The 72089-nt window shown below is 31.4% G+C and overlaps 2 protein-coding genes across 12 annotated transcripts; both read left to right on the top strand.

Annotated features, from left to right (window-relative positions):
- Positions 1–11299: 11299 nt before the first annotated feature.
- Positions 11300–19652, top strand: LOC116404564 (PH, RCC1 and FYVE domains-containing protein 1-like). Its single transcript, XM_031887313.1, is given in 10 exon segments — positions 11300–11881; positions 13262–13348; positions 14102–14191; positions 14312–14398; positions 14504–14623; positions 15325–17146; positions 17149–17426; positions 17535–17681; positions 18059–18576; positions 19141–19652. Coding segments are annotated over 10 exon segments (3360 nt in total). The 5' UTR covers positions 11300–11833; the 3' UTR covers positions 19304–19652.
- A 2589-nt stretch (positions 19653–22241) lies between these two features.
- On the top strand, positions 22242–35639 carry LOC101222348 (RNA-binding protein 2). 11 transcript variants are annotated; one of them, XM_004148759.3, is made up of 9 exons: positions 22242–22369; positions 22538–22621; positions 28251–28384; positions 28465–28777; positions 28926–28987; positions 29101–29182; positions 30163–30262; positions 30917–31026; positions 35251–35606. In XM_004148759.3, the coding sequence occupies exons 2-9, from the start codon at positions 22543–22545 to the stop codon at positions 35388–35390; spliced, it is 1020 nt and encodes a 339-aa protein (XP_004148807.2). In that variant the 5' UTR covers positions 22242–22369; positions 22538–22542; the 3' UTR covers positions 35391–35606. The 11 variants fall into 11 exon arrangements, with proteins under 11 accessions (XP_004148807.2, XP_004148806.2, XP_031743543.1 ...); XM_004148758.3 differs by having other exon boundaries at positions 22352–22460; XM_031887675.1 differs by lacking the exon at positions 22242–22369 and adding an exon at positions 22383–22450.
- Positions 35640–72089: the final 36450 nt, after the last annotated feature.

Here is a 72089-nt window from a genome sequence, read left to right on the forward strand (position 1 = left end):
GTTTTTGTTAGAGTTGTAAAGATTTCTTGTTTTTCTTAAATTTTCATTTATTACTTTAATTTTTCAATATCTGTGTTTTTTTTCTTGTGCCTCATTTTTATACCAAAAGTTGCATTGGTATGGTTTTCTTTCCCCAAATTTGTAAAACATGTTATTGATTTTTTTTTTTCAAAATGTAGTTAGCTTTTTAAAATATTAATGGAAAATGAACAGCAATATTACATAAAGGTTTTAGTAGTGTTTATAAAGGTTGGAGTACTGAAAGTGAGATGGAAGTGTGCTACTGACAAAGTGCAATTATTTATTGAATGAGTAAACAAAAATTGAACCCCAACAACTTGATGCCCATTCAAATTCGTATAATAAATCATCTACTTTCTAATATGTCTTGTGAATTTATATCATTTCCAAACTATAAGTTAAAATTAAATTGGTAGTTACATTTGAATGCTAGCTGGGACACATTTTCATTAAATTGTTATGTATTTCTCATGTGCAGGAAAAAGCATACTTCTAATATAATATAATGAATAATATATATTTTGTTGATGTGGCAGAATGTAGTCAATAAAATTCAATTTGCCTTTCCCACGTGTCATAACACTAATGAGTTTGCATTTTTGGAAGAGACTTGCATGTTAGACTATTAGAATAACACATTAGTGTGGACACTCTACTTATTACATACAACCATGCTTAAGTTAATTTTCAACACATGAATCAAAGCAGACTTTTATATATGTAAGCTAGGAGATAAATTAATATGACATAAGAGTTATCACGTTTTTGTATATAAATGCTAAATGCCTGGGGCTTCCTCAATCTCTGCAATAAAACTCTAGAAGGTTGAATTAGGCTTTTCATAAGGGGAAACATGGATATGTTGTTGATCTTAGCCTCAACCTCCAAGGTTAAGACGAGCCTTTTCGAAAAATTAGCCTACTTAGTTAAATTGGTTGGTCGAGACACGCCTTTTAGGCCAAATGACAACCGGAACAACTCCAAAAGACCTCATACTCACTTTTCAGTTGTGCTTCTTCTGAACCTATTTTGTATTCATCTCCTTGTTTGTTTGAGACGAACTAAATTTTTTGACTTTATCCTCAAACTTTCACTTCTACTATTTTCTTCATCGATTCAAGATTCCTTAACGTACATATATTATTTTTTAAGTTAAAAGTTGAAATTTTCATATTCCATGTGTTAATTAAATATAAAAATCCGTGAGATCTATATGGCACATTCTTTTAAAATTTAAAGATCAAATAATAGAAACATGAATTGTAAAGATAAACTAGTTCTTGCGATTTAACCGTGATTTAAATATAGTGTTTATTGTGGATAATTATCGAGGACAATTGTTTTAAATGACAAAAGTGTTGAAAATATTTAAGTTCACTCAACATATGATTGTTCCAAATTAAACTTAAGTATATATAGTTCCTATAATTAAGAGTATAAGTAGTAATTTTGATTTCTTTTAAGCCTTAATTAACCATATTTCTTTCCTAAGAATCCCTCTCATTTCATATGTATTAGGTCCACTAATACTCCTCTCAAACTTAGAGAGGTGTTGATAGCACAAACAATATGATATCTTAGCTTAATTCGAGTTTGTTTTTAGGTTTTATGGGTTTGTTTCTTGATTTTATTAGTTTGGAGCTTATGAGAGGTAGAGTGCGGCATTAGTGACGACAGGGAGCCAAAGCAGAGTTCAAATTATCAACAAGTAAAGAAGTTGTGAAAATGACCAAACCTGCTGCCGAGGACATAGCTCAATGACGTTTTTTTGGAATGTGTTGAGCGCCACTGCACTGTCTTCTAGCGTCGTGGTACTATGAGGGCGAATCTGCGTAGATGCATATTGTTGGCTTCGTAGCACCACCCCGACACTACGACATGACGCTCCCACTTGAAGGCATCAGCGATGCGACACTGTACCCTAGCTGCATGCATCGCGGTGCCAAAACTTTTTTTTAAAAAAAATATTTAGCACCCGCTTAGGGTTTATTCATTCTGATACCAACCCATTTCTACTCTTTCTGCTGTCTCTATTTTCTTCTGCTCTTTGAGTTATGAATGCATCAAAACTATTCATCATTTGTAATGAAAATTATTATGGGCTAAGGAGATAATTCTAGCTTAGGCGTAGAATGATTTTTTCCCAAAATTGTAGATTTAGATTTTGATTGTTTTATTTATAAATAATTTCACAAATTGTCTTTAGATTCCTTTTACTGTCTTCAATGTAAGGAATGTTTAACAAACTCATTAGAGATTTTATAATAGGGTAACTAAGAAATCAAATTCGACTTATAATTGTAATTTGATCTAAGAGTTACAGAAGGTAATCAACTTAGAATTTCGATTTATTGTCTATGATGAAAAATATTGTTTTATCAACTAGAAAGAATCGTGTTAAATGTATTTACTCAAAATCGTTATTTTAAAATAGTTAGGACTCATCTAATTAAATGGATCAATTTGATAATTTTTAGGTACAATATATGAATTAATTTGAGGAATATGTGATCAAATTACAAATTGAAGAATAACTTGAAACTCGTAGGCTAAATATAGCTTAGTGATTTGAATTCAATTTCTTTATATTTTTATGCAATTTATTTTTCTTGCTACTACTCATCTCAAAACCGCCCATCCTAATGCTACCACTACTACACCTTTTGGTAGAAATAAAATTTATATGATGGAGAGTTTAGCGAAAAAATTGCTTCGATCAAACGTCAAGTAAAAGTGTTCTAAATAAATTCTATTTTAGTGATCAAATTTAAGTAGTGACTCCATTACTTTTTATATAGTAAAGATCCTTCAAAAAAAATTATATATTTTTTTCTTACTCTTTTGAGAATTTGTAAAGGTCTAAAACAAAGGGCAGGTGTTGATAGATTGTTGAAAAATAGTTTTTCTAACGAGTTAATAAGCATATCTCGATGGTTATTACAAATTGTTCGTGAACGAAATATTTGATTAATATCTATAACTACGACTTTATATTAAGTTGTTTGTATGTATATATGTTTATTTAACATAAACATGAACAGTACAAATAAACAGTTTTGTTTAAAGTGATAACTTAAAATGTGAATGAATAAAAGATAATAAGAAATAAATTTTTTTTAAAAATACATTGTATGTGAATAGTTGTATTGTTCATGTGAATTATATCATTAAAATTGGATGCACTATGTGGAACATATCACATGCAAGCGTGAGTTTACAAGAACTGTACTCAGAGAGAACCATTTAATTCTTCGGTGTAACTCTCACGTGACAATCACTTCTAAGTCATGAAATACTATAACTTACGCATGCATTCAATTAATTATAATCTTTACCCTAAATTTTAAATAAAATATACAACCCTAATTAATTACAACCCTCAAACTTTCTACCCAAAAGTTTGACCTCTAATTTGAGTGAGGTTAAAATTAGAATCTCAAACTTATAATAGTAATATAAATTAAACTTCTTAAGTTATAAAAATTAGTTATACTTTCTACAATTAAAAATTTGATGATTAAATTGCAACTATCACTCTAACTTTTTGTAATTATTTTAGATAACAAAACTACTTAAAATATTTACAAATATTAGTAAAATTTCAACATCTATCTAGAATAGGAATTAATAGATATTTATTAGTGTCTATGAATAATAGAATAATAGTAGTGTATATTCTATCTATATAAAAGACATTGACATATTACCATATTTGTAAAATATATTTGTTTGTTTTGTTATATTTGAGAACAATCATATTTTTTTATAATAAAAAAAAAAGAGAGATTTTAAATTAAGGAAGAAAATAGGAAAAGATGAAGAAAAGGAGAAGGGAAGGGAAAGCAAAGTTGGAATAAAGTAGAATGAAAAAGATATAAAAAAGAGTGGACAAAAAGGGAACAAGCAGGTGTTTTTAGGGCTCCATAAATGCAACCCCATATTCTTTGTTTTCTTTTTAATTCATCTTTTCCTTTTCTTTAGGGAATGAATTGAATTTGTAGTTTAAAATTTTAACTTACCAAATCTTATTATTTGTTAAAGCTGTTCTCAAAATAAATTTGTTTTCCATTATTATTATTTTTGTAATCATATTTGAAAAACCACCCAATTCTCTAAACTAATATGAAGACCAACTAGTAAATATGAAAGGCATGACGTTGACTTAAAGCTAAAAGGTCACGAGTCTTGTGAGATTAATCGAAATATATACATAAACTGGTTCAATTATTCACGAGTGATAGATATAAAAAGACTAATCACAGGTAATAGAATTAAGGTTTGAATAGAGGAGATGAATTAGTGTTGAAGATGTGGATGATTTAAGCATTGGTTGAGGTGGAGAAAAAGAAGAAAAGGAGTAGCGTTAGGGTTAGGGGTGGAGTAGTGTGCGTGGTTGAGTCAAATCAAGAGGATGAGATGGGGATATATGGGACATTTATTAAGGGTCCCTCTCTTCTTTGAAATTTGGCTTCTTCTAACCAAAGCTAGCCTTTGGAACCTCCTCTCCTTTTTCTTCTTTTTTTCTTTCTTTTCTTCTCTCATTCTCTTTTTCTTATCGTTTTATGTTTTGTTTCTGCCCATTCTCTCGACATTCTTACTCTTCTTGGTCGGCTCTTTTCACTTACTCTCTCTCACATTTTCCTTTTTTTTCTTAAAATCCAAATCTCTAAATTATTCCTACTCTCACTTTTTTTTTTTTTTTAACCACATTTTCAAATATCATTTTGATATTTCTGATTTCATATTTTAGTTGCCGTTACTGTATACTCTGCTCAACTTTTGTTCATATATTATATTTTCTACATGTCTATTTTAGTCTCTATCCTTTATTTTAATGGGTTTGTTTTATTATTATTTGGTTGTTTATTTATTTATACATATATAACCATAGTAGTTATTAAAAATGGTTTTGATTTTAAAAATACTCATAAAAATTAGAAAAATGATAAGGTAGTGTTTAAAAATGAATTTGATTTTCAAACAAGTTGCAAATGATTAGAGGGATATTATTGTTAATTATTGGTAGGAAGAAGTAAATGAAATTATGATGCTAAATTGGTAATGTAGATGGAAAGGACATTAGATTGTGGGTTGATCCAATATTATTATTGTAGGGTAAAAATCCATCAATCAAATCAATCTTGTTTAGATTTCATTCCATTTTCATAATTCTACTGACTTTCCATCAATTTTGTTAGATACTTTTCAAAAATATTTAGAAAATATTTATAACCTTATAATATTAAATATTATCTTTATTATTATTTGACACGTCGTTAAATAACTTATTAGTTTATTAGATACATCTCATATCATTCTTAATAGTTGTTTAATTAGTAACGAGTAGCTAGGTTTAATTTTTAACCCTCTCAATAAATGTGTGAAAAATTGTAAAGAAAAATAACAAAGTTTTTTACAACGATTATTTTCTTTAAAACTTTATCAAATAATTTAAACTAAAATAAAATAGTTGAAATTGAAATCATATGAAAAAAACTAAACAAACTATATATTATTAAATTAATTTGAACATGTCTAAGAACTTATCAAAAATTCATCCACCACCAACTAGGAATCGGTCATTAATTATTCAAATTCGGCACACAAGTTCAAAATTTTCTCAATCACTTGTTCATGTCCAACAAATCACACATAACAAACATTGTCAAAAACATCAAACTTAATCTCATTGCTCATAAGCTTTCAAATTTGCATCTTGTATCTCACGCAATTCCAAACAAAACCATCAAACAACACAATGCATAACACTATCAATTAACATTTCATCAAAAAGTAAAATTCTAATGGTATTGATATGATCTCTATCCTATTAGTAGAAAATTCAATTTTCCACTATATCACTATTGTATGATGAATTTACCAAAATTAAAATAATGATATGAATTTAGAATGGAAATGGATGAGAAATTAAAATTGGATGTTTTTTTCTACCTAATTAAAATTTAGAATGTGATCTTCCTTAAAAACTCCTCGGTTTGTTCACATTTCTATAACTCCATAGATATTCTCAACAAACCCTTTATTTATTTATTTATTTCTCATTACATTTCACATTTATTTTATATACTCTACATTATTATTTACATCATGTACATTTCAACCACAATATACAATTAAACCAATTGCATAATTTCATCGTTTATATGTATATTATATATTTATTTAACTATTAAAGTTATAAGTTATTAATCTAATATAAAATAGTTTATGGATATTGGGATTAGAATCTCTAACTTTGATAAAATTATTAAAATTAAAAGAAGAAAAAAATAAAAAAAGAAAGCGTTTTTCCATGTAAATATATAGCTTTGTTGGTTCTTTTAATAAGGAATTGTCGTTATTACTTATAAAACAAGTTTAAATGATGCTCCCACTAATCACGTGCTATTATTGCTTTTGGATTTCTTCTCCTTACCATTTTAATTCATCTTTTTCTATTTCCGAACACTACAATTTGGGTTACTGCGTACTCTTCAATTTCCAAACTTCTCACACTATCATCTATCATATATTTTGATTTATAGGAGATTGATTCATTTATTCTTTTGAATTTATTTGAAGGTCTCCAAGTTGAATAATACACATCCAGTTGTGACTTCTTGTATGTGTTCTCTTATATTTTGAAAGTTTCATGTAGGTAGTTTAATTTGTAGTTTTTACTTTGAAAATAATTCTAATTTTTAAGTTTTATGAGAAGAAATGTTTATAGAAAAAAGCGGAAGAATAATGAACGGTAAAAATACAATATCAAATTATGAAATACTTGAGTTCAACCAAAGAGGCACACAAATAAATCAAAAAAATACACTTAGGTTCTAAGCTTAGGTATGTGTGTTTAAGAGAAACTTAATAAAAAAATAGAAAAGCACTACTACCTACACTAAGTACAAATTTTTTATGACTCGAAAGAAACTCAATAGTTAAGCTCGTAAGCGAGAAAAACATGATGAAATGACATGTTTTTGAAACTTCTAGAGCATTGCTCGACCATTAACATTCCAAATTTTTGGTTTGAAGTTATATATATATATATGTGTGTGTGACATGATATCAAGGTCCTATGCTCGACATGAGTTCAATAATGCACATAAGATAGAGTGTGTGTGTGTTTTATATACTTTGTTGACTTGTGATTGTTAAACAAATGATACTATATATATATCCTTACTAAGGTTGTCACTCATGTATATTTCAAAATATGAATTTTATAATATATGTTAAAGTCCAAAAAAAGAAATTATTTTAGAAAAATAAATAATAATAATAAAAAATAGAAAAAAAGTGTGTGAGAAAACCAGGAACGTGATCCAATAGGAATTGGACAAAGAATTGGATGCCCCCTTTGCTTTTACAATTATTATTTCTCAGAATTTCATCAATTTGGATAAACCCCATGCATTTTCTCATCATTTCATTCTATTTAAATCCCCTTCATATCTATTTTCCATATTCTTATTCATATTCATATACAACTCCTTTTTCTTTTCTTTTATTCCATAAATCAAAATATCTATATTCTCATTTCTAAACAAAAAAATATCTCAATAATCTCCTTTTACTACTCCTTCCAACTTTTAAATTTTATAATGTAGATTAAATAAACAACATTTTTTAATATTTTTAAAACAACTTAGAGGGCAAGTACACAGAAATAACTTAGGAAAATAATGAATTAGGATTGTTTATTTATTTATTTTACATTTAAAGTGATGTGCAGTGAGCACCACAATAGATAAAGAAAGATGTTATTTTCTCTTCATTAATGTGATTTGAAGACCTTCTTTTTTGGACCTCCTACTTTAATTTGGGGAGTTAGCGGTTTACTTTTCTTCCCATCAAATGTCCACATCACTCATATATATATATATTATAGGAGGCCGCAAATATATACAACAGTTAGAAAAATAATTCACAGTTAATTATCGTTCAGTTAATTTTACTTTATTGAATATGTATGAATATTTTTCATGATATTTAATGCATTCTTATTACTATTTAGTATGCATTCTTATTACTATTTAGTATTTAGGAGTGTCTTTCAATTAAAAAACAGTAGTGATAATTTATTAATGGATTGTAGGGAAGATATATATACTAATTTTATTATATGTTTTTTCTAATGGAAAAGGGGAGGGAGAGGGGGGAGGGACTTGGTTTTGTAGAATCGTGATGGGCAAGGGAAATATGATCATTTTGCTTGTAGAGTCGTGGGTCATAGTTGATAGGTTAAAGGTTTTGTTACATTTCAGAGTTTGGATTCAGTTGTTTTAGAGTCTGATATAGTCTGACAAAAAATGTAGATATTAAAGAACTGATAGGTCAATTTGATTGTTGCGAGATTCTTTAGATTAGAGGAAATTTCTTAAATTAAATATGCACGGACAATTTAATAATTTATACAAATTAATCATTCACAACTATGTCACACACTAGTTGCTTGAATGCTTAATATGTTTCTCAAATATGGTAGAATATATTTTTCCATTTAAATTCATCAACTTGGTGAAGCAAATTATAGCTTATGAATAAAACTAAATTTACCTTTTCCACTAGTTTCTGGTTTAAGTTTTGTTGTCTCTTTCAAAATATATTTGTAACACATCAAACTAATAAATTATTAGTGGGTATATTAATCCAAATTAGCACATATTTATTTTCATATTATAATCTAGTGCTATAAAATTATTAGATTGCTTTTTAGACAAACAAAGCAGAAAGAAATTAATTTTTAAAAAAATTGTGAGCAGCAAGAAAAGAATAATAATTGAAATTAGATTAACTTAATATTATTTATTTATTTTGATAGTCACCTTTCATAAGAAATGTAAAAATATACTTGAAAATAAGAATGTATTGAAATTCAAGAGATAAGACCAAAGAATGATATTTAGTAGAATGTATCAAGTTCTTGTCAATTTCACTGAAAAAATAGTTTTCCCTCCTAATATTATACATTCAAATGATGATTACAATGCTTCATTTTTCTTACTAAAAAAAAAAAAAAAAAATCCAATACAAAGAATTTGAAAATCAATAGATCCAACATAAATCCACAATATAAATAAATTTTAAGTCTTTTTTTATTATTAATTTTCTAAAAGGTTTGATATATATATATAATACTTAAAAATCAATTTAGATGCACCTTGATTTTTCTAATTTAAAGAAAACAAACTTTATTAGACTTGTATTCTTAAATATGTTAAGACATCTATGGATGCTTGTTTAAAATCAGCTATATCAAATAATGCTTTATTTTTAGAAGTCTATATTAACAAAAAAAAAAAAAAGTTTAATTTTTGCTATTTTTGCTATTAATTGTATATCGTCTCAAAGTTTTAAAATATGTTATCGATAAGGAAAATTGTCAACAATGATAAGATGAACAAAATATTTACATTTCATGACAAAATCAAGTATAGTGAGTTTTTGTTCTTTAGTGATATTTTTGCCATAAATTATAAATAGTTTTTTTTAAGAACTCTTAAATTTTGTGTACAAAATATGTTCTTTAACCTTATTCACTATATGAATTTCTTATTCACAAATGTATTAGACATACACATTAAAAGTTGTTTGGGAGACTAAAATGTAATCCAGATTACTAAAAATTCGAAGCACGTTGAAACGTGTGTCGAATTGAGGATGAGACGAGAATGAGATCTTGAAACATCAAAATGATAGAAAAGAGAGTTGAGTTTTGTTGAAAACGATGGAACGTAATGAGTTTAACCATACAAATTAAAATGAAAGCGTTCAATCCAAAGACCGATTTTGGATTACACATTACATTACAAACCTAATTACATGCATTAAGATGTGGTGTTTGTTTGGAAGGTGCATTTAAACCGTTATTATCCAAAGTCTTTAAATAAAAATTAGGTTTTTTTTTGGAAAAAAACAATTTTCTTGTCAATCTAAATGAATGCTTAATTATACCTAAAATATGGATTACTTATTAATCTTTTTTTACTATGCCAGAAACTTATTAAAAAGTATTAAAAGATAAAAAAAAACATATTATATACTCTTTATAGCTATAAGAGCAAAATTAAACATTGAAAAAATATTAAACGGTTGAAATCAATTTAGAATAAACTTTTTAAAAATCCAATTCATAGTCACTATTTAAATAAAAGAAAGGAACAAAAATTAGGCAAAGCTCCAATATACATATTGATCTCAATTTATAAGCACCACTAAATCAATCGGCTTTAATTTGATGAGATAAATTTGTTTTTATATAAATTTTTACAACACTAATTAAAATTTGTGTTCATAAATAAGAAATCAATTAAACCTCGCATATATATATTAATAAGATAAACAAACCCTTATATTAATAAGATTGCAATTCATGATTAAAAAGAAAAAAAAAAAAGATTGGAAAGCACAAAGGGAGACACTACTTTAATATATGATAACATATAAAAATCAATCAATTGAAGAATAGTTCAATGAATAAGATTGATAATTCAATATTGGCTTACATTTGTTAATATTTATAATGAAATAAAAAAATAGAAGTCAATAGAAAAGAAAAGAAAAGATATAATTAATAAAAAAAGAATTTGACTGAAACAAGCCCCCACCAATAAAAGAAAAGTAAATAGAAGTGTTAAGAAAAGAAAAGAGGAATTAGAAGATTTAAATACAATTTATTAAAAACTAAATGGGTTTAATATTGTGTTGTAGAGAGAAAGAATGTAATGTAATCCGCCATAAATGATAAAACAAATCTAACTGCAAGAATTATTACTTTAAATTATGATATTTGATAGATAACTTTAATGATGAATTTGTTTTGTTGCAAATGTGTCAGTTGGTTTCATGATATCAATTCCTCATTAATTAAAAAGAAATTAGAATAATGAGGATAAATACAAAATGTTTGTTTATGAAAAAATAAATGTTATTCAAATTGTCAACTGCACTATAATATATTTATTTATTAAAATCCCAAATACTCAAAATTATAATTAAAAAAGAAAAAAGAAGAAGAAGAAGAAATACTGGAAATGAATTTGTAAATAACTTTATAGGGAAGGGAATAAAATTATTAAAATTAGATTTTGTTGGGAGGTAGAGCCGCAGAGGGTAGAGGTTAGTACTTCTTTTTTTCCCTTTCACTATCATCCGGTAAATATGGTTATTTAAGAAAATTGGATTTTTATTTATTTATTTATTTATTTTTAATATAAGTTTCCTTTTTATTTTATTTCCTTTTTCGTTTAATTGGTTTTCTCCTATTTCCCGTCTTTGACTCAGTACTTTTTACAGACTTCCGACTACGTCTTTTTTTTTTTCCCTCTCTCTGCTCATCTTGTCTCCTCCGTCCGGTTCTCGCTTTTATCTGTCGCCGGCGGTCTTTAGGACTTCACTTTTTACGCCGTCGGAAGCGGTTTCATTGCCGAGAACACATCTTTGGTTGCTCACAAACCGCTTTGAAGGCTATATTTCAGTTTTTTCTTCTCATTTCTAAGAGTTTAACCCGAGGCTATGAGGATGTTTTTGATTCACTGTTTCGAATGGAGTTTCTAGGACTTTGGCTTCCAAGGAGTGACAGATCTACAAGGCTTTTGGGGGAGGACGAGGGGGAGGGAGCTGTGGAATTTTGTTTTTGTTTGTCACTAGTGAGTTTTAGAGAAAGAGAGAGAGAGGAAGCGCTGCGGTGGGCCTGATGTGACCGTTGATGTTAGTGTACGGAAGATTCAGTCGCCGTATAGGATGACCGGAGAGCGGCGGAGTGATCAGAGCGGGTGGTGGAGTTTTGGCGAATTTTTCACATGGAATGGCAGATCCTTTTAACTATGCAAATGCCGACCGTGATATCGAGCAGGTCTTCTTGTTTCTCTCTGTTTGAACGTTTTATCTTCACTCTGAACTCTATTCCCTTTCCGTTCCGACTTTCTTGCTTTGGATTTCTTCTTTTTATCCGAAACTTCAACTATCTTTTTCCCAACGTAATTAGCTGAATTTTCGGAATTTTTAGGATGTTCTTGGTCAAAATCGAATCGTGGAAGAGAAAGGAATTCGTGATATTTTCTCTCTACTACATAATTTCATTTCCGTTATTCATCTCTCTCTACATTGACTAAAATCTATTAGATATACGAAGTCGTAGGTCTTTGTTATTGAGGAGATGCTGAACATTGATGGACTGATTGAAATTACTTCGAAATTGAGTTTTTCCGATTTATTTATGAGGCAGTCAAGAGAACTATTTCGAATCCAAATCATGTTCGATATTCAATTTTTATGTTAAGTTTATAGACATAATTTCGATGATAAGGCGAGAGGTTATTACATGCAATTTAGGGATGTAATCTTGGTTTATGCTTTCATTAAAATAAAAACATTGGTAATATTTATCAACAAATTTTTCTTTCGAAAGATACAGTGCCCGATTCTGTAGATTTATTGGGAAGAGTTCTTTGGAGATTTAATTTTCTTTTGCAATTAAGAGACAATTAGCTGGGTCCTTTAAGTTTTAAATTTTGTTCTCTCTTTTACTTTGGGATGAGAATAAAGAGTGTAAACTATATCTGATTTTTTCTCGATGCTCAGATATTTAACATTCCCCTAATTGTATAACGAAATGACTTGCTACCTTCTACAATTGCACACTGATGACTGTGGGAGTACTTCAGCTTTGTATTTAATCTAGTTCTGAACTTTAGAACTCTTTGTACAACATAGCAAGTACACTGGCATGATATCAAAAAGTTTTGGAAGTTAAGTTATAAACAATTCAAAGCCGAATAGTATGATGTATTTAACATATAATATTCGTAACTGAAGATTTGCTGATTAGTTAGCCATAGCCGTTTTTGAGTTTGCAAAGCTGTAAGAGTAACGTGGATGTCACTATTCAGAACTGACTATTAGTAAATTTCTGAAGCTAATCAAGTTATTCTTCTGACTTTTCCCAAGATTGATTGGAAATGTTGTTTTTGTTAAACAATCTGTTATGGAATTTCTGCCTCTTTTAGAACTGATCTTTGATGGATGGTCATGTGATTTTTGAGCACTCAACACTGTAGGCTAAGGGAGTTATCATGGTTTTTCTTTTTTTTTTTTTTTTTTTTGTTGCCACGTGAAGCTGAAACTAAATCCTCCAAGCCATTTTTCTTGCTATGCCATTGTTCAATATCCAGCTTTGCTTATAATTTGATTTTCCTCTTTGCGGTAGTTTCACGAGGTTGATATCATTTTGCAGGCATTAATTGCATTGAAGAAGGGTGCTCAACTACTAAAATATGGTCGTAAAGGAAAGCCGAAGTTCTGTCCATTTAGGCTTTCTAGTGTGAGTTTGGTTCCAATAATGATTAGTTAGTCTTATAAAATTTTTATATCCCTTAGACATTTATCTTTTCTGTTCTGACAGTTCCTCCGTAAGAATAAACAAAAGTAATTGAGAACTTAAAAAGAAAATAATAATAATAAGAAACACAAGAATATATGTAGAAACCCTAAAACATAAAAAATTCATGACCGGGCTATAAAGAAATTCAACTATGTGAAAAACTATTACAATCACATAGTATTCTCTTCCCATCAATTCCTGAAGCCCATCACGTCCTTGAATCTTCAGTTGAGGAGAATTTGATCTTCTAATATTTTGTCAAAAACCTTAAATATATCTTCTCAACATTTTGACAAGTTGATCGTTCACTGGCATTCTATTTTCTAGAATGTAACTGGGATCATGATTTTAAATAATTAGTTCATATCTTAAAGAAAGTGAGTTGTTAGCCCCACTTTTGGCTGCAATGCATTTTGATTAAATCTTGGAACTTATTATGATAATTATTTGCGTGTTTGATACTGTTCTTTGGATTGTGTAGGTAAGGCCAACCATTATGAAAAATATATTGTTATCTTATTGAACATTGATGAAAGGACTTTTATTTATTTGTTTCTTTGGAATTTTGGAGCCTGGAGCAATGAAGAGATCTAAATTTAAATTTATTGTCTGTAAATACAGTTACAGTTTTTCAGCTTAGTTGCTTGATAGTATTCCTTGGCTTATTACTATTGCCTTTTCTCCTCTTTTTAGGATGAATCTTCCTTGATCTGGATTTCAAGTAAGGGTGAAAGGAGTTTGAAGTTAGCTTCAATCTCACGAATTATACCTGGACAAAGAACTGTAAGATATTAATTTATTGGTTATCACTTTAATTATTTTTCTTATTTGATGCAATTAGCACTCGTTTTTACTTAATCCTTTCTTTGATATTTATTTTACTATTACCTTGAATTTCTTCAGGCTGTCTTCGAACGGTATCTTCGTCCAGAAAAGGATTACTTATCATTCTCTCTTATATACAACAACGGGAAGCGATCCCTTGATCTGGTTGGTGATGAACATTTTTGCTCTATTTTTATTTTGAAGCTATTCTCTTTTACTGGTGTTTTGATACGATGCTAATGGTGTTACCGTTATGTTCTTGCTCCTTAGATTTGTAAGGATAAAGTTGAGGCAGAGGCTTGGATTTCTGGCCTGAAAGCTTTAATTGCATCTGGTCAAGGTGGGCGTTCCAAAATTGATGGCTGGAGTGATGGAGGCCTCTATCTTGATGTAAACTCTTTTGCTTGAAAGCCCAGTTTTATAAATTGTTATACTTGCTTTATTATTCCCTAGATTGCTTTGCTAATTTTCTTGTTTGCTTGATGGCTATGTTTGTCCTATTTTAAAACCAAATATTGAAGCATTGTCCTTTAAGAAATAACTGTAAACGTTGGAGCATGTGGGATCGAATAATCGTCATTTGTTGATTATTTTGAATATGACCAACTCTTTGTTGGCTCGCTTGGCCTGGAGTGGGTCATTGCTTAAATTCAATTTTGTAACTGATCAGTGCAAGATATGGAGATGCAACTTCAAGAGAACGAAAACCATGCTGCCACTCCTGTCCATGCACAGTGAGAATAACACAAGATTTCTGAAGAAGCGAAAGTGTAGAGAAGAAGAGGCATTGAGACAATACGGCAAAAGAAACTGGGACATTGGAACTAAATAGTGACTCTGTGCAGTCTGTGCTTGCATTCTTTTCCCGCCCTTAATTTACTGAGATTGATGTAACAATTCTAAAAGTTCATTTCTTGAAACTTCAATTGTTGGTTTTAGAGCTTCAAATTTTAAAAGCATTCTTTTATACGCTCCTTTATAATACACATTGTTCTTTTTGAAATGTTATGTTATATGCAGTATGCACAATATCATATCACATGTAGCTTGGATTTCCATGTTTAATACATGGTTTGCTGATGTCATTTCAGGAAGGTTGTGAGTTGACTTCAAATAGCCCAAGTGACAGTTCTCACAGCGTGAATAGAGATAACAGCTCTCCAGAATTTTTTGTGAGTTACAACGCAAATATATCTCTGAAGACTTCTCAACCTGAAAATAACATTGCAAAGTTGGAAAGAGCTCATGTATCATTAAACCAAACAAATATGCAAGTAAAGGGATCTAGTTCTGATGTTATGCGAGTTAGTGTTTCAAGTGCTCCCAGCACCTCTAGCCATGGGTCTGCGCCCGATGATTGTGATGCTCTAGGTGATGTATACATATGGGGCGAGATTGTTGGTGACAATATTGTGAAGATTGGGGCTGAAAAAAATAGTAGTTACGTTACCTTGAGGACAGATGTGCTTCTGCCAAGACCTTTGGAGTCTAACATTGTTCTAGACATACATCATATAGCCTGTGGAGTAAGACATGCTGCACTAGTGACAAGGCAAGGTGAAGTGTTTACATGGGGTGAGGAATCTGGAGGCCGCCTTGGCCATGGTGTTGTAAAGGATGTAATTCAACCTCGTATGGTTGAATCCTTGGCAGCTAGCAGTATCGGTTTTGTTGCTTGTGGAGAGTTCCATACATGTGCTGTTACAATAACGGGCGAACTTTATACATGGGGTGATGGTACCCACAATGCAGGGCTTCTTGGTCATGGCAGTGATGTTAGCCACTGGATACCAAAGAGAGTCTCTGGTCCGCTTGAAGGACTTCAAGTTACTTCAGTGACATGCGGTCCATGGCATACAGCTCTGGTAACGTCTATGGGCCAGCTTTTTACATTTGGTGATGGAACATTTGGTGCACTGGGCCATGGAGACAGAGAAAATATTTCATATCCAAAAGAAGTGGAATCTTTATCAGGCCTGAGGACTATTGCTGTTGCATGTGGGGTGTGGCATACTGCTGCTGTAGTTGAAGTTATTGTGACACAATCTAGTTCGAGCATTTCATCGGGTAAACTGTTTACATGGGGTGATGGAGATAAAAATCGTCTGGGGCATGGAGATAAGGAGCCCAGGCTTAAACCCACATGTGTGCCGGCACTAATTGATTATGATTTCCACAAAGTTGCTTGTGGTCACAGCATCACTGTTGGTTTGACTACTTCAGGGCAAGTTTTCTCAATGGGAAGTACTGTTTATGGACAACTTGGGAATCCCAGTGCAGACGGAAAGATACCTTGCTTGGTAGAGGATAAGCTTTTTGGGGAATCTGTCGAAGAAGTTTCATGTGGTGCATATCATGTGGTGGTATTAACGTCCAAAAATGAAGTTTATACATGGGGAAAGGGTGCAAATGGGAGATTGGGTCATGGTGATGTTGAAGATCGGAAGACACCAACTTTGGTAGAAGCTTTGAAGGACAGACATGTGAAATATATAGCATGTGGTTCAAATTACACAGCTGCCATTTGTCTTCACAAGTGGGTTTCTAGTGCTGAGCAGTCACAGTGCTCTGCTTGCAGACAGGCATTTGGGTTTACACGGAAGAGGCACAACTGTTATAATTGTGGACTTGTGCACTGCCACTCTTGCAGTTCAAGGAAAGCATTAAGAGCAGCACTTGCTCCTAATCCCGGCAAACTATATCGTGTGTGTGATTCATGTTATACAAAACTGATGAAGGCAGCAGAAGCTATTAATAATAATAGGAAAAATGCTATGCCTCGCCTCTCAGGTGAGAACAAGGATAGGATTGATAAGACTGATATGAAAATATCGAAGTCAGTTCCTTCCAACTTGGATTTAATAAAGCAGTTAGACAACAAAGCGGCTAAACAAGGAAAGAAGGCTGATACCTTCTCCTTGTTCGATCCTCTCAAGCACCTTCGCTGTTGCAGCTGAGAGATGTTGTATTATCAACTGCTGTTGATCTGCGACGGACAGCTCCCAAACCTGTCCTCACTGCTTCTGGAGTAAGTTCTAGATCTGTGTCGCCTTTCTCAAGGAAACCAAGCCCTCCTCGATCTGCCACACCTGTTCCTACAGCATCAGGACTTTCCTTCTCCAAAAGTATAACTGATAGTTTGAAGAAAACAAATGATCTTTTGAATCACGAAGTACTTAAATTGCGTTCACAGGTCAGCCATTATGCCCTGCCCCCCATTCTTCTCGAACTGGTTCTTTGCACTATTTAGTGGTTTCGGTTTCTTGACTGAGTGATCTAATGTTGATGTCTAATAATACAGGTTGAGAGCCTGAGGCAGAAATGTGAACTCCAGGAACAGGAGCTTCAGAAATCTTTGAAGAAAACACGAGAAGCCATGGCCTTGGCTGCCGAGGAATCTGGTAAATCTAAAGCAGCCAAAGAAGTCATCAAGTTACTAACTGCTCAGGTCATCTTCTTTTAAATGTATTTGACTATTTTCCTTATTCTACTAAGCTGGCATCTTTGGATCTTCACGTTTGTCTTCGTTTGAGTTCAAAGAGAAGAATGCAATAAAATTATTATGAACAATCATTTTGACAATATCATGTGGTAAAGTGTCTGGCTTCATCTCTGATGAATAAATTACTTTCATAAAGAATTAACTTGTAGCTGTTTTTGTAGTCGAATGAACGAAATAAGAGGAAATGATATGGGCTTCTAATAGAAATGTTCTCTATGCTATAATTGGGTTCCTTTCTTCCGCAATGCTTTAACATCCTGAGAAATGTTATGAAAACAATACTTATGGTTCTAACAATTGATTGTATCCTATTATTGGTCCAGCTTAAAGATATGGCTGAGAGGTTACCACCTGGAGTATATGACGCTGAGAAAATGAGATCACTTCATCTTTCGAATGGTTTGGAGTCAAATGGAGGCTACCATTTGAGTATGAATGGAGAGCGTCATTCACGATCTGATTCAGTTAGCAGCTACTCCTGTGCATCTCCAACGGCATCCGAAGCTGCTGCTTGGCAAGGGAGCTATGGCACAACCCATTCATATAGGGAGCTTTCTGGAACGAATGATAGTGCTCATCAAGATAGAATTGACAGTCGAGATTCTAGACTTCCCAATAGTGGAGGTGCTCATCCAGTTAGCAGTAGTGCATCAGTGGCAGCTGTTGGCAAGGATTCTGAGTCCTTACAAGATGGTGACAATAATTCTAAAGCCAAAACTTCTCCACTGGTTAATGCTACTCAAGTTGAGGCTGAATGGATTGAACAATATGAGCCTGGTGTATATATTACTCTTGTGGCTCTGCGGGATGGTACTCGGGATCTAAAACGTGTGCGCTTCAGGTGATATTTCTTTTCCTTGTTTTCTTTTTAGGTCTCAGCATCTAGAAATACAGTGATCTTTGTCTCTTGGGTGTGACTTCAAATTTGACGAGTTCCAACTTAATTATTGGGTCAGAATATACAATCCATGTGCTGAAGCTCCCTATTTGTAAAATGAGTTTTATTTGGGCTCTCGAAAATTATTTTTAGAAAAATGATGCCTCCATGATATGTTGTAGATTGTGTAGAACAAAACTAACTTCTGTCAACTCTTTTACAATTATTTACAATTACAGTGAACAATACTAACTTGTGTTCATCTTTGGAGGGGAGTTTGCTCTACCCCTGTTCTTAGGTTACCCTCTTCTGTGGGTCTAATAGACTCACTCCTTAGAAGTTCCATTTTAAGAGAAAAAAATTTGTAGGGTAGAGACTCTCTTAGACAAACAATTTTTTTTTTGAAAAATTACTCTGAGCTATGTCAATCTAATGGTTTAGGACATGTAATACTTAAGTGTTAGAATCTGTAGTAAAGTATAAAAAGCTCCAATGTTCTTAAAATGTGTATTATAATTTCATTTACAGCCGGAGAAGATTTGGAGAGCATCAAGCAGAAAATTGGTGGTCAGAGAATCGCGAGAAGGTATACGAGAGATATAACGTTCGCAATTCGGACAAGTCTTCAGTTTCAGGACTGACGTCACAAAGAGCAGACGATGCAGTTTCAATAGCTTCCCAGCAACTATAGCAAAGGGGAAAAGCCAGTACAGTCCTACTCCAAAGCCATTTTATGTAAGTTACAATAGTTGAGATGATTTTGAAGGTGAGCAAAAGAAATGGTAGAAAAAGGAGGAAGTAGTCGGATCCTTTGCCCTTTGTTTATAACGTTATTACCTTCTAACCCTCTCTCTCCTCAAAATTATTTTGTCCAATTTATTTATGGGTTACCTACCCTCTTACGACCTGTTGAATCTTTGGTGTATATAAAAATCATCCATTAAGATTATAGCAAGTCAAAGAAAGTTTTGTTCTTCTGTTGTTTTTTCTTTCTTTCATCATCCCCACAAATAATAAAAAAAAAAGAGAGATTATTTTCTTCTTAGGTTCTGTGAGTGAAATCAGAAATTGATTATTTGGCAGCTGTAGTGTTGGTTGTCTTTGTCTTTGTCGTTAATGGACTGAAGTTGTTCATGTCAATATCTTTGGTTGACATAGCCATGAGCTCCTTTTTTGACCTTTTTCTGCATTGGGAAAAAACTGTCTCTTTTATGTTTTTCTTTTGTAATAAGGTTACATTCTGTCCACTCACTCTTGACCTTCAAAACCATATCCAAGGAAATAAAATAATAATTGATAAGTAATCAATTCCAACATTCCAAAATTGAAATGATTATAAAATCATTGCTGTATAAGATTTCACATTCTGAATTGGGTAACAATTTAATTATTTATCTTCTTAGATGATATACAAGTGATTGAATGTAGATGCTAATAATTATAAAAATAAAGTTAAATCTATAGTTCGAACATGAAAACTAGATGTGCCTTGTGGCATTAATTCTCAAATTGTGGGCAACAATTTAATTTGAGAGATGAAAATGTGGCAGTCTATCTTGATTTACAAAATATTTTCAATAATTTTTGAGTAAACACATTAGGATTTTTTGTTTCTTAATTGTCATTTATATAAGAAATTAAATTTAATGTAAAAAAGGATTGAATTAAAGTGGTGGTCAAATTAATGAGGGACAAGTGGAGGTCGGGGGGTTAAAAGCTGTTGGAAAAACTAGCCATTGGAAACTGACTGTTTATAGTCATTGTAAACTAGCTATTATTTTGTCCTTTTCTTATCCTCCTCTATTTCAATAATGAAGTTTCGCAATTTCACACCATATGATGTTAGTTTCTAATCTTTCCATTTCTTTCCTTTTATACTATTTCTAACCAAAAGTTTCTGTTGATTCCATTTTTTCTTATGTGACAAGTACATGATTGAGTTTAGACGTTGTGCAAATCTTAGAGAGCAATTAACAATTGTGATCTAGCATTGTGATTGTGTCGACTTTTTTATGGCACAACAATGACCTTACATCTATTGTTGCTTTCTCCACATTATAACCAACAAACCTCTTGTGATTGTCTTTGAGACATTTTCATAATAATAATAAAAAATAAATAAAGAAAATTTCAGGAATTTCAATATTCACATCTATTGGTATCAGAGCGACGATCCAACACACATTCTTTTTTCATGGACGCGGAAGCTTCACCTTTATCAAAAGCTATGGAAATTAGATTGACCAATGTAGAAAAACTGTCGGTAAAATTCAAGGAGAGTTTGAAAAAATTCGTTCATTAATGTTAGGAGAGATTTTACGAAATCTAAACATAACTTCTAAAACCCATAAACAACCTACCTAATTAACCTTTCATTCAAAGAAAACAAATCCAAGATAGGAAAGATTCAGGTGATGACATGACCTCCAACATCAATGTTCCTTTAAAAGAAGGCAAAAACTTTGCAAGAAACCTAGGGAAATACAAGATTGCTAAAGATCCTTATCAACATTTCTAAATGAAAAAAAGAGCACAATCCAAGAAACTTATCAAGCAAGATTTAGACATCAAGTTCACCACTAGGGAGGGGTTTTAATGCTAGAGTCTGATTCTTCCAGTGAGGGTGATAACTATTACCATCTTGGTCCAAGGTCGAAGAGATTTTAATCCAAAAAGACACAATAATCCTCAACATGAAAACAAGAATTCCTAGCTAGATTGTGCTTCAAAGGTAGATTTTTTTTTAAATATGCAAACGTTTCAGATGATAAGAAGGTTAAGTTAGTGACTTTCAAATTTCAAAGAGGTGCTTCAGCTTGGTGGGATCAACTCGAGACTAATCAACGATACTATTGACAAGACTCCTGAACATTCATGGCCAAGACTTCTGAAATGAATAAAGAAACGATTCCTTCCCATCAACTATCAACAACAACTCTACAACCAATATCACAACTTCGTAAACAAAAGGACTATTCCATCTTTGATTATACCAAAGAATTTCATTGTTTAGGAGTTCAAAACAACCTATCGGAATCCGAACATCAACTAGTATCAATATTTGTACTAGGGCTTCGAGATGATATCAAAGAAGTGGACAAATTACACCCTGTAGCCTATGCAATTTCTTTAGCAACTACTATATAGAAGAAGCTGCTGCCACAAAAATTGTCATAACCTATAAAAGAAAATAACCCAGCCTTGGGAGTGTCGACCACAATCTTTTCGAAAGAATCCCATACATAATTCTTTGCAAGCCCATCAAACTGCACCCGACTGTCATAAATCTCGGACAGTCGAAACTAAAAAAAAAAAAAATTGAAAATTGAAATAAAAATACTGTTTGGTTTGGCTTCACATATTCAAAATAATTCAAAATTTTGGGTTCAATTTATACTCAATTTTTGGTTTTATTTTATGTTTTGATCTAAGTATAAATTTAGAGTTGATTAAATTTTTGGCAACAATGATCTCCAAAAGGTTAGATTTAGAAAGAAGTCATATTTATAAAAAAAGGAATTAGCCAAGAAATTTAGGAATTTGAAGTAAAATGCTTATGGATTTTAAGAAATGAGCAGTGGGATAAAACCCCCAGAAACAGAAAGTACAAACTTTATCAAATTGAGTAAGTCGATAGTTATTAGTTAAGAACTTGATTAGATGTGAAATTGGATCATTGATTGTGGCGTAACACCTACGGTGAGGACTCTCGTATTGGATCCTAATTACGTCTCTGCACCTTTGCTTTGCTCTTCAGGTTCAGCTTCCAAACGTTTACTCCGAAACAACAGATTCTTCTAAATTAATCGGCAGTTAGGGTTTTAGGAATCTCCAGTTTGTGCGTGAAGGTCAATTCATTTGTCTCCGCTTTCCAACATCCTCATTTCCCTCTGTTTTCTCAAGCACTAATTTTGGAAAATTGCAGCATATATGGCGGATGATTATTGGAATCGGCAGCAGCCTTTGCTTCCTTCTCCAGCCATGCTTAAACGACCTCGTACTGATTATGGTAGGCCCGTTTGTTTATTATGTTTAATTTGTCGTCACTTCAAACCCCTTTTCTCAAATTTGTGTTCTTTTCTCCAATTCGGTTCTGTATAATGATTCTCAAGCTAGTTCGGTAGTGAATTTTGATGGGCTTAATTCCGTAACGATATCTGGACAAGTAATGAAATTATTCTCGTACTTTTTGGTTTGGTTTGATTTGTTGAGTTAGCTGTGAATAATCAGCGTTCACACAAAGTCATTGAATTCAGGTTTATTCTGATAAAGTTGTTCACAATTGTGAATGAAGAATGTACCTCGAAGTCCGAATTATCTCTCCCCCAGCTTCTTGATGGGTGTTATGTAGATCTTCGAAGTCTGTCCTTTACGGGGCATTAAAACAGTTTGATGGTCCAATGCACTTCATCTGATAGATGATACAAGGCAATTCTCCTTTTTATGGTTATAGTGGTGGATGCTTTTTTGTCTTTTTGTTCTCCCATTTCTTTTTGATATATGTGAGTGTCCGCGTTAGCTTACATGCACCTCAACTAGTCTCATTGGACAACCCCTCTGATTTGGTGTCAAGGAAATTTGTAGGATATTAAATCCTAGATGGGTGGCTATTATGGATTGAACCCATCATTTTTAACCCTTTATCGAGGCTATGCCCCATATTTACTACTAGGCCAAATCTATGGTTGTTACAGAGGTGGATGTGCAAATCAAGTTTGTCAAAAAGTAGTAGCAAGGGTCGCATTAAAAGTTTTAATGTCTTCATGAATTGAAACTTGGTGATAATGCTCTTGTTTTCAACTTTAGTTGGTTTTGAAATTTTACTTCATATTTTGAACCTTGTTGAAAATTCGTAGGGGATGATAATAAACTTTATTAACCCTTCATACAACATAAACTTTCACGATATCAAGGAAGAAACCATTACAATGAATCTTAATTGTGCCAGAGGTAGCTTGTCTTTGTCATATATCTGTATGGTATGCCATCTTGGGGAAACCTAAACTATTAATCGTTTTGGTCCTCAGTAGTGGAGAAAATTCATTCCACTCTGCTCACTAAATAGAAGGTTGCTGTACCTCTATGTTGACAATCTGTCAAAGAGAGTCATTATTTGTGTGACTTCATAAATTGTGAGAGAAGGCTTTCCAATTATATCTAATATTTTGGAGGTGTTGAAGATTTCTATTGGGAGAAAAAAAGAAGAAAAGAACATCGATGCATCTTTTCTTCTTTTGTCTTTTTGCAGGTGCTTGTTAGGAAGATCTCTTTTTTGTTTTGTTTTGTTTTCTATTTTTTTTATAAGAGACCAAGAGAGTATTTGCCTCCTTGAAAGCACCCAGAAAATCTTCTTGGAGTCCATTCAATAAAAACAGGTCAGCTCAACCAGACACTAAGAATCGAAAGTCGAAATCAGCTGTAGAAAACAATGGCGTTCTGAGTGAAAAAGGCAACGGTTTTGAATTTGTACAAGCACAAGTAACAGTCAATTTAAGAACCTAGAGATCAAGAGGAAGAAGACTCCATAGGAACGAACGGAAAATCTTGGTTTCCATGGATTCTGTCAGTTTAGAAACTCAAGTCTGCGGGGATGGATCTACCAGCATTCAAAATCCACTTTTGCAGTGCATATAGATAGCTGAGCTTCTTCACACCAATCAGGACTCTGTTGCTTGCAGGCGCTCTGGAAGTCAATACAGGCATTTTTCACTCCCAAGTGCACCTTTGCTGGAACTGCTGCCCTTCAGCTGGTGTCCAAGATTATCAATCCTTTTGAAGTCAACAGGTGGCTGTGCTATAGTGATTCTCAGTATCGAGAAGTTCCTCGGTATCTTCAAAGAAAAGAGTCACCACATCAGAAACAAAAGTTGGATTACTCTCATCTTGCAGCTGCAAATACTGACCATCCAGAGAACCCTCATGGATTAAGTCTTCTATATACTGAATCCACTGTCTCACACCTCCATTATTATGAGCTAGAAGAAGAAGAAGGATGTGATCCAGAAAAAGTTGGGGTAAGTAGAGAGAATAGAGATCGTAGAAATGAAAATTTGAAGTGAGGGATTTTAGTGAAGAATGGAGAAATATGAAGTGGGTTTTGTTTTGTATCGGCAAGTGGAAGAAGAAGGAGAGTTGAAAGCAGGTTTTTGAAGAGAGTGGATTTGGATTGGATTGGATTTGAGGATCTTTCTCTTCTTCTTACAAAGATAATCAAAGCCTCCCTCCACCTTCTGCTGCCTTGTTGTTTTTCCTTTTCTTTTCTAGGAAGATCTCTTTAATGTTTTTAGTACTCCATGGCTTTGCTCAGCAAAGGGTCTGGGGCCTTGTATCAATTTTTTGGTAATGGTACGCATTTTCAAGTGTTAGCCAAAATTCTTCAGTTATTTATTGTAACTGATCCGCTTTTATGCTTCTTCCCAAGTAGTTTCTTATTGTGTTTAGACATTTACTGTTTTTTTTTTTTTTTTTATCTTTTGTTACTTTTGTTTCCTTTACTTCTTTGATCTCTCCCTTGTGGAGTTTTCTATCCAGCATTAGTCTCTTTCATTTCATTAGCATTTTTTTTCCTAATGTTAAAAAGAAAAAGTTCACCTTTCTCAATGGTCTTGCACTTTTGTTCATTGGAAAAATGTTCAGCAATCAATTATGCTAATGAAAGCATACTAGAGGAAAATGAGGGGTTGGAGGTTGGGGAATAGTGTAATGTTATAAATGATAGGGGAGGTCTATCCAAATGCAGTGGTCATACTAGAATCTAAACTAAGGGTGGATACACATGTAATAGAAACACTTTGGAGCTCGAGGAGATTACAGGGATTTAAAAGTTGAGTATTGGGTGTTTTTGAGAGGCAGATTGCTGTATAGTATGAAAGGAAGCAACAAAGAGTTGAGGAAGGAATGAAATGAAGTGGGGAAACTATTTGGCTGCTATGAGGGATAGTGGTTTCTTGGGAGAGACTTTAGTAGTGAGACTAGTAAAGAAATCTTCAGTCGGAGCAACAATTAAAAGCATGTTGAATTTGGATAAGTTAGTCTTAGTTGATGACATCACCACGATCAAAATGAAATAACGTGCCTCAGTTGAGTTTTAGAGATATTTTTGTGCAGTCTCTAGTGGATTGGTTGTGTGTCTTAGGAGTGCTTGACAGCTGTAACAAAGCCACTTTAGCCAAATGGATTTTACGTTTTCTCCTTGAGCCCAATTCTCTATGGTGTAGGACTATTGGAAGTAAACATGGTCCTCGCCCTTTTGAGTGGCTGAATAAGGGGGTTAAAGGCACTTACTGTAATCTGTGGAAAGATGTCTAGAAAGAGCTCCCTGATCTTCTTTTGTGGGTTTGGTGTGTGGTGGGGGTGGGAAGAGATGTATTTCTGGGAAAACCTTTGGGTGGGGAATGACCGCTATGTGGATTATTCCCTAGTTTGTATGACTTGTCTTCTTTGAAAAATCATTTTGTGGCTGACTTTTTGGTTTGGAATGGGAACTCTTGTTCTTTCTTCTTTGGGTTCTGTTGTGCTCCTCCTGATAGGGAAACATTGGATGTGGCAGTTTTGATTCCTCTTCTTGAGAGCCATTCTTTCTATCTCGGGAGGAGAGATGTGAGGGTTTGGAGTTCTCCTTTGGAGGGATTTTTGTTTGGTTAACCCTATCCCCGTGGGTGAATCGGTCTTTTTTTTGTTTGGAGGACTAAGGTCCTTGAAAAAGTCTGGTTCTTTTCTTGGTAGGTTCTTCATGGCCGTGCCAATACGCTGGATAGGCTGTCCAGGATTTTGCCTTCATTAGTTGGTCGTTTCTTTTGTATTTTACCAGAAGACAAAGGAAGACTTAGATCACGTTCTTTGGCATTGTGAGCTGGTGAGTCATGTTTGGGATAATTTTCTTTAGACTTTTTGCTTGTTGTATGGTTGTCATAGAAATGTTAGGGATGATCGAGGATATCCTTCTCAATTCGCCTTGTGGGAAAGGAGACTGGTTTCTTTGGCGTGCTTGTGTTTATGCCATATTGTGGGTTTTTTGGGATGAGAGGAATGGGAGGGTGTTTAGGGGAGTCGGAAGGGGAGTGGGGAGATTTGGTCGGTTATTCGGTATCATGTTTCGCTTTGGGCTTCGATTTCGAAGAATTTTTTGTAACTATCCTCTTGACCATGATTTTATATAGGTGAGCCCCCTTCCTGTAGTGGCGGTCCCTTGTTTTTTGTGGGCTTGGGTTTTTGTGCGCCGGTTTATTCTTTCATTTTTTTTTTCAATGAAAGCTGTTTATTTCAATAAAAAAAAGTTCCATCCTATTAATGAAATATCTGTGTTTTATTAAAAGAAAGGGATGGTTAAAAAATTTCAAGAGTTGAAGACAATAAAGAAGGCTAGATCGAGTTTTTGATCACTTTTAAATGCGTAGGGACTGAGGGAGCTTGATGGGACCATGCCCTTTTAGATGGGAGAACTCTTGGGTGAAACATCAAGAATTTTGGAGGAGATAGGGAGTTAACAACTAAGTGGACATTTGGGAAAATGATATTAGTTGCTGCACACTTTGAAAGGGATTATAAGATGGGATTTGGATACATTTGAAACTCTTGGTAGCGGAGGGAGTTGAAAACCTAATCAGCAAAATAGATAAAAAAGGGAGAATGGGTGCTTGGAGCGGAGAGCTAGAGAGACAAAAATCAATGCAATGGCAATTGCGTGGCATCATCCTCAATAGGGTTTTGCTTTGATTCATAAATTTTAGTTGTTAAAATAAGATGATGTTAGACTTTTGATAACAGTAATAATGTTTGTTGCTTAAGATTTGTTTTTTTTTCTTTAAATTTTGAAGTTCACTTGGTTGTTATTACAAGAAGCTTTAGGAACATATGCCGGGTATAATTAATATTTGCATATTATGATCCCCTAACTTAATGATGTTTAGATACTTCCATGAAGTTTCTTTTGGGCTTGATCCATATTTGCTAACATATTATTGGTGACAAACTGACATCCTACAATAATCTTGAAGCCTTCATGAAGAGCTATTCACTTGGTTTCATAAACTAGAAGTTGAGGTTTTTTGGGTTTGGATGAAAAATTTCACTTGAGTTACAAATGGTTCTGTTTAAGACTTCGATTTTCTATTTACTTTTGCTTTTACAGAGGTTTCCTGTCCATTGAACTTAATATTGAAAGTGATAAACCAACGAAAACACCGAATTACGGGGAAACTTGAGTACCGGGAGAAAAAACATGATATTTCTCTTCTTATTATTTTCTGATAGTTACAAAAGGTACAAGAGGGGGGAATAAATAGAATAGTACAGTGAGTTAAAAAAGGAAAGATATTTAGGGAAGCCCACCAACTCTAATACTTAAAGTAGTGTTATATAGTATTTGGATTGTGAGGATGAAGAGATTAGATACATAAACAATTAATTTAAATATTATCATTGTACGATTGAACTTTCTGTACTCGTTGACTTGCTTTTCCCTTTTAACATATCTTTTATTACGTTGCTGATGGCATCTGTCCTTTGATGTGTGGAATGAGCTCTCTTTTCCCCACCTCCCCCGCGATCTTCCCTTATTCTTCTTCTTTTGATCTTCTTAGCTGTTTTCCTTTTTGTAAATTGGAAACAGAATTATGCTCTGCTTTCACTCTCTGCAGAACTTCCAGCCTCTGGATTGTCTACCGGACATGATATGCACAATTATTTAACAAGTGATGATCGTGGTGGTCCTCGGTCTGTAAAAGATACACAAACAATTGGTTCGGCATATGATCGTTATCTCCAGAGTGTGGTATGACTGAAATCTAGATTTATTCTCTTTTCTTGCCTCGCAGTTTGAATGCTGAAAAGTTTTCGTAATTGCTTCTGAAGCAACTTTCTTCTTTTACTTCCGGAGAAGTACCTACCCATGGAGAAATGGGCATGGGAAGGCCTGTTGCAAACAGAATGCCAGTTGGGAACAGAATGCCTGGGCCATTATTACCTGATCCTATTGTAATGAGTCGTCCTCCTGCAGTTTCTCCTGATCTTGCACCCAATGGTCGAAATCTTGAGTATGGTAATCATCTTCCTGTAGATTCGATGAGCAGACCTGGACGTGAAACTGTCCCTCTTCCTCCTGATGCCTCCAACACTTTATATGTTGAAGGACTTCCTCCAGATAGTTCCCGGCGGGAAGTAGCTCGTATCCTTTTTATAGGTGGTGATGCCACAAGCAAACTTATTTTGATTTTTTTTTTACCTTTCAATTATTTACAAAAAACGAAAAAAAACTTCATTCCTTTATTCATATATATGTACACATAAAACTACATTCCTTCACTCAAATGTAGATATTTTCCGCCCCTTTGTGGGATATAAAGAATTAAGACTTGTGAGCAAAGAATCTAAACATGTAATAGTCCATTACTAGTTACTGTTTTGTTGTTTTCGAATTTTCTTTGTTAACTTTCGAACTTGCGCTAACCTTTACTTTCTTCTTTGTGTTAATTTTGTTTCAATTTATAGCGTGGTGGGGACCCCCTAATATTATGTTTTGTGGATTTTGCAAACCCAGCCTGTGCAGCAACTGCCATGAGTGCATTGCAAGGTATATTCTCGTTTTTCCATATTGACCTTTGCAGTTCCTATAGCAGCAATATTTTTCCCTTGTAGCTACTTTTTTACTCTGGTAGAAAGGGTTGGAATTGAATTAATTGTAGAACATCGTTTCTTCAGAAAAATTCTTATCATGTTTGTATTATTACTGAACTTGTGTATACATGCATGTGCATCATGTCTTTCTGGTTATTGGGCGTGGCTATGAGTATACTCTTGTGTCGAGGAGTTCTGGTCTAGTTAGGAGCTTTGATTGGACTTGGAAAATTTATTTGGTTTATGTCCAGTATATAAATTCTAAGGGTAATTTTAGGATTTGAGTATTTTTCTCGTTTGTTTTCTTTTAGGATTTGATTTTACTTCCCTTTCTTTTTCTGTTAGAAGATGTTGGAGAAGTTGAGAGTCCCACATTGGAAAAACCAGGGAGACTCATACTCCATATAAGATAGATGAGTTACTCCTCTCATTGTCAATTGGTTTTGAGATGAAATTCCATACTATCAAGTTTATCAAAAGATAAACTGATTTTATTGCTGAAGCGAGATTTCTGCTTCACACTTTCATCAAACAGACTCTTGACTTTTCCTTGACTAACCAAAGAACCCCCTTTCTTCTTTTCATGGCCATTCATTTCAAAGAGAGCTAAATGCTGTGGCTTAACGCAGTTAGAGCAGTGCTCGGAGATGTGTGGTTATACTTTGATATAAATAGAAGGAATTTTCAAGATTACGTGACATGGAGTTCTTTACGAAGTATAGTGGGTTTTAATGACTCCAGCTTTTGTGAGCTAGTCTTGTAATTTCATCTTATTAATAAGATTCTGTTTCCCATTAAAGAAACATCTAGGTGCATGTTAATAAATTTTTCTTAAATGGAAGTAGTTTCATTGTTCATGTGACAACTTGTTGATGTTTAATTTTTGTTGAAAGAATACACGATAGATTTGCTAAAAAATGTATCTGATTTTCACAGGTTATAAAATGGATGAACAAGATCCCGAATCTAATTATTTGCGACTACAGTTCTCACGACATCCAGGTCCGAGGTCAGGTTCTGGATCTGGCGGCAAAAGGTGAATAAGCTATAGAGACAGGACGACCAATTTAAATGGAGATGTGTTTTCTTCTAGTGCACATTTTACTAGCTGCTTATGCATGGATTATATGTTAGACATGCTGTTGTTAAGATAGCCAAATTGTAGCCGACCCCATTGAATATTAAAGTTGCTTGTAAATTAAGGGGATTAGATTCAAAGTGTTTCAATAGTCATATGTGCAATTGAATTTTGATGTACAATTATGCCAGTGCTTCAGAATTCAAAGATATATGTGATACAATTTTCATAAACTGTTGTTTCTTCCCTGCACATTGAATACATTCCCACACATATTTTGGCATGGTGGATTAATATTTTGAACTACAGTATTTATGACGTATTAAAAGGCTAGTAAGTTTTGTAACAATGGTGGGAGTCCAATTAGAATGTTTTCTGAATCTCTATAAAGTTAATATAGGATATTTGAGGTGTATTAGTAGCTGACGACTTGTTTGTTGGATTGAATTGAATTAGTGGTACTATTGTAACGAATAGAGCAACATGGTTGACAAGTAATTAGCTCAAAAAGGTAGTTCTCTTTACATGGCATCGCTTTTACTCTGTTTACTAATTCAATCAATAAAATTTTTTATTCAATTTTATCTTTATTGCTATTATTTTTTCATGGAGAGATTCATTCAGGTGCTATAGCAGGAATTTGGAGAGTTCCTGCGTCCTCCAACACACCAAAATCAGCCTATATCGTTGGTCATTCCACATACGAATCCGTGGCACCGCAGGTAACTAACTTCAAATTTTGCTTGACAGTTAACTGTATAGCGGCCATATGCAATAAAAATCTAGACTAAAATTTTTTATATCAATTAACAGTGAAGTCTTCTTCTTGGCATGATGTTGTATTAAATATCTTGGAAGTTTCCTAGCTATCATTGATTAGGAGAAGGCATTTAGATGTGAAGTTGTGGCTAATTATTCACCACATAGAGGTCAATAAGTGTCTGCTTAGCAATTCTGTTGCACATAGATGTTAAACTGGTTGTTTGGCTTGGTGATTGAATTAAAATAAAAGATGATTCTGAATTTCCATGGTTTTTGGCCCCAACTATTTATGAGTCAGTGCCCCCCTCTTCATGTAAGAGTAATAAAAGGTGGCCCCCAGTGTTGATTTTGCATCCCAAACAGTTCTGGTTTGAATTTCTATAGGTTTTTAGACCCACACCATAGAAAAAACTTCATGAAAACTTAGTGAATGCCAGAGGCCAAGTTAACCCATCTGCTTGGAGTTGGAGAAAAAATGGGTTCTTCAATTGCAACTGCATACCCCCCTTTGTTATCTCCCTTCTCCTTGCATTGGTGTCTTTGAATCTGCCATCAAAATTTAGTGCAGCATATGCTCATTATCCACCTCCTTTACCGAAAAAGCATAAGCAATCAGAGCCGCCAGTGGCACAACCTTTTGTTTCGGAGCCAATAGTTCCCTATTTTCCCTTTGTGTACGTACCAATTCCATCCCCATCTGAGAAGCCTTATGAACCACACCCACCACCACCACTAAAGCAGCCCCAATCTCCGTTATCTCCATCTTCCAACCCTCTAGTTCCTTATTTTCCTTTTGTATATGTACCATTGCCATCCCCATCTCAAAAGCCTTGTGAAGTTGCAGCACCTTCGCCATCTTTAGTGTTCACACGACCTGTAGTTCCTTATTATCTCTTCCGATTTTCACCACCTTCCCCTCAAAAACTTCCGTATCCTCCTCCGAATCCGATTGGCCACCTTCAATTTCCTTCGCCTTTGCCTCCGTCTCCTTACTAAACAGTAAACACTACCATTTGCATCAACAACATGATAGATAGGATAAAGCTTACTTGGCAGATGTTAAGTTTTTGCTGTTATTAATAAATTTATATGGCCACTGCACTAAAATATCTCTAGCTTTTGATTGCGACTTTTGGGATTTTGGGTTATGTTCTTATTCTCTGGGTTAAGCTTGTATTGTTCTTGTCACTATTGTTCTGTACTTAACCATTCTGCTCAATATCACTATAAACTTTGAAGTTGTATCAATTTAAATTCTAAATTAATAGTTTTATCAATTTAAACTCTAAAATTTTATAAGGATATAAATATAAAGTACAAACTTTCATAAAACATATCAATTTAGGCTCTAAATTTTCGCAAGTGTATGTAAACAAAAGATAGAGATGATTTAAATTGATACTATGAAAGTTTATAATTTAAATTGATATGCTTGTCCATGTTAAAAAAATTTATTGAAAAAAATTAAAGTGTTTGTAAGCCACTCAAAATAACATTTAAATCATTTATGACAGTTGCTTTTAAACCCTTTTTCACTCTGTTTGGATTGTCTTTTAATCTCATCTCCCTACATTACAACAATTGAGCTCGGATATTATTCAAACTTTGACATTTTGGTTTATTACAGGTGCCTTGAGTTGTTTTCACGCTAACCATACTAACACAATTTAACAACTTTTCTCATCTCTTAACTAGCGGGGAAAAGTAACTTTTTCTTTTCTTTCTCTAGGTGTAACGGTATTTTTAGTTGTCTTCGACTTTATATTTAGATGCTGTTTATGTTAAGTTAACGTAGACATTTAGCTCGTGTAGTCTTAAAATTTTAATTTAGTGTCTATGATTTAAGTTTAATTTTGAATTTAATTAAGTCTTAGTTTCAGTTTAGAATTCATGCACAAGAAGATTTAATGGAACTTATAAAATTTAAGTCATAGACATATCAACTTTGAAGAATGCTCAAATCATATGAGGACTTATAGTTAAAACTTTTGAAACCACATGAACATAAAGTTCGTTCTTCTCATTGCATCATCTTCTTAAATCTACCATCAACAAGATGTTCATTCCCCACTACTCAAAGCCACTGCTGTTACCACCGTGAAACCATAAAGCAATACACTGTGAAGTGACGGTGGCAGTCTGTAAATCGCCTCCTCTTCTTTCCAATAACACAATTTTTTATTGCATCCACAACCTTAATATTATGAATACTATAATACTATAAGGTTTAATTTTTATATTTGTCAACTATATATCCAAATTAAACCATGTTATATATGCATCTCAATTTGCCTCTTTGTTTGTTTTATTTTGGATTTAATTTGTTTTACTTTGTATTTTTGGTTCAGTATTATTACAAAAGTGACACATATGCATGGCTACGAAGATATATTTGAATCTTTTGAGAGGATTTACTATATCCAAGTCCACGTGTGTGTACCTATTATTTAGTACCTTACCTTTCTGGACACGATCCTATAATTTTGGCCATCTAAACATTTAGGTTATCTATATTTTTGAAAAACAAACAATCCCTTAATTATTATCCTAAAAGTACTAAGCACGGTTACCCTAATTCGTGAGTGTGAAAATCAATAATGATCATTAATAATCATCAATTATTATGTATGCATATCTCTATGCTAACTTTGCATACATCATTTTACCTACCATTTTCTTGTGTTTTCTGATCTGGCAAAGTAATACTTGGGGTGCAGTTTTATATAGATTAACCTCTTCCCAACCTAGCTAGGAGTGTTTACGATAACCATTTCGCTATTTACCAATGTCTGAAATCTAACCTTTTGATTATAACTTTTAGTGTTAGAGATCACCATCCCTATTGTGATCACCAACCTTAATGCGATATCCATCTCTATTGCAATTCTTTGCTTGTTACAATTTGCTAGGATGTTGTTATTGCAGTGTGTTGGTTGATTTTATTAAAGTAGTAAAACTTGAGCATCTTGGATAACATGTCAAAGGGTAACTTTAGTAAAATATTCTTTTTATATATAGTTGCGTGATTTGTAAGATTTCATGGATCCTTTATTCTTGTGCATTATATGCCTTCCTTATTCTCCTGCAAATAATATAATTCTCTCTTAAAATATATTCTCAAGACCAATTATATTTATAATAGTGCTTTTATTCAATTATAGGCTTATTAGTGTCTCATTAGTTAAAATTTGTGCGGTGAACGTTTTGAGCTTATAGGATTTATCTAAGCCTCAACCTTCATATATTGGTATTGAAAATCCTTGTGCTTGTTTGCTGAAACTTTTTGTTAGGTAGCCATTGTGAAACTTGAGAGAAGTTCGATATTGATACAACTGTATTTTAGTGGGAACCTAAATATAGTGAATGTGAGGGGATCTCACTCTTTGGAGAAGCCTAAACATATTTTGTTGAGGGGATCTCATATGAAGCTTGAAGAAGCATTTTTTTTTTAATGGAAGATCTCAAACTAATTAGGAGGAGCCTAAGTTGAAACTAAAGTTGAAGCTATATGGGAGTCACTTAAGAGGGAGTCTGCTAGGCCCCCATTACGTTTTACATACAGTAGGAGAAATAAAAATATAATTGCCTCACATGGGAATGAAAGAGGAACGGAAGGAGAGCAGAACCACTCGGGTGGGATCTAGTAATTAGTTAGAACTTCCAAGTAAAAGGAGAGGAAAGGGAGAGGGACAGTTATCGAAGAATTTGGCAGAAGTTTGGGTGGCCTGCATTCTCTCTTCATAGTGAAGAAGAAGCAGCCGGTTCAGGTTGTTTAGTGATTGTTTTTTTGTTTAGTTCTATGTTGAGTCTTGTAAGTTGTTTGGAATTTTTGTTCTTGTTAATTGTTGAAGTGTTAGTCGTTTATTTCATTGTTGAGATTGTCTACTTGATTCCCTTGTCATCAAATCACCATTAGTGTTTCTTCTGTATTTGAATATATTTTGCAATATACAAGATACCTCTGTGGTATCCTTACAATTCGTATCAGAGCATTTGAAACCTGAGCAAACAAAAGTAAATGGCAAAGAAAATGGATGAGAGGATGGATCTGATGGAATATAAGCTTCAGAAGTTGCCGATCATTGAAATATATTGATAAACTCTAATTTATGCACTATGTAATGTAGTTCTATGGACAATTCCAAATTTCATAATGCTTCTTTTCTTTTTGTGGATTTATGAAGGGATCAAATGCTTCAATCCGGTCCACAACGGAAAGGATGAAATCACATTCTTTGATTTCTTAAATGAAAAAACAAGAAGGCTATATACGCACCATACTGTTTTGATGACTAACCACAACAAAATCTTCTCCTTCAACTGACGGTGAGCTCCTTCTCCAAATCTTCCTTCCTTGGTACGACTCTCACAAACATTCATGATTTTTAGAGAACCCTTTAAAATTGGGAGAACATTTTCTAGAGAAAATCTATGCAGAATGGTTGTCTCAGATTGTGCAGATATTTCGTGTACAAAGGGCTCCCTGGGCACCTTTTTTATGAATAACTCTATTGGCTTACTCCTAACCTTATTAGGATAACTCTTTATGTATCACAAATATCTCATATTAAAAGATGTTTATAATTATTATTAATTTGATTGACTATGAAGAAAATATTTTATTTATAAAAAATTATTTTTATTTAAGTTGTGTAATAAAACGGTTTAAAATGGACTTTTATATAAAAAGGTATGGTTTGTGGTAGTCAAACATTTAAATTTGTTCCAAAATAACTTATTTTCTAAATTAAACTCACGAAACTATACAATATTTCTTAATTCAATCTTTTCTAAATTAAATAATTTATTTGTTTGAATCTCATTCAAATAAACTCATTTTCATACAATACATAATTTGTATGACATTCAAATAAATGTTAAATTAAAACACCTTTTAATTGTATCAGAATGACATAAGCTTGAACTAGAAAGAGCCATGAGACTCCTGTGCACCTACACATCGTAAGCTGTAATGATCATATATTATTAATTAACTAAGCTCTTTAACCTTCATTTCTTAACTATTGGGTAAACCACACTATGTAAACCTATAATTGAACTCTTATACATGTGGAAGCGTGTGAGTTGTACATTGTAGGTTAAGTTGTGTCCATGACGATAATAAGTATAACCAAGTAAACCGTTTACAAGTTGTTCATAAATACAGTTAGATTAATTAAATTATGTATGAGGCTTTACACTTGTAATTACCTCATTTTTCTTAAGTATCATAATTCCTCTAATAAACAATTTTGTCTATAATCTAACTCATAAACTAGGTCCCTTTGGAACAGTGAGAGGGTAGGACCTCTTGTTCAAGTTTCAGAATCAACACATAAAATCATTAATCATCTACTTTATCTATGTCGGAACAAATGAAAATTTCATCTTGTAAAGTTATGTTCTTAGATCTCTATATTAAGTCAAGTTTTGAAAATAAATGGTGGGGCTTATTAAGTTAACAACTTGGGTCACTTTCACCCATGCAAACCGAAACACAAGACCTCACAAACAATAGTTTATATTATACTCAAGATTAAGACGAATCACACATGAAAATATTATGAAATATTAATCTCATCAATTAACGAATTTACAAAGATATTAATAATTTTGCGGTACAGTCTTATACAAACTCTTTTACAGGATACCCTACTCAAACACGTTTCCGCATGAATGATATGGATAAAACAATTTGTAACTATTACAACTCCATAGTGTCACACACATAAGGAGCTTGACCTTATCCATATACTATAGACCTTTAATTTAAATTATTTCTTGAACTTGATCAACCTATATGTCAATTGCATACTGTTCAAGACTACATATAGCAACTTTGAATTTTTACTTTTAATGGATAATTTAATATCTCACGATTAAATAATTATTAAAAAACTAATTGACTATGAGGCTTTGAGCACAAAAATCCTAATAGTTTGTGTTCCAACGACATTTTCCATGATATATTTGTGATGTAGCCTTTTACTGTCGCTTGTAAATGACTAACTAGATAATTAAACTAAATCACACACAAATAGTTAGTTTCAGTGGCAAGTCTAGGTCGAACATAAGAAGCACGAAAAGTTTATCAGTAAACAATTTCCAATCCGAGGTAACCGATGGGTGGTGTTTTAAGATTGGCTTTGGCTGTGAACAAAGTAAAATTGCAGAAAAAGTAAATTAGGGTGAAAATAGTAATTAAAATAGCCTAGCTTGGGTGAGCCAAGTTCAATTTATGCAAGACATTTACTCATAGAAGTAAATTAATTAGAAAAGCTAACTAAATCGTTCTATAAATTGAGCTCGCCTAATTTGAACAAAGGAAAAGCAGGCCAATTCAAATCAACTTAGTTGCATTAAGATTTAGGAAAAGTTAGGTTGAATAATTAACTTAAAGTTAGGTTGAATAATTAACTTCCATGCGTCTAGTGATGAGACCCGTGTCTGGAATAGAAGGGTTAATTTCTGACTAAGTGTTAAGAGAAGTCATTTGAAAGGAGTTTGAGTTTGGAAGGCTGGTGTTAGGCGTTTGAAGTTTTGATTTGTGTTGAAGCAAAACGATGCAAGAAGACATTTGGCGTTTAAGTACAATTAGGCATTTGGAGTTCAACGTGAGATGAAGCTAGGCGAGGAAAATGTCTCACTACAAGAAAACAGAAATATATATCCCAATCACTATCACTTTAAAAATGGATTATTATTCAAATTATAGATCTATCTCTATTAATATGGGATACACAAAGAGAGACCACTATCTCTATTTATCTGGGATTGACAGTAATAGTGATCTATCCCAAACTATCACAATTGTATATCAAGTTTTTTAAAGTTCTTATATATAAGAACTTTCCAATATTATATGCATGCAAATAAATGAACCCTAAACTATCACATTTGTTGGCTAAGGTTTGAATCTTTTTCATAAAATATATATCTATCACTATATCAATTTGAGATAGACAATGGTCTATCTTTGTCTAGGATAGATGGTGATAGTCTTTTAGTTCTATCAAGGTTATACATATATAGACCACGTGGTCTTTGTCTATCTGCTATCTATGTTTATCTTTGTCTATTTGTAGATAGGTAGAACTTAACTACTCCTCAAGTACAATCGAAGTCCACTGTAGTTGAAGGGTAAAGTTGTAATTTTTGTCTCAATAACATTTTTGTAATTATTTCCATCTTCTTCTTTTATATCTCAAAACGGTAAAAAGAAGAAAGTGAAAAAAGAGATAGACAACCAGATAACAAACCTAGAGAGAGAAAGATTTTATGCAAATCTAGTGAGAGAAACGTTGAGTTTTTCATCTAGATAATGTAGCCGATGTGGGTAGACTTCGGTTGGAGTGAGTATCGGTTGTAGATAACATGAGTCGACTCCGGTGACTTGTTTTTGACCGTAGACAGTGAATTGTTCTAGATTTGGCACAAGTTTAACTCCAATAAAAAAGTGAAGAAGTCTCCGATAATAATTATGTTATGATGTGTTTGCTATCCAAAATTTGAAGATTCTTTTAGACCCAAGATCATTTGAGTTTTTGGGATTATCATTTTTTTTTTTTTTTTGTATTTTTGCCAAGTCACCTATTCAATTCAAAAATTAATCCCTACACCTTAATATAAGGGTGCAATTATTAAAGATTAATTTTAACATGTATAGAACAAAATTTAAAAATATTTACCGTTCGTGTAACAAAAAAATAAAAGCTCATCATGTCATTATTAACTTTTAAAAATTTTCAGATTTGCCCATGATAATTTTGAATTTTGCGTTGAATGTCTGTGCATTTTCTTCGTATTATTACTTTCCTTCTTCATATTCTCACTTTTTCTTGTTCGCGATTTCTTCATCTTCGCTTTTAGAATTTCTTCTTTGTTACCTCTCATCTTTAGCCTCATCTCCTTATTCTTTTTTCATTACCATGTATTCCTTCGTCTTCTTTTTTGACTACACGATTGTATTCCAAGATCTAAATGATTGTGTACCAATATTTAAACGATATAGGTAAAAGATCATATACCAAGATTGTTTAGATTTGGTACAAAATCGTGTACCAAGATCATTTAGATTTGGTACAAGATAGTGTACCGAGATCGTTTAGATTTGGTACAAGATTGTGTACCAACATCATTTAGATATTGGTACCAATAGTTAAATTAACGATCCTTCGTCTATCTCGAATCGATAGAGATAGACCACTATCATTGTCTATCTCAAAATATAGTTAAGTGATAAATTCAAACGATTGTTTACTAAGATCTAAAACGATCGTATACCAATATCTAAACGATCTTTTAAACCTATATTATAAGATCATTTAAATTAGAAGCTTTTTGTGAACGTGCGTGACCGATTAATCAAGTGAATTTTTTGTTATTTCAAACCTTAGAACAATGTAAATATTTTTTGTTTTTGTTCTATTTTTTAACAAACCCCATTATTAAATTCTTAATTAATACTGAACTTAAATAAGTGTTTCTCTCGTATATTAGGATTAAAGATTTAGACTATAGATTTTTTGGTTGTTAATAACATATGTTGTAGATTTGTTACATAGATTTGGTCTTAAATATGTAGGGGAGAAAGGTTAACCTTTCATCTCAAGTGTGTTAGAATATACTTGATGCCAAATGAACTTTTTTTTTTTTGGGCCTTCCCTATATTAGGAAGATTTCTCCTAATCTTTTATACTAAACATATAACATAAACAATTTAAAGAATGAAGTGTCAACAAGTTTTCTCTTTTTTCTTATTCATATCATTGCCTTTTGGTCAATCGTAGGTATAACACTAAAACATGATTAGCTATCCATGCTCGAAGATTTTATTTTACTGTTGTGTGGCTTGAAGAACATCCCTAAAAGTGGACTCTACTCTTTTGACCAACTCTTTTTAGTTATTTAGTTTATTGGTTTTATTTGTATTTTGCTTTTAAAAAGTAGTCTAAGAAAAAAAAAGTGACAGCTAGTAAACATGCAGCAAATTGGAAAGAGTTTCAAGGATACCATTGTTATTGTAGAATGGTTAAATTAATATTTTAGAAAAGAACATACTTAAATATGTATCCATTTAACTTTAAAATTAATAAATCATTTAAACCTAAACTAGTGCGAATGAATCAATATAACTTTCCTAAAAGTTGTTGAAAAATATGATGAGAAACTTATAGTATTAATTAAACTTTGGAAGTTATCCAATTTAAATATTTAGAACTAATAATTACAGTGATTTAGATTGTAAACCAATTAGTATACTTTCATAAATGCATTGATGAACGTATATTCTTCTTCAAATTTATTAAAAACAAATATTTTGTGAAGCTCGTAATTGTTTCACTTAAGCTTTTAGATTGCCATTTAAGACCGTATTAAGATTACATTTTAAGACACTCGTTCATGTGTAATAATTCTCTTTTTCTATAGATTTCCTAAAATGTATGATTTTCAAAATTTTCAAAGTTCTAACTAAAAGTATTTTAGAGATGTGGTTTTCTTTTGTTCCCTTTCTGGGTTCCTTGAAGTCAAAAGATGCTACTGTTGTTTTTCTTCAAAGAAGAAAACTCGTAGGTTTGCTTCACCTGTCTTTTGATTTGGTGTTAGACTTGGACTCAACTTCATTAATATATAAGAGAACTTTGGCTTAACTATTCATTTCTTTTTTTGAACTCTTGCTTTACCCACGGTTTTCCTAGTAAATCTTATTCGGTTAAATTACAAATTTAGTTTTCTTTCTTTCAACTTAAACTCAATCTTCCTCTCACTAATTTTGACTAGCAGCCCAAGCTTAGAATATAGACTCAATTGATAATCTTTTGGAATGAAGTTTAGCAAAATCGTACGAGTAAATTGGGAGAAATTCAAATATGAAGTGACCTATTTATACTAGACCTTGCATGAAAAGTTCTTGACACCTTCTCGATCCTTGTCAAAATTTCACCTAAGCATGCACATGACACTTGTAAAGCATTTCACCGACTTCAACTCTTCATCATCTTACCTAACCGAAATGTCAAAGTACCAAACATCAAGTCAAATGGCAAACTAACCTCTCTTGACATGGGCGCAAGTCTCATCATGCACACACATGTCGTCATGACTAACTTCTCAACACCAATAACCTCTCAAGCAAGCTTTCTTGCCAAGACTAGATGCCCATCTAAACTCTAAAGACATGTCTTTTCGCCTAGTCCAAACGCCAAGCACATTTAAAAGTTTTCCCATCCTTCTCAGCCATACTCACACAAGCTTGCCGCCTACCTTTAGAGGTTGTTTACTCATTCTTTGGCTACCCACTAAGCTGAAAACGCCTAAGGTGTGGGCTTAGCCAATTTTTTCCTCTTTTCAACTTATGTTCCCTTCTAACTTTTAAATCATTCCTTCATAAGTTTCATTCTTTCTACCTACCATGACACACCTACAATGACACTTTTCGAGCCTAGTTTCTCATCTTAACTTCATTTAAAATCATATTTTCAAACTCTTTGAAAAATTCAAGTTCCTTAGGATTCGGGGTTTACAGTTTAGATCTTGTACCAAGAAAAAAAAACGAGAGATGAAGAAAGAAAAATTTTGGAAACAGAAAGAAAAAAAAATGGCGAACAAGAAGAAGTGAAAATATGAAGAAGGAAAAGTAATAATATGAAAAGGAGAAGAATAAATCACAAGTAAGAAAAAAAATGTGAAGTGAAGAATGTTCCGTAATATTAAAAAACAACAACGGACAAATTTGAGATTTATGAAAAAAAGTGATGGCTTCATGAGTTTTAATTTTTTGTTACACAGACAGTAAATATTTGTTCGTTTTGTTACATTTACGTAAATTAACCTATCAAAAACATATTAAAAGTTATAATAGAAGTTGAAATTAAAAAAGAATTATATAAAGACTCACCCAATTGTAATGTTAAAAAAAAGTGTATTTTGGTTTGTTGCAAGTATAAATAGCAAATACTAAGACAAAATTATTTTATTAAATAGTTTTCCAAACAGCATTATTAATACAATCTGTTTCCTGCTCATTGGTGCATGAATCATCAATAAAATAGTTCAACTTTAAGAAAATCCACAACCAAGTATTCAAAAGCATCTATAACAAAGAGGAAGTGTGCTAATACTAGCTACTATTATAATGGCAAGGTTTGAATACTAGTTTTGTGTAGTTTAAAGTTTGTTTATTTAATTTTAGTCCTTCTATCTAAAGTTAGTTCCTATATATCTTGAAATATTTGATCAAAGTTTAACAAAATAACATCAACCAAAACTTGGTTGAAATTAAAGAAAAGACATGGATGACAATATGGTTTTAGGGTAGTTGAATTTTTAAAGCAGAGTATGAAAGTTATTTAAGTAATAAATAATTAGATTCATTAAACAGTTAAAGTTAAACAAAGCCAACTTCCATTTAAGCAATAAGTTAAAATTATAGCAATATAGGATAGCATTTATTTAGTTCATCCCATACTAATTCACCACAAAAAGCAAACTAAAAAAAGTACTGTAAAAGTGAAGCATAACAATTTACAAAATATAATAAAAAAAACTTCTATATTGTTAGGTTTAAATTGATAAAATTTTCTATATTTTGTAAATAATTAAAATTTGTTGGTTAATAAATGATTAGATAATTGACCCAAAAAACATAAATTTAAATATTTTTAAAATCAAAATATCTACAGATATAATGGTGGTAAATTTTGTAGCAGTTGCTTGACAAATCATATTCATTGACTTTGAATAATTTTAAACTTGAGGTGCACTAAAGGATTGTCCAATTTTGAATAAACTTGTGCAATCAATAATTTTCAAAATACAGCAAAATTTTCAACATTGTAGACTTCTATTATTTGTTGGGACTTCCAAAGTCTTTTGGGCTGTTCCTCCATTTTCTAAAATTACTTATAGATCATTCAAAATATTATCATATTTACCAATTATTTTAGAAAAATATACTATAGCACCATCTATATATCAACTATAAAGTACTATCACTAAGTGGTAAAACCATATCACTGATGGTCTATTACTAATAAATCATCCATGTCTATCCGTGATTGGAAGTCTATCATCGATAGATCCTACATGTCTATCATCGGTAGAAGCGCATGACATATAAACTTTTCTATATTTGTAATTATTTTTAAAAATATATTGATATACATTTAGTTATTATCTTTTAAACTGTTACTCATTACAATTACCCTGTATATTATAGTTAAATTCTAAGTTCAATAATTTTGAATTTTATTTCTTATTTGGTCAATAAAATTTTAATCTTGGGTCGGACAAGTCTCTAAACTTTTAAAAGCCATTTAGTAAGTTCTCTTAAACTAATTTTAAATTTATGTAACCTAAAAATATGTCCAATAGATGTTGAAATTACATGTCCTAAAACTCGTAGTTTGTAATCATATTCTATTCAGTAAAATTTGTTATTTAGAAATTTAATACTATAATCTTAAATTCAATAAATTAAGTCCCAAAGCTATTTTTAAGTAAACTTGAATTTTATGTAGCGATTACATAAACGTGGATATCAAGTTTGAGTAGCTTAGTTCTCAATCAATATAATGGAGGGGATGACTACAAATGTGGAGATCTCGACTGGACGAATAACACTCGAACAAAGATGGAGGTGTTGGCAACGACTAGGGTTTGGTGAGAGTGAAGAAGGTGATGAATAGTAATAATAATATTATTACTTTATTATTTTCCCTTAAATATCTTCCTTTTCCTTTTTTTTCTTTTCCAATTTAAATAAAACAAATCTTTTCTACTCAATTAATTCCTTCCAAAAATAAAATATTCATTTTTTATAAATATTTTGGAATATAAATAATGCAAAAATGTTAAATTTATGTTTGCTATTATTTTGGAGATATAAAGATAATCTTAGAATGATTTTAGGGATGATAAAATTTTAAATTCAAATTATTATTAACAATAACTATTCCTATAAAATTTTAAATCAATTTTAATATTTTGGCAGTCTTAAATCAAAATTGAAAATCCATTTTTAAATAACAATTATGAAAAATAGGTAAAGGATATTAACAAGATAATCCTAAAATTTTGAAATTATGTTTGACATCATTTTAGGAAATCAATCAAGTACCATGATTATAGAGAAAGATCAAAATTTTCTTAGAATAATTATATATTCATTAAATGCATCATAATTATATGGGTAAGATACAATTTTAATTTTAACAACCACAACTAAATAAATTGTTAGTTACTTGATTTGAAACCTACAAACAAGAAAATATGTAATAAATTGCAGACTTAAATCTAGGGATGTTGATTCAATCAAATTCATTTCGAAAATAAATATTTATTTAGTATTTTTACACGACTGAATGTTTTGCAAATACAATGTATTCTGGATTCTAGGTTATATTCCAACATATTCCATCATTTTAACCTACACAAGTACACTGTATCTATCATATAAGAATTTTCCTCTATAGAAGTAAAATCGACTAAAAATATAAAAAAATGAAACTCTTGTATTTATAATTGACATAATTTTAGGGAATGATGTAAAATTTAAATTCAAATTGTTATTAAAACTATATCATGTATTATTTAATAAATGATACAAAATAACATGTTTAGTTGATTTACCAAATTTGAATGTTATTTACAAAATTCAATGAATTTGTGCTATTTTCAATATCATGTCTCGTTTTCTTGACCTATTGAAATAAATTGTTGGAATATGTGAAATCAAGATGTAGTATCATTACCTATATTTAGGAAATGATACTACATCTTGATGACCAAATTTTTTATTTTTTTTGTGTGTCCCAAATCTGTTGATTGGAATATGTTTGTATAATAGAGTACTATAAGATTTTAAAGATTGTGGATTACAATTATGGTGGGTTTGAGACTCTTTCCAGATGAAAATAAACCTAGATATTAACATAATTTAAAAACATGTCTCAAAAAAATTATTTCTACCATTGACACAATAAAACAATTTTTTAAAAATAAAAATAAACCAATTAGCACGATTTTAGGGAAATGTAAAATTTTAAATTCAATTTGTTAAGAGCAATACGTATTTTGGAGGTATTTAAATACAAAATTTAAATGTAATAATTTTATAAATATTTTGAAATATAAATAATTCAAAAATGTTAAATTTATGTTTGCCATTATTTTAGGAGAATTTACAAGAATTTAAAATCAAATTTTAAATAGTAGTAAATAATATCTATAGAAAATGTTCCTAATTCAATGATAATTACATGACAAGATTGCATTGTTGTTATGTTACCATTTATTTCCTAAAATAATGCTTTAACAATTTATTATTATTAATATGGTCAATCCGAATATAGAATAATTGCTATATGCATCATTATTGGGAAGATACACCATATATTTATATGAAGTTGTTATTATATAAAATGCATAATTTTAGGTAAAAGATATTATTATTTTAAATTCAAAATTTTGAATCTTCCAACGAAACCTACAATTAAGCAATATGATAATCTGCTATAAATTTAAGACATGAATCTATAATTTAGTTAAATGAGATCAATAGATAAAATAAATATTTATTTAATATTATTATAAAATTGAATGATATCAAAATACATCGTAATCGTAATTTTGTGTTATGTTTTATTGTTTTACGGTTTACAAATACATTGTAATTAACAAAAATGATATTCCTCCTATCAAGGGGTAAAATCAGTTGAAAAATTAAATTTTGCACTCTATTATTTTGCCATTCTCACAAATTTCTCGAGAAAAAAAGGTTTTTTAAAAGCCCAAATTTTCTTTTATTTTCATCCTTTTCTCTCTCCTCGTTCTTTCGTCTAACGGATCCCACAATCCGATCCTAAGTCTGGAGGAGAGTAGGTTAACTTTAGTGGTTGTTTGAGAAAAATGGAAGCTTTAAATGTAAGTATTCTCAAAACACCAATTTCAATTTTTGTACCGTTTAAAGTTTACTTGTCAGTAAGTGCAATTAACATGTCTAACTTCTATCAATAGATTCTTGAAACATTCAATTTTTTTGGTCAATAGATCGTTTTCTCAAGTTTTTATTAATTGGTCCATATCATATTTAGTATATATTTGTTTGAATGCACATATCTACCGAACTTAAAATTGTTCAAATTGTAGGATTACTAGCTAGAAATAAAATTCTTACCAGCTATACATAAAATTGAATTTTGTATTTAATAGATACAATTATCAATTATTATATTTTCAATAATGGAATATAACATAGATTTATTAAATATAAAATTTGACTTTTTAGTAGACACAAGACTTAGCATTATATTTAAAAAGTCTAGTTTCTTGATAAATAAATTAAAAATTCAAGAACTTATTGAAAGTTTAACCTATAAATTAATTACCAACTAATATTTATCTCTTCAAAAAAAAAGAAAAGAGAAATTTTATGAGCTTTGTTTATACCCTCTTCCTATTACTCTTTGATCAATGAAACATTTTTAAGTTCGTATGGAATATGAGGATGCTAAAATTGTGTCAACCTAATTGAAAATTTTAAATGCTTTTACTATTGTGTGCAGTACTATATTGATCAAATATATATCTGAAAACAGTGGTTCACATCAAACAGTTATACCTACCAAACTCTTTAGCACATGTAAATAACCCTTTAACACATATAATGTAGAGACCCATCCATACCATTGAAAGTTGTAAATATTTTCTTACGGAATTATAACTCAGTAGTGCTAACATAGTTAATGTGCATATAATTAAAGAGTAAAATTTCTTTGTAAACGTAGCCAACATGAACATTTTGATATAATGTATGTACTATCAACCTCGAGATTAGAGGTTCGATTCTTCTATTTCATGTAAAGTTAATGGAATAACACAAATTTAATTAAACCCCTGTCCAATCAAAATTTCTACCATTTTCCAAGTCAACTCTGAACAAAGAAAAATGAGAAAAAAGGAAGGCTGATATATATTAATTTTTAGTTTTTGGTATGAAATTAAGGATGGGTCCGTCATTAAAGAGAAATATGTAACGAGGAGCATTGATTTGTCTTCTATGCTCTTTCCGTAGGTTTAGACTCACCTAACTCTAGCCCGGATAACCGAATAATCCCATTTTTTCCATATACTACGACAATGATTTTGACTTTTGTTAGAGCGTTTATATATATATATATATATAGAATTTGGTAGAATAAAAGTTCTAAATTTCTAATATGTATATTGGAATAACTGAAGAGTAACAATGGGGTCTGCAAAATTGCCTTCCTTTATTTTCTCCCTTCTCATTGCATTGATATTCCTAAATCTGCTCTCAAAATTTGCAGCACAAAACCTTCATTCCTCACTGCCACGCCCACCTGCAAACAATAAGCAATTCACTGAGAAGCCATGGGAGAGCTTGCTTCGGCCACCATCACGGCCGCCATCACGGCCGCCAGGATCCGATCACCAATGGCCAAATCAGCCCATTCGTATATCGCCTCCACCTCCTTTCTAGTATTACAACTTTTTTGTATCCACAAACTTGATGATATTATACTATAAAGGTAGACTTTTTATATTGTTTAAATGTCTTGTATTATTGATATTTGGCACTCCCAACGATCTAACTACTTGTTTTTGTCATGTTTATGTTATTTGCATTTTCATTTATCCACCCATTTAAGGAACTGCATTATCTATACCTAATCGTTGAGACACCCTTGAGGATTCTGTAATTTGAAGTATTCATTTTAATAATAAATTGCTCTCCTTTTATGTGTGGATGTAGCTAATATACCACTTTTAAAACAAGTAAATTTGTGTGGGGATTCTTTATTGTTTTACGTTTTCTATTTATCTTTATTTAATGAATTTCTTAGAAAAATAATACATATAAATAAATAAATAAATAAATTAGGACTGCAATTAGTATATAATTTAAGTAAAGTTAGATGATATTTTTCTATTTGGAGATGCACCTTCAAGTATTTTTCTATTCTAAACTATTAAGTTTAGTTCTAATTTTGCCAACAGATCAGTTAGAGTACTCTTTGTGTAATTGACTAGGAAAAAAATATTTTTAAAAGTCATTCTCATTAAAAAAAAAAATTCATATTAAATTGTTGAAAATAAAACTAGTATATGTTTGGTTATACTTCCTTAAAAGTGTTTGGATAGTATAAGTTTTACTTTTTGTTTGCTATATATTCAAGCCTATTTAGAAAGAAAAAACAATATATTTTTTGAAAATGCATTTTCATTTAAACGTTTTTTTCTTCTAAAAACTTGTTAAAATAAAAACATATGTGTTTCAAAAAAGATAAAAATTTGTTTGATTGATAAATTAAAAGTTTGTTTTAATAATTTTAAATTATCATAAAAGAATTGGTTCCGATAGGGTTTTGATTGGAAATCACTGATGATCATCGAGAGTGGTGGTCGAAGGTGGCCAAAGGTGGTGGTTGGGGATGATAATTGAGAATGATGGTTGAGATTTGTGATAGAGATTGTTGAAAAGTCAATTGTTGGTAGTCATCGAAAAACGATTGTTGATAGTTGACTAGAAACGATCCTTGAAAACAGTCAACGAAAGTCGACAAGCAACATTGATAAAAGACGGTTAACGGAAGTTGGCTGACAATGGTCACTGAACAATAGTCGACTAAAGTTGATCGACAGTGATCACCAAAAATGCTTTTCAGTAGTTGCCCAACAACGGCTATAAAAAACATCGACGAAATTTGGCCGAAAATGGTCATCAAAATATGATTGATGCAAATTAGTCGACAACATTCAACAATAAATGGTAGGTGAAAGTTCATCGAAAACAGTCACCAAACAATAGTCGACAAAGGTTAAACGACAACAATCACCGAAAAATAATCAACGAAAGTTGGCCAACAACGGACACTAAAAAACATTCGACAAAAAGTTAGCTGACAAAAATTATTGAAGTGATCGATGAAAGTTGTTTCACAATGACTAGGAAAAATGATCAACAAAAGTTTGCCAGCCATAGACATTGTTAAACGTTTGATGAAAGTTAGTTGACAACAATCACAAAAAGTTAGTCGACGAAAATTGACCAACAACAGTCACTTAAAAGTTATCAATGAAAGTTGGCCTACAACAGTCACTAAAAAACAACCAACGAAAATTTGACGACAGCAATTACTGAAAATGTTTGGTGAAAGTTGGTTGGGCACAGTTGCCAAAGAGTAGTCAATGAAGGTTGAGCGATGACTATGCTGGAAAGTGGTGATCAAAGGTGGACGACAATAGTTGTTAAAGGTTGACCATCTGTAGTATTTGAGAAACTTTTGTCGAACGTGATGATCATTGAAAAATGGTTGTTGAAAGTTGGCCCACGAAGTTCAACAAAAAGTAGTTGTCAGAGGTTGGTTTGTAGCTTTTATGGGAAAAACAGAACATGAAAGTTGATTGTTAGTGGTCGACAAAAAATAATTGCTAGAAAATGATGAGCAGATGTGTAGATACCGTATTTTGTCCTATATTTATTTATTATAAAAGAAAAAGGAAAAGAAAAAGAAATTAAATTTGAATTTGAATGTGAATTTGAATTTGAATTTTAAAACAACAATAATAATAATAAATACATTTAAAAATAAATAATAAAAATAAAAATAAAAGGTTTGTTTCCTTCCTATTTTTTTCTCAACCATCCATTTTTCTCCCACTTTCTCCCACTTTCTCCCACTCTATCACTTTCTCCCACTCTCCCACTCTCCCACTTTCTTCCTATTTTTCTGTAGTCTGCACTCCATCTCATGATCTAAAAAAACAATGGAGCTTGCGCTATAAAAAGGAAAGAGGAAAAAAGAAAGGGGGGATTTTTTTTTTATTATTATTAGAGGATTTAGAAAGAGGTGAAAAGTGAAAGAAGATCAAAAAGGAATAACCTTTGGCATTTAAGGGCAGACCTGCTAGTAAATTTTTTTTTTCCTCTTTTTATTCTTGTTTGATGATACTGCTTTTAATTATGAACTATCGTGTTCATCATTTTACCGTCATTTGACATGGTAATTTAATTATTTGTATTTTTTTTTAATACTGAGCATTCTACTTTCCATTCTATATTAAATTTATTTATTTATTTATTTTTAAATATTGAGCATTCTGTTGTGTGTTAATTTCTTTTTTTGTTGGGTATCCATTGTGTTAATTTCCTTTTATTATTGGACATCCATGCTGTGTTAATTTACTTTTATTCTTGGGCATCCCGTCTGTGTTAATTTCCTTTTATTTATTGGGCATCCATTCTGTGTTAATTTTTTTTTTAATTAATTAGTATCATGTATTTGTATTTGGATATTCATTCTTCATTGACACCCATTTTACAGTTAATTACTTATATCCATATGACCTGCCTTAATAATTATGCATAATTTAGCATGGTAATACTCATTCTTCATTGGCACCCATTTTAAAGTTAATTACTTATATCCATATGACAACATGCCTTAATAATTATGCATAATTAATCAATTAGCATCCTGTATTTGGTAATACTCATTCTTCATTGGCATCCATTTTACAGTCTTTGTTAATTACTTTATCCATATATCCATATGGCAGTACAACGTTAATAATTACTGCTATCCATATATTATCCATGTTAATAATTATCCATGATATAATTAATATTTGGCAACACCCATTTTTCATTTGGCCTATTAATTAATTAGCAACTTGTATGTGACATTTTCACTCACTCATTCTAATTATTTGCATGATGTATTAATTAATTAGTATGCATCTGGCTATAATTATTTGATATTCATTTTGGTGTGATTATTTATTTGCAATATTATTTATTTGCATATCGGGTCAAACCTACTTTGGCATTCAACTGTTAATTATTATTTGATATCCATTTGGCCCTCGTTTAATTATGTATTAATAAATTATTTTGCATCATGAATTAATCAATTATTTTGCATCATTTTGAATTAATTAATTATCTTGCATGTGTTGTATTAATTAATTATCTTGCATCCTACATTAATATCTTTTACATTTTTCATATATTATCAATGTATTTATTTTATCTCAGCATATTACACTTAAGTATTTTTCAAATTTCATAATGTTTTGTCATTGTCATTATTCATTTTTTTATTTAAATATAATAATGTAAATTGGAGAAAAAGTATTGTCTTTTTTATGGATTTTATAATTTAAAATCCACGAATACATGAAATTTTTCGGTTTGAAATTTAATTAATAGTTTTTTTTTTAAATTAACACATTTCATAATTTAAATGAGACTGAGTAGTATTTTCTATGAATTTATTAATTCTAGATATATGAAATTTTTCATTAAACACCTATGATAGAGATTAAAATATCAAGTTTTGGTATCTTAATATTCTTAAGGTGAATAAAAATATTTTAAAACAAAAGTAAATTTCATTTTTCTAATTACTCCTGTGCCACCTATAATTATCAATTCATGCTTAGGTTTTACTTTCTTCGATATGAATTGATAAACATGAGACATTTAAACAAAACCTAAATAAAAACTTTGTTATGTGAACCCCTATATTTAATTTAAAAGATAAAATTGGGTAACCATTTTGTGGGTGTTGTAGGGTGCTAACACCTTCCCTACACACAACTGACTTCCGAACTTAAATATCTGAATTTACGTAGACCATTCTTTTTTTTTTTTGTGGTGACCAATCACACCTTAATATGATTGGTGGCGACTCCAAAATTATTTATTAAAATAAAATAAACGGGGAGGTCGGCCGCTCCGCGTAGCGATCACGTCGCGACAGGATGTTCGCCAGTGACGATTGATGGTGGTCGATGGTGTGCCAACAACAATCACCAAGAAACGACCATAAAAATTCCTTGAAAGTTGGTTGACAAAGGATGTTAGAAGGTAGTTAGCGAAAAAATTAAAAAAAATGGATGGCAGTGATCGGTGAAAAATGGTCTCCTAAATTTGACAAATGACACCATAAAAAATGTTCTTCGAAAGTTCATCGACGATGGTTGTCCAAAAGAAATTGTCAGAGTTTGTCAACAATGATTGCCTTAAAAACACTAAACAAAAGTTGATTGCTAGCAGTTGTTGAAAAACTGTAGCAAAAAAAAAAAAAAAAAAAAAGATGATGGAAGGTTAACATACGATGATCAATGGTGGCCTGTAGTTATCCTACGAGGATTATCAAAGAATGGCCACCCAGAGTTTTGTTGCTGGTTGGGCAGAAGCGATTATGAGGAAAAGGTAGAAGAAAACTAGTTATCAATGATTGTGTGAAAAATGGTGATTGTAGGTTCACCGAGGATGGTTGCTAAAGACGATGGTCGAATATTGGCTAACAACAATCCACAAGACGATTATCATAGGTTGGCCCCTTTTTAAATGGGTTCCTACTTAAGATATATAGAATGACTATTAGTTAGTATAAATTAATAATTTTGATTTTGTATTTTACAATATTTTCAGTAGTTGGGTATTTTCGGTAGTTATTTTTTCCAGCATATACGAGGGATTTAATTGTTCCATTAGAGTTTGTCCTCTAATTATTTTCTATAGACAATCAATGCAATTTGTTAACAGCTGCTTTTTTATAACAAACAATAGACAAAAACTCAAGCAATATATTGCCACTCGAGCAACAAACCAAAAAGTTAACATCCCTATTAACAGCAAAAAGTAACCAAGAAGGAAATACATCCAACATAGATAAAGCACTAGAGGGAATAATCCGATTACTGAAACATGTGCAACCTGATTTCCATCACAAGAACCACAAAACAAGTCTCTACATGAGCGAATGGAATCAATCAAAACTCCAAGTTTTCACCTCTATCTTATCTAGCCAAAGAAGAGTCTAAACCACAACAAGACCATCATAAGCAACAATTAACTTAGCAATTTGTAACCTCGAAGCATAGCACAACCCCTAAAGAAGAATAGCCTAAGCCTTAGCCAATGAAGGAGAGAACAAAGAAGATTAACAATTTGCAACTGTAGCAAGAATAAGCCTCGGCTCCCGAACCACAACAGTATTATTGGAAAAGTTGAGAGTCCTACGTTGGAAAATCCAAAGAGATTTATACTCCATATAAGATAGATGGGTTACTCCTCTCATAACCAATTGGTTTTGAGATAGAATCTCATACCTATCAAATTTAACATGGTATCAGAGCCTATTAAACGCAAACGAATATTCAATCCAAGATAGGTGAACCCAAAAAGGCACCATCTTGAAGGAGCATGTTGGAGATGTTAAGAGTCCTATATTGGAAAAACAAAAAAGACACACATTACATATAATATAGATGGCTACTCCTCTAATTGCCAATAGGGTTTGAGATGAAACTTTATACTATCAAATTTAACATGGAATCAGAATTCATTAAACCCAAATAGGTACCATATTGAGAGAAAATGTTAGAGATGTTGAATAGTTACCACATTTACTTTCTCATTACCTAAAAGAATTTATCATATAAAATTTTATTTGTTCAATAAATAATAATGTACATAAAATATGGGTTTTTTCATAACAATTATTTTTAGTGTAACTTTTTCTATTCCATGCCAAACTTAATTTTGGGTACTAATAATGCCTAATAAGAAGTAAAATCAATTATTTTAATCATTTTTTAGATACTTTTAAAAGATTGTCAAAAATAGCAAATCCGACAAAATATTTACAATATATAGCAAATTTTTAAATTCTATCAATAATAGACATTGATAGCCACTAATAATAGACATTGATAGCCACTAATATGCTTCTATCAATGATTTCGATAGACAGTGATAGAAGTCTACCAGTGACTATCATTGATAGAATCCAAAATTTTACTATAGCTTGTAAATATTTTAATTTATTTTGTTATTTTTAAAATGCTCCTATTTTAAATACACTCAGCTAATTTAAATTTCCATTCTCGAAAGAAAATATTTTCATCTAATTTAAAATTTAAATTGCAAATTAAATTGTAGGGTAAGGATCGGGTTACAAAGTTACCATTTTAATTTTAATTTGATTTCATTTCTAATTTAGAAACTTCATTTTTTTTCTTTTGCAATAGTATATTTTTTAATAAATCTAGCATTATTTTAGTCACAAAAACTTGAATTTCATTAAAAAAATTTATAAAACTTCTATTTAATTTGGGTGCATTTTAAAGTATTTATATAAATTCAACATTAAAATCGTAACTTTTGAAATAAGTGATACATTTTTAAAATAAATAACAAAGTTTTGACTTTTTTTTTTTTTAAATAATGGTTAAATTAAGGGTTTTTTTTCAATAATATATCAAACCGACAAAATATTTACACTATAGAGAACAATTTTGAAAATGATAAAAGCTCACAGACCCACAATGAGAAATACAAAAAATGTCATAGTCAACACGCGATTAAAGGGTCACACACGCACATGCGATTCTTCTTCTAAACGATTATGATATGTGATCATGTAGGAAATGATACACGGTTGTGTAGTTTTTTTAACAATGAAAAAAAATCCTCCAAATCTAAACAATCATGTTGACCACGCTAAACGATCGTGTTAACTATGGTAAACGATTATTTAGATCATATTCACACGATTGTATGTTTCTTTTTAAACGATGAAAAAAAGGCTTTAAATGTAAGCGATCATGTTGACTATGCATATGGTAAGCGATCGTTTAAATCATATCCACATGATCGTGTATTTTTTTTCTTAATGATGGAAAAAAATGTTTCAAAACTAAACGATCGTATTGACTATGCATTTTAAGCGATTGTTTAGATCATATCCACACGATCGTGTAGTTCTTTTTAAACGATAGAAAAATTGTTTAAATCTAAACGACTGTGTTGACAATGCTAAATGATTGTGTTGATCATGTTGACTAGGTAAGGGATTATTTAGATTATCATATCAAAGAGATATTTAAACGATCTTGATATTCTAGAAGAAAGAAATAGAAGATAAAGAAAGGTAGAGAGAGGATGAAGAAAAAAAAGAAAAAGAAGAATACAAATAGAAGAAATAAAATTTGGAAGAGGACCTCAAGAAATCTGAAAGAGAAGATGAATAAATCTATAAGAGAAAGAAGAAAGAAAAGTGACGAATCGTCTGAAATATCAAGGCAAATATGGAAATAATGAAAATATTTTGTTGGTTTCACGGGCTTTTATTTTTGTTACACTCACAAATATTTTGGTGTTTTGTTACCTTTATGAAAAATAACTTTAAATTAGTGCAACTACTTTCCATTTTTAAATAATAATAATAATTATTATAAATGTTGTGTAGGAAGTCACGTATCTACTACACGATTTCCTTTAGTCCATTCACCCATCTTCGCTCACATAAGCTTTGACTGAGTTAAAGGAGGTCGTGTACCCAGTCTTCAGTAACCAGTACGAGACTTCTTTATTTTAAATTAACCATATATTTTACAATTCTTAAAAAAAAACATTATTTTTTAAATTTGTCCAACGTTTTTCGTAGTTTTGCCACTTGAAACAAATTTTTCTAAATTTTTATCAAACAATTTAAATCTAACATTTTCGTACAACAAATTTTTACAACCGCACAACAAACGTAATTCAAAACAGACATTTAGAGTGGTACAAGTAGGGAAGGAAGAGATCAAAAGTAGTTAAATGATCCTAACATCCATTACAAATATGTTTGAGAAACAATCATTTTTATTTAAACATTTTTTAAATTAATTAAAATACACTTTGAAAACTATTTTTGAGGGTTGAAACATTCAAATTTCTTTCTAAATGACTTATTTTTTTTAATTAAATTAAATAATTAAAAATGTATTTTAAATACACAGTTCGTTAATAAACTAAAATAGCAGTATTTTGTCGCATTGATTCTGTGCTTCCCACTTTAATCATACACAAGAGAAGATAAAAAATTAAGTAGAAAAAATGTTATGCGATATACTACGATTCAATAATTGAGCCCATTATATATATATATATATTAAAGTACATTAAATATCTTTCGAATTGAAAAGTCTATGGTCCTGATCAAATTTTCATATATGTATTAAACTTTTACAGACCGAAATAAATTTGTGTGGAGTTGAGAGGTTTGAATAATCTCACATGCAATGAATAATTGTCAAAATGGACAAAGTTTTTCAATATTGGAGGCATTTATTATTATCAGCTTTTGAAATTCTTTTCTTTTGGCAATAGATTTTCAGTCTTATGTTCATATATGTCTTTTTGAACTTCAATTGGATATATTCTTAAACTTTCAATTTTATGTAATTTTAAGATAATTTAATTTTTTTTAATTATCTATCAAATAGATTTTTGTTGTTTTTTTTCTTTTTAATTTTGTATCAAAATATAGTCAATATCCGTAGTATATCTAAAATTCAAATGTCTACAAAACATATTAATGACATTTTAAGTAGAATATAAAATGAAATTTTCTTTTAAAAAATTGAACATAAATAATTGATATTCAACCCTGGTTAGATGTCAAATGTCGTCAATCAAATAGACATGAATATGAAAATTGAACATTAAACTTGTTGAAATGGAGGTTTAAACTTCTCACCACTCGCCTCTCATATTAATTACTCTTGAGGTAGCAATACCACATAATTCTTACATGTATGTAAGTATATTTATGATTTTATGGACCCATAGTTTTCAAAACTTGTAAATATTTTCTTACATAAAAAATAAAACTTCAAGAATGTTGGCCTGCCATCCACTGATAAATTGAAAAACCCACTCCTAAACAAGATGATAGTTGTGATTGCATTCTTAAACTTTCAATAATAACAATGAGACTCCCAAATTTATCCAATATAATTTTAAAATTAAACAATGAGAGCTTCTATGAATGATGCCATTAAAGAACGTTATAGGCATTTTAAAAAATTACTAGCTGACACATTAACTTTTAGTATTTTTACAAATATTTCATCCTTGTATAATACCACAGTTATTATTGGACTATGAATGTTATCACTAATAGTTGCCTTTCATGACTTTTTATTTACCATCATCATATATATATTTATTTTTTGTTTTTTCAAATTAAAAGTTATTCAAGTGCTATGGTTGAAATTACCTATCAAGGATAAATTTTACATTTTAAAATTTAGTTGAAACTGGTAGACATTTGCTATTTCTATTTTTTTTTTTGGTTTATTTCCTCAAATGTGGTATTTTCTCTGTGTATATATATTTTAAAGAAACCGTATCTGAGTTTTCTTTTTTCTTTTTGTTATTAATGTTGTTGTTTTTATTATTGTTGTTATAATTGTTGTTATTATTATTGTTATTACTATTTTGTATTTACACCATGTACAGAAACAATTAATATATAGGCACACATAAAGTCAAAGAGAGAAATAAGCTATTTGGGAGGGATTATTTCAAAACAAGATAAGAAAGGATTACAAAATATATTTGAAAGTGTACATTTTTCTTTTCAAATGAAATCTCTAAAGATATGATATATATTTATTTATGTATTTTTAATAAAATTTATTATAAACTAAAAATTTTGCTAAAAGATATTTATAAAATATAATAAAATTTTAAATTTTATTAATAATAGACACATGGTAACATTTGGAGATCTATGATCTATGAGTGACGTTAATATGATATAAAACTTTGTTATATTTTAGATATGATATAAAACTTTGTTATATTTTAGTATATTTGAAATGTCTTTAAGAAAAACTATTCTAAACAAAAAAAAAAACTTAATAGTAAGATATTACCTTATATCTTTCGTAGTCCACCATACATCAACATAGACGCCAATCTATGTCTAGCAACCATTATGATATAGAGATGAACACAAATAGCAATATATTCATAGATAGTTTTTGATATATTTTACAAATATTTTGGTTCAATAATTCTATATTACAAAATAATCCTATATATAATTAAGAGAGACATCTAAAAACTTCCTTGAATTGAAGAGAGGTTGAGAACGATAATGGAGTCACGTAACCCCATTTTTGTGTTCTTCCTCTTCATCATCATGTCGTTGCTCTCTTTAAATTTGCCATCGAATTCTGCTGAGCACGATATTCCCTCATCTCTTTTGTCACCGCCGCTAATGCCACCGATCACTAGACCTATAGTTCCTCATCACCCGTTTACATTCCCTTCTCCATTTAGGAAGACTTTTAGACACACATGGTTGCCACCACCATCGCCACCGGCGCAACAAGAATTGGAGAGGCCAATAGTTCCTTATTTTCCCTATAAATTTCCACCACCTCCATCAAGAAAACAGGCCAATCCTCCTCCGAGCTACCATGCCTTTCCCCCACCAGCCTTACTGCTCCTAGCCAGAAAACTTTACATGTCTGAGGTCAGGAGGGCGACGCCTCCACCACCGCCTATAAAGCCATATCAGTGGCCAAAAGGGAAGATCCGTAAATCACCCCCACCTCCTTTCTAATTCTTCTACGTTTTCTTATATATATTCAATAAATTTCATTGTCTTTAATTTGGCCTTACTTAGTTACTTTACTTATCTTCTCATCAAAGCTTGTCCTTGAAAAAAAATATCAATCACCGACCATTTTCGCATTGATCGATAAAAAGAAATATTGTGTAATTTATGAAATGTGTTTGTCAAACAATTAAACATTCTATGGATTAACTTACTCGATCAACCATCCCAAGATCTGCCTAAAACTTTATGCATTCTCTCTAATAGAAAATATTAATTACACTGTTTCTCAACTTGGTCATGTGTTAATAAATGGATTAAGTTTCCATTTGAACTTCATTCTTTTCTTTATGCTTAGAATTTGAAAGACAACAATGGGGTTTGTAATATTGGCCTCCTATATTTTCTTCCTTCTCATTGCATTTTTCTCTTTAAATCTTCCCTCTAAATTGACTGCACATTACATCCACCCATCTTCATCCACCAAACTCTTCGTGAATACAAACCTCCGCCACTGTCGCTGCCACGTCTGGTCTGCAGCCACGTCGCACCACCACCAGCCAAATACAAGTTCAAGCCGCCACCATCGCCAGCCAAGAAAAGACACAAATTCAGGCCGCCGCCATTGCCAACCAAGAAAAGATACAAATTCAAGCCTCCCCCACCGCCAGCCAAGAAAAGAGACAACTTCAAGTCGCAGCCATTGCCATTCATGCCACCGCTACCACCGTCACGGCCACCACCAAAGTACAATTGGCCACGAAAGTTCAATCGTAACTCGCCTCCACCTCCTTTCTAACGCAGTCGTACTAGTGTGTGTTGTGGATATGAATGAAGGTTCACCCTCAACTATGACATTTATTTATAGCACAAAATAGAGGGAGGAAAAAAAAATGTCACGAAAGGAAAAAAAAACGTGTTTTTGACGGGAAAAGACGAAAATTTTCGGAAAATATTTTTTGCGACAGTTATTTGATGTCGTAAAATAGAAATAAAATAATAATAAAATAATATATTTAATATATGAAAAATAATAACTTTTTTAGGGATTTTAAACTTATTCCCTTCTCCTCTTTCCCCTTTCTTTCGTCTTTCTCCCCTTTTGCCTCCCCTTTCTGCTTTCTCTCCTTTCGCCTCCCCTTTCAGCTTTCTCCCATTTCGCCTCCCAATCTCCGAACTCCTTGAACTCCCTTCTCCAGACAACGACGAGGTCCATCATCGGCACTGCCCCCTCGTGGCCATCTCCCCACTCCAACGTAGCTTGTACCTCTTCTACTACACGACGAACGGGCTACGACCACTCTTTGGAGTCTACCATTGAAGCCTCCAAATCTCGTCTTTCTCAGATTCGTTCCACCTCTTATCCTCATTTCCAAAAGACAATTGTAATTTCTTCATCCCTTATTATTACTATTGTTTTTTTTTTTACCTCTCCTGTTGTTCTTTGTTTAGTTTCCAGTTAAGAATGAATGTTAGTTTAGGTCTCTAAGAGAAATGGTTGAAAGGTTTTGAATCGTTACTCTCTGTACTTTTCTTTGAGTAAGTCATCCTAAAAAAGATAGTTTTATAGCATTTGAATAAAGCTTTAGGCTATTTGCTAGATTGCAAAGTGGTTTCTGGACACAAAATCTCATGGTCGAAATTTAAGAAGAATTGAGTTCTTGCTCCTGCCGATTTTTTCAATTAAACTTGAAACTCAATTCTCAACATTGCATCTAAGATATGTTCTTCACAAATTTTTGTATTTATTCCTTAATTTTTCTATATTTCTGGCTGCCACTAACTAACTAAATATTCTTTCTTTTGTGTTTCCCACCAATTGTTTGATGAAATGCCCATGAAAGGAAATCTTGATTATTGAATGTACATAGGAGGAAATCATTTTAGAATGTTATTATAGTGGAATCCTGGTGAACTAGATTTTATTTTAATGGTTCTAATTTTATTAGTTAACTTTCTTTTGAGGTAGGGGATAAGACCCTTTGAATAAAATTTTGATTAGTTAAAACATAATCCTAATTCTTTATGATTAGTTATCATGTTTTTGCTTGGAGAATATTGACTTTTTGTTGATACTTAAATCATGTTCTTAGTGATGGTGTCAGTTCCTTCCCATTTCTCTACTCCCTCTCTCTAGTGTGTGTTTTCTTTGATCAATTAATGTGATACATATCTGGTGGTATTTTATTTAGGTTTGTGATTTTGAACTTTCACGCTTGAAGTCCTTTATCAAACTCATTTTAAAGGTAAAGTTTGTTGTAAACTCTTTTGAAAAACTTGTTTTAATGAATTAAATTTATGTTTCAAACTTTGAATTTCTCCCTATTATATATGTATATATGCTTGTAAATTAAATTTAATTAGATTGATCGAACAAGATTTAAAGACGTATAATTGGATATTTTGACCTTTTTAACGGTCATTTGTTATTCACAGGTGAGTAAATAATTGTTAATTCCCCTCTATTGTGAAGCTCATTTTATGTTACAAACAAATTTAGATGCTAAATCATTTGAGTTGATAGTGATCATAATATAATATATAATTCTAATTACAATATTGTTGTTGTTTGATTATTTTGTACATATATGGTGTGATACTTCAAATCCTAATTTAGTTTGATCTTGTTATAAATATACTATTCTAATTCAAAAGTTAGATCAATATATGTATATATATGTGTTATGTATTAAAAATGTTAAAAACACGACACTTCTTTTGTCTAAACTTTAGCTTGGCTATTTGCATATTTCTGACAACATGTTAACTGGGGTCATTCCCTCTACTCTAAGTGGTTGCACAAGCTTAGTAGATCTAAACTTGGGTGAAAATTTTCTTCAGGGTCCCATACCTTTCTTTATAACTAACTATTCATTCTTTTTTGGGAATATTTTGAAAAATATGAGAAATTACATATTACTGCATGCTTGATGGGCTTCAAAGCTGTACAAGCCAAGGTGTAAAGTAGAAACACTCTAGTCCTACCAAATTTATAGCACACAGTTCTCCTGTCTTCCTTTCTTTCTTATATAAGCGACTTTTTAGTTGTGCTTATTTTTGTCTAAACAATTTTGGTGAAAAGAATAAAAAGAATAGCAGAGAAGAAGACAATGCAACTCATTCAGGCGGATTGTGATTTAGAAGATATATGTCGTGTATGAGTTTTCTATCTCTTTTATGCGTTGTTGATTAATTAATTAGTCTGGCCACATTTTCAGTTAGCTAACTTTAGATTTGTCTCTTTCCAATAGAATGGAAAAGATCCATTTGTAAAAGGTTAGATTCACAGATTTGACATAATTCTTTTCAATTGAGATTCTCTTTATGGTTCTCCCCCAACATGGATCACTTAGCGGTGTCAAACATTTTTCCTGGTGGTTCATTACCTAATATATTTTTTAAAAGGTACTTCTAGTTTATAATGTCACACCTGGTAAATTAACTATCACACTTTGTATTTCTAATTTTTTTTATTCTCTTGTTTAACAAAGTTATGCAATTTAAAATTTGGATATAATGAAACAAAAAAGATGTTTTTTCAAAATTTCATCATAGGATTTGAAAATAGATTTAGAAAACAAATCCAAATACTCTAGTAAGTTTGGAAACAAAAATGCTATGTGAGATGAGTATAAACTAGCGGTGTTAAAGAAAACTGAATGAGCTTGAAAAAACTTATCATCAATCCAAATCCCACCCGTGGAGTTTGGATTTGTGAGGCCTTGATCGTGTTATGTGATAAGATTCCTGCAGTAAGATTGGCCTATGCCATAAAACCATTATGTGGCAGAAGAGATTGCAAAATAATTTGTGTTTTGCGTTTTAAGCTACGCAACAAGAAAGACTACGTGATGAATTGTTCTGTGATATGAGCTTCCTTCACAAGGAAGTAGTGATGTCATTCTCATGTAAGAAAGCCGGTAATTGATTTGACACTACCATCCAATCCAAATTCAAGATAAGAAAATAACAGTACTGACACATGGTGTTTTGACATTGGCAGATTCTCACCACCGAATAGAGTCGGTTAATCATTTATATATGGAAAAGTGTCATCAGAGAGGCAGAAGTCCGTTCATTTTGAAGCTACTTTTACCTTGTGTTCACTTAAGAAAAAATTGGAAAATTTTCAAAATGTTCAGAGATTTTTCACGAGCTTGAATCCGACAAAGAATTGCAAGGAAGTGCAAGAAAGCTCTTTGCTAATGAGCTGGACGAAAAAGCTAGCTGATTGTTGATTGTGAGTGGTTATTCCTAAAAATGTTTTAAAAAACAAAAGAATTTCTAATGTGTTTATCTTTAAATGTATTTTATGAAATCTCTAAGTTATATGCTTTCTCTTATACCTTTCCATTTCTTAAAATGCATGTGATTTATAAATGAATGAGATTTAATATATATGAACTGAAATGATGACATAAGATCCATGATCTTGTGTACCCTGTGTGATGAGATTTCCTCAAACCAATCCAATACAAAATTTTCATAATTGGATTGTCTTGGATTGGGTTCATTTTTTCTAAATGATTATTTGGGTGAAGAACAGGTCGGAAAGAAGCATATAGTTTAGTTGCATTATTGGAATTGCTTTGGTTCATTTGGCTAGAACAAAATTATAGTATAGCTTAAAAAATAGTGGAAACCTTTCGAGCTAGTTATGGGAAAATGTCCTCAATCTTGCTGCTCTTTGGTGTTCCAAAAACACTCTTTTTTGTAACTATAGCATTGCTACCATAACGCTTAACTAAGCATTTATGTAATCTCTTATTGACTTTTCGAGCTTCTAATCTCGAGCTGGTTTCATATCTTTTGATTGATGAATGATATCACTTTTAATCTTCAGACGTGCCCATCCAAATTGAATGCATTGATGCTCCTAATTGATCTCTCCTGCCTTATGTATATTTTCAACAGAAAAAAAAAAAAAAGAATTAATTAGATCGACAAAATTTACTACCGGAATAATGAAGTTGAATCTACACAGTCCTTCAAACCAACCAACCACGAACACCCCATAGTATAGAGAAAGAGAGAATGAGATATTGATGGAGACATCCTATACCTATCACATGCAAAAAGAAAAATTGAAGACTCATTTATTGATGAACTTTAATTTGACGGTCAATATTGGCGTCTGTACTACAATAAATGTTAAAACTGACATTTATCCATCAATTAGCTAGCTATGTTTACCCTTTTTCCAATAGTCTATGGTTTGTGCGAACCATGGTCCTACACCAACTAAAATTATATATGACAACTATAGTAACACAAACCTTGTTTTTGGTACTAGTTTTTTCTTTCTCTTGTTCAAGTTTTGTTATTCGCTATATATTTGTTGCTAATGGTTTTTCCTAGGCAGTGTTGTTTGTTGTCTTGGTTACAATTGTTTTATCAGTTGTTGACTCTTTGCAAACTAGAATAACTATCTCTTTCAGGCATATATTGTCGAATTGGATTAATTACCCACCTTTGTGTATATTTAGTGGTACATTACCTTACTAATTTCGTAGTTATCTTTGAAACTGCTAGAATTATTTGTGTTACATTTAACAACATGTGCGGGATAGATTACCTCTAAGATTTTGTATGCATTTATATTTAGTTTTACAATTACCACTATTTTAATTATTTTTTATAGAAACTATTTTTATATATTGTTTATTTTACAAAAGTACTCCATTTGAACTTTTTTTAAAAAAAATAAATATTCTAATAACCGATCACATTTGAATGTATCCATTTTTTTTTATTGAATTCTATTTATTAATATCCATTCTAATATCCATGTCTTTAAGATTTCTATTTATAACCTAGCCTTTCATCATGTGTGTTCTTACATTACTTATCTTCTCATCAAAGCTTGTCCCTAAGAAAGTATCTATCACCGTACCATTTGAGCACTGCTCCAAAAAGAAAAGAAAAAAACTAAAATAAAATAAAAAGAATTTTTTCTATGAAATTTTTTTTTGAAGGAAAAATATCAGTAAATTTAACATTATATTATTCAATACTCATATTAGCTCTAGTATCATTTTAAATCATATATTCACTCAAAATCTTAGTTAATAGAGTGAGGACAAATTTAATGTTATATATCATTATTCATCAACTAAAAAAATTTAGTGTGATAAATATTTTTCTAAAACATTAAATTACTATCATATTACTTTTGTTAAATTACAAAAACAAAATGTTTGAATGAGATATATATGTAGCTTAAATCATGGCTCAATCTAAGTTATATCAGTCCAACCATAACTTACCCCACCAACCTATCACATGTCTGCCTAAACCTTTGTGCACTTGCTCTTATAGAAAATTATTAAACTATTCTCAACTTGACTCGTTGTTAATAAATTGAATTATAGGTCCTCGCCAAGTTCCTTCTATACATTATTCTTGGAATTTGAAAGAGGAATATGGGGTTTGAAACATTGGCCTCCTATCTTTTCTCCCTTCTCATTGCATTTTTCTTTTTAAATCTCCCCTCCAAATTGACTGCACATTACATTCACCAATCTTCATCCACCAACCTTTATGAATACGGACCTCCTCCGCTGCCGCTGCTACCGCCACCTCCGATATGCAGACAAGGCGCACCACCACCAGCCAAGAAACAAAACAAATTGAAGCCGCTGCCATCGTTGTCGCCACCACCACCCAAGTTCAAATGGCCACGAAGATTTACCCCTAAATCACCTCCGCCTCCTTTCTAACACAGTACTAATGAGTTATGGATATTGGGAAAGTAAAATTAATTAGCTTTCTTATTTTTCATTTTATGAAATCAAAACTCATAATTTTATTTTCCCATCCTTTATTACATTGCCATTTGCCCAATATCCTTTATCCACTAAATTAGTTGATTGAGTTGAATGTCATTGCTCGAACATATCTTGGCCCGCCTGCCGCAGTTAAGACTTTTATTGTATATTTGATAATAATTTTATTTTTTCTTTGTTGTTTTATAAATGAAATCTACTTTTTAAAAAAAAATTTCGTAGCAGCCAAATTTAATTTTAAAAACGTAAAACACTCTTTAAAATGACTTTTATAAATTTTCAAAGTTTTGCTTTTTCTTTTTCTTTTGGAAATATTGGTAAGAAAAAAGGATCAAAATATAGTATCAACACCAGCAAACAATGCTGGATGACTTTGATGGATGGCTTTTTTTTCTTTTCTTTTTTCTCAGATGGCTTCATCAAAAGTTATAGGATGAACATCAACGAACAATGCAACATTAGCAAAATGATTATCATTAATTCTGTTAGTAGCATTATAAATTTCTTGAATATTCCTCATTCTCCTTGGTGTGATTTCATCATCACTTATGGAAGATGACATTCAAGATGAAGATGACTCCATCGCTTGAATTTCTGCTTGCTCTAATTCTTGAACAATTTTATTGTCATCTATATTAACATGAAATGGATTTTTAGCTTTATCAACGTTGTCACTCCAGTTTCATGATTCATCTTCATTTGAAAATCACAACTCTACTACTAATAATTTTTCTTGACAGAGGATTATACAATCGATAAGCTTTAGAATTTTCACTATAACCTACCATAATACATTTTTCAGATTTATCATCAAACTTGCCTCTTAACTGATTTGGAATATGAGAATAAGTTATACTCCCAAACACTCTCAAATGACTAATAGATGGTTTCTCATCACACCATGCTTCATAAGGAGTCATATCTGGAAAACCCTTGTTGGAGCTCGATTCAGAATGTAAACAGTACATGCAACATCCTCTCCCCAAAAATTGTTTGGCAGATTTTTTGCTTTTAGCATACTTCTTGCCATTTCCATGATTGTTCTATTCTTTCTTTCTGCAACTCCATTTTGTCGTGGAGTCATTCGAGTTGTCATTTGATGGTGAATTCCTTGCTCCTTGAAAAAATTACCAAAAGCTATATATTCCCCACCACGGTCAGATCTCAAAGATTTTATCTTGTGACCACTTTGATTTTTAAAAACTTTAAAGGATTTAAAACATAAAAGTGCTTCACTCTTTTCTTTCAAAAAAATAAATCCACAACTTTCTACTGAAATCATCGATGAAGGTTATGAAATATTGATTACCTCCATTTGTTGTTCGCATAGGACCACACAAATCTGTATGAATCAACTCGAGAGGTTTAGAGGCTCTCCAAAAAAAAAAAATCTTGATGATGTTTTGCAAGAATACACACTTCACAAATATCTGTCTCATGGTTGATATTTTGAATGCCTCTCACCATATGATTTTTGCACAAATAAATAGTGATATAAAGTTTAAGTGACCATATCAAAAATGCTAAAGCCAGGATGGATCCTTCAATATGCTGCTGAAGCAAGATATTTGACCATATGTAAAGTTAAGAGGAAACATCTTATTAGCAGTCATTTTTACCTTGGCAATAAGAACATCGGTCTGATCTTTGATTACACATGTGTCACCTTCAAATAAAACTTTTAAACCTCGATGAAGCAGTTGTCCAATACTCGAAAGATTATGCTTTAGACTTAGAACATAGAACACATTTGTAACTCGTTTTGTGCCTTTCTTTGTCTTCACAAGAATATCACCTTGGCCTTTAACTTGTAGTCTGGTATTATCACCGGTCTTCACTTCACTTTGGAAAGATTCATCCAAAGTACTCTTTCCTGTCATGTGGTTACTACAACCACTATCAAGATACCATATAGGCTCTACAACATCGTTTTGAATACTACATGAGAGGAATAGAATGTCTTCATAGTCTTTTTTTCTGTTCTTTATGCATATTCATGTTGGTATTTTCATCTCCATTTTTTAGTGTCCAACAATCTGCTTGGTAATGACCGTACTTTCTGCAATTAAAAGATTGAATGTGAGAGAAATTACCACGACCACCTCCTTAGTTTCTACCAAAGCCTCTTACTCTTCCGCTCCCTCTTCCTCAAGATAAAGAAAAGCTTTCTTGTGAATTTTCAGGATTTACACTGCTTCAATTATCATAGTTTCTTCCACCTCCTCGTCTTCCATGACCGCCACGACTTCCACTTGATCCGCCTCTGAATGAAGTTTGCATTTGAAAAGCTTCCTCGGAATTAACATCAAATTGTTTTAATCTTAGCTCATGGGATTGAAGAGAACCCATCAAGCTATTTATAGACAACGTAGATAAGTTTTTCGATTCTTCAATTGCAACGACAATATGCTCAAATTTTCTTGGCATACTTCTAAGACTCTTTTCAACAACTCTTTGATCGCCCACTTCTTCACCATTTGATCTTAAACTACTGACGATTACAAGAATACGATTGAAAAATTCTTCAATAGTTTCAATTTCTTTCATTTTAATGCAATCAAATTCGGATATGAGAGCTTGTAACACAGCAGTAATGAAAATCATTAGTATAAATTAGAATAAGAAAAAAAAAATGTTAGTTGAGATATCTTCGTGTTTGTAAACATATCAATCCCTCTTGCTTCTTTGTGTCTTGTTCTTTTTAACAAAAACTTAGAAGTGAGGAGGCGGTGTTTGTTTCGGGAGGAACCTTCGTGGCCAAGGGTTCTTGGAGGGCCTGGGGAACTTGGACTGTAGATAGTTAAACGATGGGCCACTGGAGGTGGGAGTGGCGGAGGCAGCGGCCATAGACGGCAGAAGAAAAGTTAGAGAGACTAACAACACTAAGAAAGAAAGTAAAAGGGAGGTTCTTGAAATTGAACAGACCATTTTGATTTAGTGTTATTGTGTGTTTGAGTTTTTTAAGCAGAGCTTTGCTTGGCAAGTCCTATATATATATATATAGTTTGGTGTTGGGAAAGCAAAGATATTAGAGTCCACTACATAAAGCACAGAACAACGAGTCAAAATATAATAATTCAAACTTCGTTCTTTGAATTTGCAAGTGTACAAATGGACAATATAAATAATACAATATATAGTACGAGCATTGAATAAATTCATATGTCAGAAAATTTAAACTTCGTGGAACCTCGCTAGAGTTCTTGCTAAAATAAATTAGATTATTATTATTTTTGGAACAGCGAAAATATATTAGATTTGATCTAATGAAAATGATTAAAAAAATAAGTTGAGGTAGAGAACATTGAAGCAGAGAACAGTAGGGAATATGACATACAAATTTTTAACCAAGTTCAGTGTACATTCACCTACATTTGGAAGACCGTTGCCCTCCTGAGTATGGTTTAAGAGGTTTACAAATACACATTTTATTTGATAGATAAACTATCATGTATTACATCAAACCTAGTAACTTATTTAAGCTCTTGAAACTTGTTTCTTCGACATTCAAGCTGCCTGAACTTAACCTTTCTTTAATCTTGAAGTTAGGCTGCCATAAACTTCCAATTTTTATACTCGATCAAATAATGTCAAAAACAAAAATCAGAAGCATTAATCAAAACCCACCAGAAAAAAATGATTCGTCTCTTTGTTTTTGAACTCATGTCAACTTCATAAAAAACTTCATCACACATGCTTCCTCAATTTTTCCCCATTTTCAGCAGAACAGCAAGCACTAAAAAGTGTGATATTATTTAATAAAAACAAAGATGTAAGACAAAAGAGTGGTATTATCAAAACATGGCCACCCACAATAAACAAGCTATGCCAGTCATGCACCCATCAACCACTAGGAAAAAGAAAATACTCCACTTAAACCAAAATGGAAAAAGAAATTCTTAAAATAAGGAATGCCAACTTACCCCACTTACACTAGTCACAAAAGAAAGATAAGAAAAAGGACAACAACCAAGAAAAGTAAAATTCATGCCAATAACACTAACAAGTGCAAAACTTTCATCTGGAACATATTGCATAAAGATCTTAATACTATGGAGAAATGTCAAGTGCCCTTCCTCCCCTTAACCTCAACCCCAACTGGTGCATTCTTTCAAAAAACTACGGGACCAACACCATATATTTCTTCAATGTACTTACTTTAGTGGCATCTTGGGTGCTCGAAATATCACTTTATTTTGTAATTATTGTGTACTTATTATGACTCTAATTGGAAGACATTCGTCAAGAAGAGTATAGTTTGAGACAAAAAGCTCTTAGGTTCAAATTCTGCTATCCCCAAACTTGTACTTTGAAAAACAAATTGAAAAACTTTCCTCTAATCTATCATTTCTCCTTTCTCCCTCTCTCACATGGGTTCAAAGGCTATCTGATCCCTCTCTCTTTAGTTGTTGAGAAAAAAATAGCTACATTTTCTTTAAATGAAAAGGTAGCAAGATTATTTCACAGCATCAGTCATTATTATTGTTATATATTTTTTGTGAGAAAAGATTTGGAAATATAAGCACGAGGATGTCGAAATTAGAATGTCAAGCAGTCATGAAAAAATCTCTATAATTCTTTCTCTAATTTTTCATGATTTTATGTGTAACTCTGTTTTATTAGGGAAAAAAACTTTTTAAAATATTAGGAGTGACATTCAGATATACAATAAGATTCCAAAAGGCTGCAGATTCTAAGAAAAGTCATAAATAATAGAGTAGCAACAAAACAAACTACATACATAGCCAAAAATCAATGCATGAAAATCCTTACACATTATAATATTATAATAGGAAATTTCTAGGAATGCTTCGAAATTGTAGAGTCCATATTGAGATAATCAAGTTGAAATTTTTGTTTGGTTGTAACCTCAAAATAATTGACTCCACACCGACTTGTGAAAGAGTCAGTCCTTGTAAACTACTTTTCATAGACGTCAAGATGGATTACTTTTTAAAAATTCCACTATAGTGTAGAAAGAGAAATTACATAGATATCAAGATGGATTACCTTTTAACAAGTCCATTATAGCGTATAAAGAGAAATTACATAGACATCGAGATGGATTACTTTTTAACAATTCCAATATAGTATAGAAAGACATTATATTTACTCAGTAGGATTCACTAGCTACATATTTCTTTCAAAAAAAAAATTGAGGAAAGTTTGCAAAAATAACAAATAAAAAAAGTTTACGATAATAGAATCTATGCCACTCACGTTTTAAAATTGTAAAAATAGCAAATTTAAAAACAAATTATCGTTCGATTACTATCTGATTACTGTTGATTAAGATCATATTTGTCAAATTTGAAATATGAAAAAAGAAATGTTATTTACTTTGTATTAAATATTTTTTTTGTCATTTAATGCAATTTTTCAAAATTTGATTTACTGTTGGTTGTGTTGTGTGTAATAGAAAAAGTAATTATAAAAATTATAAAATATGGAAACAATTAAGTATAAGACGATTAGTTTTCATAAAGATAACTAAGCACAAAATATTTATGGTACGTGTAACAAAAACAAGGAGTCATGAAGTCTATAAAATATTTTCATAAATCTTAAATTTGTGTTTGATATTTCAAATGATTCATCATTTCTCTCTCTTTTTCTTATGTGCAATTTATTCATTTTCTTTTTGAGATTTCTTCAACTCATCTTCCAAATATTTTTCTTTTATTTTTATTCATCTTTCTTTCCTTTCCTTTTCTTCTTCATTTTCTCTTTCTTTCTTCTAGCTTCTCTTCCAGAATATCAAGATCATTTAAATATCACTTTGATATAATCATCTAAACGATCGTTTACATAGTCAAAACGATCAACACGTGTTTAGCTTTGTCAACATGTTCGTTTGGATTTGAAACTCTTTTACATCGTTTAAAAAGAACTATATGGTAGTGTAGATATGATCTAAATATGATCACTTACTATATTTAACACAATCGTTTACCATTGTCAACACAATTGTTTATTGAAGTCTTTTTTCCATTGTTTAAAAAGAACTATATGATCGTGTGGATATGATCTAAACAATTACATACCATAGTCAACACGAACGTTTGGATTTGAAACCTTTTTTTCATAGTTTAAAAAGAACTACACGATTGTGTAAATATTATCTAAACGATCACTTACCAAAGTCAAACATGATCGTTTAGCGTGGTTAACACGATCATTTAGATTTAACGTATTTTTTCATTATTAAAAAGAATTGCACGATCTTGTTGATATTAAGTACATGATAATGTATCATGTCCTACACGATCATGTATCAGATCGTTTAGAAGAAGAATTACGAGCGCACATGTGGTCGATTAATTGAATGTTGAATGACATTTTTAGTATTTTTCATTGTGGGCCGGTGAACTTTTTCCGTTTTCAAAATTGTTTTATTCAGTGTGAATATTTTATCGATTTTCCATATTTGAAAATAAAAACTCCATATAGAAAAAGAAAAAAATTAAAATTAAAAGTGTACAGAAGAGATAACCACCCTACCACTGCAACAGATCAATATGTGCATGAATTGAATTTATGAAATATAACAGAATTAATATGCATATTAAAAAATCAAAGTTATGTATAAATTTAAATATGGGAAAATTTTATAATTAAAAATAAAATAGAATATAAATATTTGATAATTATTTTTTAAAAATAAAAAAATAATAAACAAACAGTAAAAGAAAAAAGAAAAGGAAGAAAAGAAGTGCAGTGAAACCAAATTCTTTAAACAAGAAGTTAAAAGAAATTCGAAAATGTCAAACAACAATCTCTTCTTGCAGGATTCAAACACATGACTTG

Source organism: Cucumis sativus, chromosome 6 (assembly GCF_000004075.3).
Source record: "Cucumis sativus cultivar 9930 chromosome 6, Cucumber_9930_V3, whole genome shotgun sequence".
NCBI lineage: Eukaryota > Viridiplantae > Streptophyta > Magnoliopsida > Cucurbitales > Cucurbitaceae > Cucumis > Cucumis sativus.

Coding starts and splice junctions, on each gene's coding strand:
- LOC101222348 (XM_004148759.3), top strand. CDS start 22,543: ATGGCGGATGATTATTGGAATCGGCAGCAGCCTTTGCTTCCTTCTCCA. Junction 30,263..30,916: donor TCTGGATCTGGCGGCAAAAG/GTGAATAAGCTA, acceptor TTTTTCATGGAG/AGATTCATTCAGGTGCTATA. Junction 31,027..35,250: donor ACGAATCCGTGGCACCGCAG/GTAACTAACTTC, acceptor GGATTTATGAAG/GGATCAAATGCTTCAATCCG.